We start from the raw sequence: 72,089 nt of genomic DNA on the forward strand, positions 1-72,089 counted from the left end.
TAAGGGATTACAGGCAGAGGTTGCTGACATTAAGAAAGACCTCAAGAAAGCAGATCTGAGAACAGCGGCTGTAGAGGAGAGAGTGGGGATAACAGAGGATCATATTACAAAACTACAAAAGTCTGAAAAAACATTTGCACAGCAGATAGCTGAAATCATGGCAAAAAATGATGATTTAGAGAACCGCTCTAGAAGAAATAACATCCGAATTGTCGGCATCCCTGAGAAAGCGGAAGGAAGAAACCCCACTGAATATGTAGAAGACTGGCTCAGGGGGAAAATGGGTGCTAATGTCTTATCCAAGCTCTATGCCGTGGAACGTGCACACAGAGTCCCGATGCAGCCACAACCAGCAGGCAGGGGCCCTCGCACTATGCTAGCCAAGCTCCTCAACTACAGAGACAGGGTCACTATACTGCGAAAGGCAAGAGACAGGGAGGATCTTATGATTGACGGCCAGAGAATTTCCATATACCCGGACTACTCCATTTCTGTTCAAAAGCTACGTATGACTTTTACAGGAGTAAAGAGGCGCCTGTGAGAGATGGGGGTGCAATACTCAATGATGTTCCCGGCAAAGCTAAGAGTGATGGCGTTGGAGCGGGTGCACTTTTTTACAACTCCGGAAGAAGCCATGCAGTGGTTGGATGCAAACGAAAAGCGGATCCGTTTGAAGGAATGAGCTGACTGTCTGAATCTGCAGTGTGTTGGAGAAGGCCGGCTGAGGCTCTACAACATCCTTAGGAGCTTACAGGGGACCCTTCTTGTTTTTTCTTTTTTTTCTCCCCCCCTTTTTTTTCTTTTTCCTCCTTCCCTTTTGGATTGAGGTAGTATGCAGGGGGAATGCGAAGGGTTTGATGTGAGCTTCACAGGACATGGGGACTGCCTAATTAGGCGCGGTGGTGGTATTTACAATTTGAGATTCCAGTTTAATTACTGTTCGCCATTTTACTGTTATATTGGTTGAGTGGAATATGATTATACATAGACAGGGTGGGAGTGGAGAATTGTTGGAAAAGGGACGAGTTTTAAAATGTGTCTAAGAGGGGAAGGCGAGGGAGGTAGGGGGGAATTTAGTAGGGATTATGGACCAGGTTTGGAAAACCCGATGCTTCACGGGAGTACTCAAAAACAGGAAGTGGTAGGGAGCAGGAGGGGAGGGGAGCAGGGGGGGAGGGGGGAAAGGGGTAGGGTGGAGGCAGCATGGGGCAATACTACAAGGTTTGATTGTTTTACTGGGTGGGATAATGGGGGATAGAATTAAGGTGTTGAGTTGGAATATTAGAGGGTTATCAGATAGGTCTAGGAGAGCGGCATTAATTAAATATGTTCAAGACCAGAACCCGTAAGTAATATGTCTACTAGAAACGCATCTCACAAAGGAGACAACACATGTTTTAAATAGGAGATGGGTGCAGAAGGCCTATCATTCCACCTTTTCCAACTATGCAAGGGGTGTATCACTGCTGATCCATAACTCTGTGCAATATGAAGAGATAGAAGTGTATGTGGATAAAGAGGGACAGTGTGTGGCCGTCAAGTGTAAAATATTTGGCAGACTCATGTGTATAGCTGCAATATATATACCACCTCCATATAAGTGCACCAAACTAAGGGAGATAAGGGAGTTCTCTGAGAAGGGGGGAGTAATCCCTTTTTTACTGGTGGGGGACTTTAATAATGTGATAGATCTGTACTGGGATAGGAGTAGTAGACCTCCAGGTATTCAGGATAGTTGTATGACTTCGTTTGGCACTCTTATTGGGGAACTTGGAATGGTAGATGCCTGGCGAGTGAGGAATGGGAGGGTATCCTGCTTCTCTTGTTATTCGGCTTCGCATAACACTCTGTCCCGCATTGACATGGCTCTAGCTAGTGATCTGATGGATGCAATGATAGGCGACGTGCAATATCTGACAAGAGTGATTTCAGATCATAGCCCAATTCTAGTGTCCATACGACGGGGGACCCTGACAGGGGGAAGGAGGGGAGAGTGGAAGCTTCATCCAGCATGGATCCGTCATATTAATATGGGGAATATAGAACGGGATCTTGGGGATTTCTTTATCCACAACGAGGGTAGCACTGGTCCGCTGGTGGTATGGGATGCAATGAAGGCATACCTCAGGGGGCTCCTGTTCAGGGATATCTGTAAACGTAAAACACAGACGAGGCAGGATGAGAAAGATAGGCTGGAGGCCTTAGATAAGGCAGAGCTGGAAGCAATCCGGAGTACTACTACGGACGCGAAGCAAAATCTTAGGCAGGCGCATGAACAGGTTAATAAGATGCTTTTGGAGAAGGCGGTAAGGAAGCAGGCATTCCAAAAATTGCATTTTTATGAGGAGGGGGAAAAAGTTGGTCATCTATTATCGGTCATAGCTGCAGCTCAAAGTAGTAGCTCATTTGTGCATGGTATGGACACGGTGGAGGGGACACAGGTCACTGAGGTTGAGGAGATCCTTGGGGTCTTTAAAGATTTCTATCGCACGTTATATTCTTCTATTGGAGAGATGAGGGGGGAAGAGGTGGACTCATTTCTTGAGCGAGGTGAGCTTCCGGTGTTGTCTGTGGTGGATAGAGATAAACTGGAGTCACCTATTACTATTGATGAACTGGAGGACGCTCTGCATGGCATGAGCAATGACAAGGCACCCGGAGCAGACGGGCTACCAGTTGAAATTTATAAACAGTTAGAAGAAATCCTATTACCCAAACTATTGAAAGTCTTTGAGGTGGCGGAGGGGGAAGGTGTATTGCCTGAATCTATGAGAGAAGCAATAATAGTATTAATTCCTAAGGAGGATAAAAATCCGAGGCTTCCAGACTCATATAGACCCATCTCGTTATTAACAGCGGACGTGAAGCTTCTGGCTAAGGTGTTGTCAAACCGGCTGACTGGAGTTATATCTAACCTAATACATATGGACCAATCAGGGTTCATGGCCAATAGGTCGACAGCTGCTAATATCAGGAAATTATATCTTAATCTACAGTTGCCGCCTGACAACCCTGGCCGGAGGGTGATCGCTTCGCTAGATGCCCAGAAAGCGTTCGATAGTGTTGAGTGGGGGTATCTGTGGAAAGTGTTGCAGCATATGGGTTTTGGCCCACGGTTTGTAAAGTGGGTGCAGCTGTTGTATAATAGGCCTACTGCTAAAGTTAGAGTTAACGGTATGACCTCCTCAGCGTTTGAGTTGCACCGGGGAACGAGACAGGGCTGCCCACTATCGCCGCTCCTATTTGCTATTGCAATAGAGCCTCTGGCGGCGGCCATTAGGAAATCAAAGAAGATCCATGGATTTAAGTATGGGCATTTAGAGGAGAAAATAGCTCTTTATGCTGACGATTTATTACTTTTCTTGGGGGATCCATCAGCCTCATTGGATCATGCCATGCAGATAATAGAGAAATTTGGAGAAGTTTCGGGACTGACCATTAATTGGTCTAAATCAAGCCTCTTTAAAGTGGATGGGGAAGTAGCCTGGACAAATGAGGATACTGGGGCTAACAAATTGAAGAATGTGGACGAATTTAAATATCTAGGTATCCAGATATCTCTGCCAGTAGAAAAATACATACAGGTGAACTTATGGCCTCTCCTTAAAAAATTGAGAGCCAAGGTGGATGCCTGGAACAAGCTACATTTGTCAGTTGTTGGAAGGGTTAATTTGCTAAAGATGGTAGTAATGCCTAAACTCCTATACATACTGCACAATGCCCCTGTTTGTATTTCAAGGAAAAGATTTAAAGGGATAAACTCGCTGTTTAGGGACCTGGTGTGGGGTAAAAAGCAGCCTAGGGTGCGATTAGAGACTTTACAAAGGCCGAAGGATGAGGGGGGTCTAGCAATCCCAAATCCGGAATTGTATTATATAGCGGCGCAATGTCAACACCTCAGGGGTTGGTCTGATCGAGAGAAAGATGGGGGCATTAAAGAAGTACTGGAATACATAGTGGGTAGAAGTCCATTGGTAATGGGACTAGAGGATGGTGCGGTGGGGCTCCTGGGTAGAACATCTCCTACAATGGCACTTATAAATAAGACCTGGGATAGGCTGAAAAGGGTGAGAGGGGTGACCCGATTAACTAAGTTTACACCTATCTGGGATAACAGTAATCTCCCGGAGATTCAGAAAATGGGGAATATTGAGGAGTGGAGACGCAAGGGTGTAATATACATGCATCAGATATTAATCTCAAAATGTCCATGTACATAAAGATACAGTGAGGTGGGTCATATATAAATCGCCACACCACTGTAGAGCTACTCCAATAGCATGATCAAAACAGAGAACAAAGAGTAGAAATGCTTCAAATTCATAATTTATTTGTACAAAAATTCATACATATAGAAAATGCAAGGTCAAAAGACCAGAATAAGTCAGGCACAGGGGGTGACAAAAGATAAAATAGGCAAAAGAACCCGGAAATCTGCACTTCCATGAAGCTCTGACACAATCAAATAACCAGTAGGTCCCATGGAAGTAAGACAATACAATAGCGTATCTGGAATCAGCACATAAAATTCATCAAGACCATGTGGATCATACTAGGAAGAGTAACAGAGCAAACAGGCAGTGATGTCAAGACACATGCATCATGCTCCTGTGTAATATAAGTAAACCCTGAACCAAATGTTCAATGGATTAAACATCTTAAAGGATGGGAAAACAATGCATGTGTACTTAACAAGACACTAACCTGCGGCTCTATGCAGATAAAATACTGCACATGGATATTGCAGATAAATCCGGAGGTGACGGAAGGGGTGAGCCCCCAAGATAAAACTCCAACGTACGTTTCACGTGGATGTTATGTTCGCTTCATCGGGGAGTGATTAGAAAGCGCAGCGGGGCTACTATAAATAGCCCAATGTCCAGCTGGTACGTCTCACTGATCAGTCTCGGCGCGTGCGCACATCACACTACACAGCCCAGCGCCTCCCACCGGCCGTCATGACCCAACGCATGCGCGGGAGCAGGGACGCGTCTCCATAGCTCCCGCGCATGCGCAGAGGTCAAACCAGAGACAGCCGGGGAGAGCGGAGGCGGCGGTGAGATGCAGGCACGCGCACATCAGTAAGCGCTCAGGACCCGGAAGTGCCAGGCACAACAGCCTCGTATACTGCGAAGTGATCATGAACAATGTATGTCAGTCATATAACACAGTAAGAACATATATGCGAAGTAATCATAAATAATGTATATCGGTCATGACGTATATATATATATATATATATATGGAGGACAGTCGTGGAGCATAACACCGGATCCCGAATTCTGCATGTGGCTTGAAGATAAAGATGTGTAGAAAACGATCAGATTTCTGGACCAAAGGATGAGGATAACAGCTGGAATCATAGCTGAGCCACATAAGATATAGGGGGAAGAAAGAATAATAGAAATGAGAATCAAAACAAAAGATAAAAAATTGTATATAAAATAGATACATCAAACCCCTAAAAACAAGAGGGGGGGATCCCCATTAAGCTGATGACATCAAAGAAAAGAGGCAAAACTCAAAGCCTCGTTGAGACCAGATGGGGCGACTGTGCCAAGAGTCACCATCCATCTGGTCTCACGTTGGGCTAATTTCTTCTTGATGTTGCCACCTCTAATGCCACTGTGGACGACTTCAATACCCCGAACCATTAAAGATTTAGGATCGCATCCATGATGTACTTTAAAATGGCGTGGCAATGTTTTTAAGGTGGCAACATCATCCACCGTCCGGGCCGCCGCAATGTCACGCACGTGCTCTCTCACGCGGATGCGTAGCTCACGAGATGTTAAACCAATATAAATAAGTGAGCATCCGCAAACCGCGTAATAAACAACGTTAGACGTACCACAAGAAATGTAGTCTCTAATTTGGAATTCACGTTTCCCATTTGCAGATGAGAACACGAAGCTACGTGACATATTGCGGCAGGCCAGGCAGTGGCCACATGGGAAAAAGCCAACACGAGGTAACGTAGAGCCCAGAAACCCAGACGTAGGAGGAACATAATGGCTCCGGACAAGTTTATCCCTCAAATTTGATGATCTTCTTGCAGTCATCAATGGATGATCAGAGAGTGACTCCCTAAGGGATGGGTCGGTCTTAAGAATGGGCCAGTGTTGATTAAGAATGGCTCTCATATTGTGCCATTCACTATTGTAGGTGGTAATAAATCTAACACTATGCTCATCAGAAGAATTTTTCTGTCTAGAAAGAAGGAGCTGGGATCGAGAAGTATGTTTTGCCCTCAGGTACCCACGCTTTATACTGCGGTTACTGTAACCTCTTTCCCGGAAACGCGACATGAGGTCGGCAGCTTGCTCCTCGAATTTGAAATCCGAGGAGCAGATCCTCCTCATCCTCAGGAACTGTCCGGTAGGGACAGCGCGAATGGTGGACATGTGATGGGCAGACGAGGCGTGAATAAGTGAATTCACGGATGTGGACTTACGAAACACATCCGTTTGAATAAAATTGTTCTCATCAACCTCAATGAGAACATCTAAGAAGTCGATGCATTTGGTGTTATACTTGTAAGTCAGCTTGATGTTGAAAGAATTCACGCCAAGTCTACCCATAAATAAGTCCAGCTGCTCCGCCGTACCCCTCCACAAAATCAAAAGATCGTCAATGTACCTGAGCCAGCACTGCACATGGGATACGGCCTGGTCGCCCTCGTCGCCAAAAATGAATCTCTCCCAAAAGCCTAGGAAGAGATTAGCGTACGAGGGCGCACAGGCCGCACCCATCGCAGTGCCACGCTGCTGCAGGTAAAATGAGTTTTTAAAAGTAAAAAAATTGTGGGTTAGAATAAAGCGGAGCAGCTGGAGTATTAAGTCACACATCTCACTGTCCCGGCCGGAGGTCCCAAGGAAGAATTGGACCGCTGCCAAACCATCCTCATGGCGGATACAAGTATATAGTGACTCAATATCCGCCGTGACGATTATCATGTCCGCTTCCATATAGATGCCATTGATCCTATTGAGCACGTCCGTGTGATGTGCGCACGCGCCGAGACTGATCAGTGAGACGTACCAGCTGGACATTGGGCTATTTATAGTAGCCCCGCTGCGCTTTCTAATCACTCCCTGATGAAGCGAACATAACATCCACGTGAAACGTACGTTGGAGTTTTATCTTGGGGGCTCACCCCTTCCGTCACCTCCGGATTTATCTGCAATATCCATGTGCAGTATTTTATCTGCATAGAGCCGCAGGTTAGTGTCTTGTTAAGTACACATGCATTGTTTTCCCATCCTTTAAGATGTTTAATCCATTGAACATTTGGTTCAGGGTTTACTTATATTACACAGGAGCATGATGCATGTGTCTTGACATCACTGCCTGTTTGCTCTGTTACTCTTCCTAGTATGATCCACATGGTCTTGATGAATTTTATGTGCTGATTCCAGATACGCTATTGTATTGTCTTACTTCCATGGGACCTACTGGTTATTTGATTGTGTCAGAGCTTCATGGAAGTGCAGATTTCCGGGTTCTTTTGCCTATTTTATCTTTTGTCACCCCCTGTGCCTGACTTATTCTGGTCTTTTGACCTTGCATTTTCTATATGTATGAATTTTTGTACAAATAAATTATGAATTTGAAGCATTTCTACTCTATGCATCAGATATTGGACAGAGGAATTCTGAAATCGTTCCCGCAGTTACAGAGTGAGTTTCAGTTGCCGGCGTCCGGCTGGCTCCACTACAGTCAATTAAAACATGCGATTGCAGCCCAAGCGGCTAAACGAAGTGTGGCCATACAGACTGACCTGGTACTGGAGTATGTGTGTAAGGGCGGAGGAAGCACTAAAGGGATCATTTCTGGCACCTATAAAGATATACTACATACCTTTCTGTTAGAATACCCAATTAAAACTAAATCTAAATGGGAGGAGGAAGTTGGGCCGATAACGGAGGAGGTGTGGGAGAGTATCCTGGAGTATGTCCCTAAACTTTCCATGAGCGAACCGGCCAGACTGTCTCACCTATACGTGATTCACCGGGTATATAGGTCTCCCTTACTGATGTTTAAAATGGGGTTGAAAAGGAATTCGGAGTGTCCAAGGTGTCAGGGATCTGACGCAGGTATTTTTCACATGATGTGGTCTTGTCCGAGACTGGTCTACTTTTGGACTAAGGTTATCCACAAGATAGGAAGAACATATGGGTGTGTCCTCCCCAGGGAACCAGTGATATGCCTATTGGGATATGTTGAGGAGCTTGGAGTGGAAAATACTATGAAAATTGTCATTGCTAGGCTGCTGTATGCGGCAAGAAAGCTAATCGCCAGGTCCTGGATTAAAAAAGACCTCCCGACCAGGGGAGAGTACATTAAAAGGGTGAAATGTATTCTTCAGCTGGAACAGGGAGTGTATGAAAGAAAGGGGAATGTTAAAATGTTTGAGAAGCTATGGTCTCCTTGGCTGCAATGCGGATGGGACGAGTGATGGACCAGTAAACTGATATGGGACGGGGATAGCTGTCCGAGACCTCTGATGTGTGTGTTTTGTTTTATTTGTGTTACTAGTTGTTCCTCCTGCACAACGGGATGGTTGCTATACTACAGTTGGAGGGTATTATAAGTGTGTACTATATGGGATGTAGTATCGGGGAGAAGTGTTGCTGCCGGGGTGAGGGAGGGGCGGGAGGGGGAGTTAAAGGGGTAATAGATGTGATAAATTTAATTTGGATGCCGATTTGTTATTCTGTTGTATGTATTCTGTTTTAATAAAAAAGTATCTGATTTAAAAAAAAAAAAAAGAACACCATACCTACTGTGAAGCATGGGGGTGGCAACATCCTGCTTTGGGGCTGTTTCTCTGCAAAGGGACCAGGACGACTGATCCATGTATATGAAAGAATGAATGGGGCCATGTATTGTGAGATTTTGAGTGCAAACCTCCTTCCATCAGTAAGGGCATTGAAGATGAAACATGGTTGGGTCTTTCAGCATGATAATGATCCCAAGCACACTGCCAGGGCAACGAAGGAGTGGCTTTCTAAGAAGCACATGAAGGTCCTGGAGTGGCCTAGCCAGTCTCCAGATCTCAACCCCATAAAAACCTTTGGAGGGAGCTGAAAGTCCTTGTTGCCCAACAACCGGCCCAAAACATCACTGCTCTAGAGGAGGAGATCTGCATGGAGGAATGGGCAAACATACCACCAACAGTGTGTGCCAACCTTGTGAAGACTTACAGAAAATGTTTCACCTCTGTTATTGCCAACAAAGGATATAAAGCAAAATATTGAGATGGACTTTTGTTATTGACCAAATATTTATTTTCCACCAGGGCTGTGGATTCGGTAAGCCAAACCTGCGACTCCGACTCCTCAATTTCCCTTCCACCGACTCCGACATATATTGCTTATATTTAAGTGAAAAAATGTATTGTACAATATGAACATCAGACATTTAATCATTTTATGATACAATAATCAAGATATTTGGATAGAACATAAAATATATTTATTGGATACAACTTTAGAACACAAAAAACTAATACATTGTAAATATGTAATACACTATGTAATATAGATATATACACACACACAACTATATAGTATATAGTATATATACTATACAGTATATATATATAGTATATATATAGTGTATATACATTATATACTATATATACTATATATATACACACACACACTATATATACACTATACATAGATACCTCTTATATATAATAGATACATAAATAATAGATTAAATGCACAAATGATAGATAGAGGGATAGATAGATTAGATACACCGATGATAGATTAAGTACACAGATAATATGATAGACAGAGGAATAAATAGATAGATTAGATAGATACACCGATAATAGATTAGATGCATATATAATAGAGGGATAAATAAATAGATTAGATACACAGATAATAGATAGGTTAGATACACAGATCATATATAGATAGAGGGATAGATACAGTTAGGTCCAGAAATCTTTGGCCAGTGACACAATTTTGGCGAGTTGGGCTCTGCATGCCACCACATTGGATTTGAAATGAAATCTCTACAACAGAATTCAAGTGCAGATTGTAACGTTTAATTTGAAAGTTTGAACAAAAATATCTGATAGAAATTGTAGGAATTGTCACATTTCTTTACAAACACTCCACATTTTAGGAGGTCAAAAGTAATTGGACAAATAAACCAAACCCAAACAAAATATTTTTATTTTCAATATTTTGTTGCGAATCCTTTGGAGGCAATCACTGCCTTAAGTCTGGAACCCATGGACATCACCAAACGCTGGGTTTCCTCCTTCTTAATGCTTTGCCAGGCCTTTACAGCCGCAGCCTTCAGGTTTTGCTTGTTTGTGGGTCTTTCCGTCTTAAGTCTGGATTTGAGCAAGTGAAATGCATGCTCAATTGGGTTAAGATCTGGTGATTGACTTGGCCATTGCAGAATGTTCCACTTTTTTGCACTCATGAACTCCTGGGTAGCTTTGGCTGTATGCTTGGGGTCATTGTCCATCTGTACTATGAAGCGCCGTCCGATCAACTTTGCGGCATTTGGCTGAATCTGGGCTGAAAGTATATCCCGGTACACTTCAGAATTCATCCGGCTACTCTTGTCTGCTGTTATGTCATCAATAAACACAAGTGACCCAGTGCCATTGAAAGTCATGCATGCCCATGCCATCACGTTGCCTCCACCATGTTTTACAGAGGATGTGGTGTGCCTTGGATCATGTGCCGTTCCCTTTCTTCTCCAAACTTTTTTCTTCCCATCATTCTTGTACAGGTTGATCTTGGTCTCATCTGTCCATAGAATACTTTTCCAGAACTGAGCTGGCTTCATGAGGTGTTTTTCAGCAAATTTAACTCTGGCCTGTCTATTTTTGGAATTGATGAATGGTTTGCATCTAGATGTGAACCCTTTGTATTTACTTTCATGGAGTCTTCTCTTTACTGTTGACTTAGAGACAGATACACCTACTTCACTGAGAGTGTTCTGGACTTCAGTTGATGTTGTGAACGGGTTCTTCTTCACCAAAGAAAGTATGCGGCGATCATCCACCACTGTTGTCATCCGTGGACGCCAAGGCCTTTTTGAGTTCCCAAGCTCACCAGTCAATTCCTTTTTTCTCAGAATGTACCCGACTGTTGATTTTGCTACTCCAAGCATGTCTTCTATCTCTCTGATGGATTATTTCTTTTTTTCAGCCTCAGGATGTTCTGCTTCACCTCAATTGAGAGTTCCTTAGACCGCATGTTGTCTGGTTACAGCAACAGCTTCCAAATGCAAAACCACACACCTGTAATCAACCCCAGACCTTTTAACTACTTCATTGATTACAGGTTAACGAGGGAGACGCCTTCAGAGTTAATTGCAGCCCTTAGAGTCCCTTGTCCAATTACTTTTGGTCCCTTGAAAAAGAGGAGGCTATGCATTACAGAGCTATGATTCCTAAACCCTTTCTCCGATTTGGATGTGAAAACTCTCATATTGCAGCTGGGAGTGTGCACTTTCAGCCCATATTATATATAGAATTGTATTTCTGAACATGTTTTTGTAAACAGCTAAAATAACAAAACTTGTGTCACTGTCCAAATATTTCTGGACCTAACTGTAGATAGATGATAGATTAGATACACAGATCACAGACAGATAGATTTGATACACAGATAATATATATAGATAGATTATATACATAGATAACATATAGATAGACAGAGTGATAGATTAGATACACAGACTATAGATGGATTAGATACAAAGATAATAAACAGATTAGATACATAGATTTTTATATATATATAAATATATCTATTGATTAGATACACCAATAATAGATTAGATACACAGATAATAGATAGAAAGATGGATAAATAAATAGATTAGATACACAGATAATAGATAGATTAGATACACAGATAATATGTAGATAGCCAGATAGAGGGATAGATAGATTAGATACACAGATAATAGATACATCAGATACATAGATAATATAGATAGACAAAGCGATAGATATATTAGATACACATATATTAGATATATAGATAGACAGAGGGATAGATAGATTAGATACACATATAATAGATAGATAGATAGATGTGCACACATTACACATGGACTCACCCTCTCTGCAGATCCCGGTACATGGAGCCCAGGAGAGCAGGTCCTTCCATCTTCTCTTGTGGTGCAGCCTCTCCTCCTCCTCCTCCTGGGGCCCGACTGCTGTATTTTCTAGAAATTATTCCAGTGCAGGAGGGGGAGAGCAGCTCAGGCATGAGGGAGGCAGGGAGCCATGTCTGTAGACAGAGGCCCCTGCTCTGCGAGTCTGGAGACGGAGCTGGTGGGCCGAGTCTCCTCTGTCTCTGAGAGATGACATCATCCTCTGCACCGGCAGGCAGCTTGTGTGGAGAATGAATCCTCCCTCCTGCAGGCCCTTAACAGGTGAGGAAGGGGCCCGTGTCAGCTCTGCATAATGATATGCATTCAGCTGATCGGGCCCCTGCTTCTCCTGTTAGGGTATGTCTGCACTTTGCTTTTTTACCTGCTTTTTCGCTGCTTTTTCAACTGCAGCGTTTTAATGCCAAAATTGATGTGTTCTGCTTTTCAAGCAAAGTCTATGGGAATTTGAGATTTCTTGTGCGCACTATGCTGTTCAAAACGCTGCGTTTTTGTGGCAGAAATTTGGGCAAAAACTCTGCTTTAGGCTATGTCCGCACTTTGCGTCACGGTACTTGCAATTCAATAGGCAAATGGCAAAAACAATTGACATGCTGCTTCTTTAAGAAGCAGAGTTTTTGCCCAAACTCTGCCACAAAAACGCAGCGTTTTGAACAGCATAGTACGCACAAGAAATCTCAAATTCCCATAGACTATGCTTGAAAAGCAGAACACATCCATTTTGGCATTAAAACGCTGCAGTTGAAAAAGCAGCGAAAAAGCAGGTAAAAAAGCAAAGTGTGGACATAGCCTAAAACGCTGCATTTGAAAAAGCAAGTAAAAAAGCAAAGTGCGGACAGACACAGCCTAAGTGTTCAAGCTGCCGCTGGCAAAGGAAATCCCTATCTGTTTTCAGGACCTAGGGGCCCCTTCACACTCGGGGCCCCTGGGCGCCTGCACATGCTGTATGTCCGCCACTGCGTATAGTGCTTTTGATTCTTGTGTATGACAGTAATACCCATTTCCTCTTCACTCATAAAGTGCTTGGATTACTGCCTCTAAGTAGAATATATCTTTGTACAGTGTTAGCCAGTAGAGATAAAAAATTGTTTAAAAGAACTGAAGTCCTCAGTGGTTAATACCTTTTAATGGCTACTGAAAAGATGGTAATAATAGCAGCTTTCCAGACTACTCCGGTCTCTTCATCAGGCTCAGTATAACACAAAATCTGAAGAGTCACATAGACTCTTATGTGACTCTTCATGTACTATACTGAGTTCTTTTAAACAATTTTTTGCCTCTAAGTATGAATTGTGGGGGATGCGTCACACCTGCTGCTACTTTACCCTCGCACTCTATAGAGTTTGTCTGTATATAAGGCTGATGGGCTCATGATATCCAGATTTTAAGGGTTAAAGGCCAGGAGTTGAATTTCATAAACAAGAGCACTTGACTCATATAGAAAGTGAAAATAAAACCTAAAACAGTTTTCTGGGAAATCATCTCCTTTGTCAGAGGCCCCCGCCCTCACACACTATATACTCCGGAATCACCAGATCTCCATAGATCCAGGACAGGGGCAGCCGGTGCAGGGGAAGCTTCTGCAGATCTGCGGGGTGCGAGCTCTGGTGTCGGGGTGAGTCTGGATTGTGCTGCAATTGTTTAAATATTTTGTAAATACAATTATCTCTCAGCCGGATTCAGGGGGAATATATACGGACAGAGTTTGGGGAGTGAGCAGGGTGAGGGGGGATTAAGTAAAAAACATCATACCGTGACTTGCAATGCAGCAAATCCAATTCTGCTCACCTTTGTCCAATGCCACACCTGTATGGCTCACAGGTGTATATGAAGACCCAAGGAAAGCAGAAGAAGGGGCCGATCCAGGACTAAAGTCCAAGCACTTATTTAATCCTATAGAAATTGATATGCTGTAGGCATTCAGAGATCTGTATTACACGCTCATAATCATAGATACAGACAATGTAACAAAGATCCATTATATACAAAGTTAAAACCAATTAACATTCTTGATTAACACATGAGTAGGAGAAATAACTCTTTACGTTCTCTCTCTACAGCCATATTAAATAGTACAGCAGAATAGCAGATAATGCACACACAAAAAAACAAGGGTTATTAATGTGTTCTGCAAGTGTTTTTTTTTATTTTTCTTTGTTATTTATATTTCTACTTGTGCAACTAATATATTTTAAATCACATATATTGCAAAGAACACAATAAACGACATGGGTAGTATCGCAATTCATCATACATCAGCTGTTATAATGATCATCCATCGTCGATGTCCTTTGGGCATAAACACAAACATTACATTTACCAGAACACTTAGGCTGGTTTCACACATCCCGGTTTTTGTCGTGCGGCACAATCCAATAAAAAACGGAAAGAATAGATCCAGCGTGTGTTGCTGCCGGATTTGCTCTTTCCCCCATAGACTTGTATTAGCTCCAGATTGTGCCGCATGGCCTTGCGTTGCATCCAGCTTTGGCCAGATCCGGCGTAAATAGCTGATCCGGCGACTGGATGGAATGCTGCTTGCAACGTTTTTTGTCTCCGGCGAAAAACTGTATCGCGCCGGATCCGGCGGCGTGAGTTACAATGAAAGCCTATGAACGCCTGATCCGTAGTCATCTGGCATATGATGGAATCCAACAATGGATTTGTTTTTTGTTTCTGGGCCTGCCCAGAGTGTCTCTTTCTCTCTCTTTCTCTCAGTCGGTCCTCCCTCCTTCATACTCACTGATCACCGGTGCGGCACTGCACGGCTGTCACACGGCTCTGGCGGCTTCAACAGCTTTTGAAAATGCCGGCCGCTCATTATTCCATCTCGTATTGCAATCGGGGTTATAAGGAGTTAATGGCAGCCCATAGCTGTCACTAAGTCCTAGGCTAATCATGGCAGGCATCTAAGAGACACCCCCAATGATTAATCTGTAGTGAAAGTAAATAAACACAAACACCGAAAAATCCTTTACATGAAATAAAAGACAAAAAATCCCCCTCTTTCACCACTTTATTAACCCCCAAATACCCCTCCAGGTCCGACGTAATCCACATGAGGTCCCACGACGCTTCCAGCTCAGCTACATGAAGCTGATAGGTGCGGCAGTAGAACACCGCTGCTCACTGTGAGCTCCACAGAGCAACTAAAGTGAGTCGTGCTGTCAGCGATGATGTCACTCAGGTAATGCTGGTGTGTGTGCGGTATGATGATGGGGGTGGTAGTGCCTGCGTGTGTGCGGTGATGATGGGGACAGTAGTGCCAGTGTGTGCGGTGATGATGGCGGCGGTAGTGCCAGTGTGTGTGCGGGATGATGGGAGCGGTAGTGCCGGTGTGTGTGCGGGGATGATGGGGGCGGTAGTGCTGGTGTGTGTGTGCGGGGATGATGGGAGCGGTAGTGCCTGCGTGTGTGCGGTGATGATGGGGACGGTAGTGCCAGTGTGTGCGGTGATGATGGGGGTGGTAGTGCCGGTGTGTGTGCGGGGATGATGGGAGCGGTAGTGCCGGCGTGTGTGCGGGGATGATGGGAGCGGTAGTGCCTGCGTGTGTGTGGTGATGATGGGGGTGGTAGTGCCGGTGTGTGTGCGGGGATGATGGGAGCGGTAGTGCCGGTGTGTGTGCGGGGATGATGGGAGTGGTAGTGTCAGTGTGTGCGCGGGATGATGGGAGCGGTAGTGCCGGTGTGTGTGCGGGGATGATGGGAGCGGTAGTGCCGGTGTGTGCGGGGATGATGGGAGCGGTAGTGCCAGTGTGTGTGCGGGGATGATGGGAGTGGTTGTGTTGGTGTGTGTGCGGGGATGATGGGAGCTCTCTCACTCTCTGGCATGAAAAAGGGGGGTTAAAAAAGATCCCTTTTTTTGTTGGATCCGTCACATCAATTTTTACACAATCTGCGACGGATCCATTGCATCAGGCACAAACCGGATTGTGCCTGATGGCAAAAACCGGATTGTGCCTGATGGCAAAAACCGGATGTGTGAAACCGGCCTTGCATGTCTCCTGCCCTGTATAACTGCCATGAATAACTTCTGTGCACTTATTAAAATCAGCACTTGTTTAAAATCTGCAAAAATGCTTCCCCTTGGCTGGGTTTACTTATATAGCAAGGTTTGTGCTTAGATCTGGGTGAATTTAGCTCGTTAATCAATCAATCAGCTAACTTTAGACAAAAAGAGGCAATAAGTTGCAATCACAACAAACATGCATGCTAGCAAGATCATAAACCTCATGAGCAAGTGACAAAAATGTCAACATCCAAGAACAAGCTCAGTTAGAACTAATGATGATCTATACCATTTCATTGCTATAAGCAGAAAGCGGAGTTAGAGACGTGACAATAGTATATGCTGTACAGGTAAGGCTGCTGTCACACTGTTTTTTTAACATGCGTCCTGAACGTTTTTTTTGCTGAAAAAAGCGGTTTAGTGCAAATACATTTTAATTTCAATGCATTTGCAATGGACACGCGTCTACATGCGCTCACATGCGTTTGCGTGCAGTTTAGTGAGGATCCGACGAGTTGCAGTACTTTAACATTTTTCAAAATCGTTACTTGTAGCGTTTTTGAGCTGCGTTCAAATACTGTTTATCACTGGATCCTGACTATACTGCACGCAAACGCATGTGAATGGTGGCATGCTGAAAGACAGGTTCCTGTCTGGCGTGATCAGAGTCTCGCTCGCTCTCTTGGTCTCTATTCTCTCTCTGTCGGTCTCTCCCTCGGTCGGTCAGTCTGTTGGTCAGTGTCTCTCGGTCTCTCCCTCTCCCCCTCTCTCATACTCACCGATAACCGGCGCGGCACTGCACGGCTGTCACGCTGCTCTGGCGGCTTCTCCTCTTTTCAAAATGCCAGCCGCTCATTATTCCATCTCGTATTCCCTGCTTCCCCCACCCACCAGCGCCTATGATTGGCTGCAGTCAGACACACCCCCACGCTGAGTGACAGCTGTCTCACTGCAACCAATAACAGCCGCCGGTGGGCGGGTCTATATTGTGCAGTACAATAAATAATTAAAAAAAAAACGGCCTGCGGTCCCCCCAATTTTGATACCAGCCAAGACAAAGCCACACAGCTGAAGGCTGGTATTCTCAGGATGGGCAGCCCCACGTTATGGGGAGCCCCCCCCAGCCTCAAAATGTCAGCCAGCAGCCACCAGGAATTGCCGCATCCATTAGATGTGACAGTCCCGTGACTCTACCCGGCTCATCCCGAATTGCCCTGGTGCGGTGGCAATCGGGGTAATAAGGAGTTAATGGCAGCCCATAGCTGTCACTAAGTCTTAGGTTAATCATGGCAGGCATCTATGAGACATCTTCCATGATCAACCTGTAAATGAAATAAGTGAAATAAACACATACACCCGAAAAAATCCTTTATTTGAAATAAAAGACCAAAAAACACCCTCTTTCACCACTTTATGAAAATCCCCAAATACCCCTCCAGGTCCGACGTAATCCACACGAGGTCCCACGACGCTTTCAGCTCTGCTACATCAGAAGCTGACAGGAGTGGCAGTGCCTGCGTTTGTACAGTGATGATGTGGGCGATAGTGTCTCTCTCTTTTTCTCTCTCTCTCTCTTTTTCTCTCAGAGATAAAGAAGCTATACTAAATGTCTGTAAATAAGTAGTCAGAAATATTCAGAATGTAAACATGTACCTATCTGATATAAACACAACATGCACATGCCAATGGCTATCATTTACACCATTAACTGCATAAGTAAAAGGAAAATATTCAAGGCACAAAAAGGGAGTAATATAAGATTATAAATAGAAGACACTATGGTCAAAATGAATTTTATATATATATATATATATATATATATATATATATACACACACACAAAATCAACCTATGTATGACATATCACAATGAGGAAGCTCTTACACTAGAGTTTGAGGCTACATGCTCACGCTGCATCTTTTTGTGTTCACAAACTGCAGCCAAAACTGCAGCTAAATTGCACCTTGTCAGAGAGAGCCTCGAAATGTCACAAAAAATGCATGTAATTTTTAGTGCGTTTTCCACAACATGCATTTTTGCAGCGTTTTTGTGACAAATGTTGACAAAAACGCAGGAAGAATGAACATGCTGCATTTTTTTGTCACAAACCTTTGACAAATAAAACGCTGACAAATAAACTGCAACGTGCGCAGCAAATCTGACTTCTCATAGACTTTGCTGGGAATCAAAATGAAGCAAAAACACATGTGAAAAATACACCAAAAACGCACCAAAAATGCAACTAAAATGACATGCATTTTTTTGTGACATTTTGAGGCTCTCTGATAAGGTGCAGTTTGGCTGCAGTTTTGGCTGCAGTTTGTGAACACAAAAAGATGCAGCGTGCGCATGTAGCCTAATACAGACCCTTAAATGTTCTGTTTAAATGATCATTATCTCCGAATAACAACTAGGATTCAGCCTATTGGCAAATGCGCATTGCGCTGAGCCGCACAGCTAGCAGCCATCAAGGTGAGCTGCACGTGACTGGAACCACAGATGCCCAGTTACCATGACACCCATGCATTGCGTGGACACCATAGAGATTCCGAGGACAGTGTGGGGACACGCAAGGGCACAGCAGGCATGTGCACGTCATATGCAACTGAGAGGAGGGATAATTATATGCAGCTGGGTAACAGGAAGAATACAGAATCATTCTTAAAGTGCAAGTGCAATAAAAAGAACAAGATTCCCAGTCTAATGTATGACAGTTGACTTATTCAGTGACCATTGAGGATCAGAAAAAGGACAAAAATGAGGAAGCCGAACAAATAACCAGAGTGGCTGGAACCTTAACAGACTGCAGACCTAATCCTGACACACAACTAGAAGTAGCTGTGGGACGAGCCTACGATGACCTAGTTATCTCGACACAGCCGGAGAACTAAATATTCTTACACAGAGAAAAATTAGAAAAGCTAATCTGTCTCGGAGCAATCCCTAAAAGATATAGATAGCCCCACACATGTAAATACTACGGTGATATAAGAAAACACAATACATAGCTAGAAAACAGATTCAGCAACTGAGGCCCAAACTATCTATATAGGAAAGGATAGGACAGAGCACTGTCTGCAGCCATAAAAACCCTAATAAATCTCAGCACGCCTGATATGGAAAAAGCCCTGAGCCAACACAGGCTCTCCCCCACTAAATCAGTACTCTGGTGTTACTGCGATCCAAAAAACACTAATATAGATGAGAGACTGAATTTAATACCAAGTATGACAAAACACAATACATAGCAGAACATGGAGCTAGGTATACGGACACTCCCAGCAGGGAATAATCCAACTCCACCAAGGACTCCACACAGGCAAAATCAGGAATCAAGCATTAGTATCAAAACAGAAAAAACTACAAGAAAGTGGAAACAATAAGCAGAGGTACAAAGACACCTTATCTGAGAGGAGCTCTGGTAGAGAGCAGGGCTGGTTTCAGAATGTCCTTAGCACACAGGAGATACATTGAGCACCGGCAAGGAATATGAGAAAACTACTCAGTTATACAGGCCCAATCTGAATGGCCTGATTGCCAGTCCCCTACAGGTGTCTGGCTCCCATTCAATAAGTCAACTGCACCGCCAGCACTGACCACAAAAGGGAGCCCCAAACTGGAAAATGTATTCACAACAGTTGACAGTGAAAGCTGATAATAATATAAAGTGACAATGCATGAGTGAAACAACACATACAATTAGAAAAAAAACATTGATGACAAAAATATATATAATTTCCATGTACCAAAATGTAATATTTTACATACAAGATACTGAAGTGATAATGAATTAAAATGACATTTCATGGTGCATTCAAAGGTTCAAAACCTAGTATCTCCAACTCCATATTATTTTCCAATAGGTGATTACATCTCCAAAAGGTTAAATAAAAATAATGAAGGGATATATTGTTAAAAATATACAGTCATGGCCAAAAGTTTTGAGAATGACACCAAAATTATATTTTCACATGATCTGTTCCCTCTGGTTTTTAATTGTGTTTGTCTGATGTTTACATCACATACAGAAATATAATTGCAATCATATTATGAGTCCCAAAAGGTTCTATTGACAGTTAGAATGAGTTAATGCAGCAAGTCAATATTTGCAGTGTTGCCCCTTCTTCTTCAGGACCTCTGCAATTCTCCCTGTCATGCTCTCAATCAACTTCTGGAGCAAATCCTGACTGATAGCTGTCCATTCTTGGATAAGCAATGCTTGCATTTTGCCAGAATTTGTTGGTTTTTGTTTGTCCACCCGTCTCTTGAGGATTGCCCACAAGTTCTCAATGGGATTAAGATCTGGGGAGTTTCCAGGCCATGGACCCAAAATCTCTATGTTTTGTTCCATGAGCCATTTAGTGATCACCTTTGCTTTATGGCAAGGTGCTCCATCATGCTGGAAAAGGCATTGTTGGGGCCAAACTTCTCTTGGACAGTTGGGAGAAGTTGCTCTTGGAGGACATTCTGGTACCATTCTTTATTCATGGCTGTGTTTTTAGGCAAGACAGTTGAATCGTTTCAGGATGCTTAACAGTTGGCATGAGACAAGACTGGTGCTAGCGCTCACCTCTTCTTCTCCTAATAAGCTGTTTTCCAGATGTCCCAAAGAATCGAAAAGGGGGTTCATCTGAGAAAATGACTTTACCCCAGTCCTCAGCAGTCCACTCCCTGTACCTTTTGCAGAATATCAGTCGGTCCCTGATGTTTTTTCTGGAGAGAAGTGGCTTCTTTGCTGCCCTCCTTTAAACCAGGCCTTGCTCAAAGAGTGTCCGCCTCACAGTGCGTGCAGAAGCACTCACACCAGCCTGCTGCCATTGCTGAGCTAGCTCGGCACTGCTGGTAGTCCGATCCCGCAGCTGAAACAGTTATAAGATACGGTCCTGGCGTTTGCTGGTCCTTCTTGGGCGCCCTGGAGCCTTTTTGGCAACAATGGAAGCTCTCTCCTTGAAGTTCTTGATGATGCGATAGATTGTTGACTGAGGTGCAATCTTTGTAGCTGCGATACTCTTCCCTGTTAGGCCATTTTTGTGGAGATCAATGATGGCTGCACGTGTTTCTTTAGAGATAACCATGGTTAACTGAAGAGAAACAATGATCCCAAGCACCAGCCTCCTTTTAAAGTGTCCATTGGTATCATTCTTACTTAATCATGACTGATTGTTCCATTAACACAGGTGTGGGTGTTGATGAGGACAGGGCTGGCGATCAATCACTAAAACAATGTTAGCTGCTCCTTTTAAGGCAGGAATGCAATGATGTTGAAATGTGTTTTGGGGGTTAAAGTTCATTTTCTTAGCTAATATTGACTTTGCACATAATTGCTGTTAAGCTGATCACTCTTTATGACATTCTGGAGTATATGCAAATTGCCATTAGAAAAACGTAAGCAGTAGACTTTGTAAAAATTAATATTTGTAGCATTCTCAAAACTTTTGGCCATGACTGTACTCTTAAATATATTTTTCTTCAAATACGTGATAAGACGCATGAAAGATGGACTTCAAGATATATAAAAAATAAATGTATTTTATATCTGATAAAAATGGTTGCCAAATTATAAAGTTGCAATTCAGTTACAGAAAAGAAAACTAATATTCTTGTTAGCTTACATAAGAGAGTTCAATTAGTCCATACTCATCAATAGAAATATTCATTCATCTTTCGTTAGTTCTGAATGGTAAGGCAAGAATGATATGCTATAGGCCTGACATCATGTGTTCATCTTGCAGGCTGGATGGATCCTGGGACAGTTGGCGACGTGCAGGAGTGAGAGAGACCCCCTCCCTCCGTGTCATGTTATATATATGGCAGCTGTCCAAACCATATAGGGTTATTTTGTTGAGCACAGTTACACATGATGTAATCACTAGAAGCTTCCAGATAGAATGATATATATATATATATCATACCATGTCAGCATTTTACCTAGATTCGATACATATATTCAATACAGATACCTTTATCTTAATTTAAGTACTGTTATCAATAAGCTATGCCCTCCAACATAAACAGAACTGTGGACATATATAATATGTCCTATTATAACGTATTTGATAACTAGATGTATTAATTTTAATGTTTTTACATATATTAACAGTGAAAGTAAGGGGACTATAGAAAAAAGTGTGGCACCGTTATGGGCGCAGTCTGTGTGCCTTTCTTTGGCAATTTTTTTGTGGATTACTGGGAGAGAGAATTCGTTGGCAATTGGCTCGTGCAGGCCATTGACCAAGTCCAACCATGGGTTAGATACATTCATGACCTTCTGATATTATGGCAGGGTACAAGCACAATGCACTGGCCTATGACTGGTGTGGCTCAACCTTAAGCCAGCCATAGATATTAGATGTCTATTGTTCGGCTGACAGCCATCTCAGCTGACTCTCTCATATGCAGGAGCATTGTTTTGGTCGTGGGCTCATGTATTCTCTATGAGAGAGAAGCCCATTGACAAGACCCACACATAAAGCTCCCGTCCAGTAGTATAATCAAACATAGAGCCCCTCCTGTAAAATATTATATGGCAGGTCTGTGCAAAAACTAGTTTATTCACCCAGATGTGTTTCTCCCTCCACCATTTACCTGCTGCCCCTTATTACACACAGTGACCTCTCTTTACATTGTATTCAGTGTAGTACTTTATTATATATAGTATTGCTCCTTGTGTATGTGGTACTCCTATTTTGGAGTGTAATGAATGGGGTCATATACAGTGTGAGTCAAAGTGTCACTTGGGCAATGCATAAATGGACAGTGAGCAAAGAAATATTTGTGTTGTGTGTCATGAATAATCAGTATCTTCTGTCACAGACACATAAAGCAGTGAATTATAATAAACTTCTGCACTACAAAAGGGCCCTGTTATGTTCTTACACAGGATTTCTCTTCAGTCTATGTCCACACCTAGTGCCTCCTTATGTGTCTTTCTCCTCTCCAGCATTTCCCTTGTTTGTCTCATCTCCTTGTCCTTCCCTGGGTGTCTTCCTCTGTAGCTCTTTACTTGTGTCTTCTGAATATCCTCCTCCTCTCCAGTATTTCCCTTATTTCTCCCATCTTCTTGTCCTTTCCTGGCTGTCTTCCTCTGTAACTCTTTACTTGTGTCTTCTGAATATCCTCCTCCTCTCCAGTATTTCCCTTATTTCTCCCATCTTCTTGTCCTTACATAGGTGTCTTCCCCTGCAGTCCTTGCTTTCCCTCTTCTCTCTACTGAATATCCTCCTCTTTCCAGCATATCCATTGTTTCTCCTATCTCCTCTCCTTCCCTGTGTCTTCCTCTGCAGCTTTTTTGACTCTTCGGATATCCTCCTCCTCTTTAGCATGTTCCTTGTTCCTCACATTTTCCTGTCCTTTCCTGCATCTCTTCCTCTGGACCTCTCCTCTAATCTCTTCTGAATATACTCTACTTTAGTCTTTTCCTTGCTCCTCAGATCTTCCTGTCCTTCCTTGCGTGTATTCGTTTGCAGCCCTCCCCTTCTCTCTTGTGAATATCCTCCTTATCTCCAGCATATCCCTTGTTCCACATCTCCTTGTTCTTTCCTGGGTATCTCAGCTTTCCCCTTGTTTCTTCTGAATATCCTCCACCTGTCCAATCTTTCCCTTGTTCCTTTCATCTTCTTCCCTGGATGTCTTTCTCTGCAGCTCCTCCTGTGTTTCTTCCAGATATCCTCCTCTTCTCCAACTTTTCCCTTGCTCCTCCCATTTCCCTACCTCTTCTGGTGGCTGTCTTCTTTTGCAAGCTTCCCCATGGTTTCCAGGATACCTCTTCTCTTCTTGTTGTTCTGTTCTTCCATAATTGTCTACTTGTCTCGCCCCGGAGGTCCTCATCTCTCTCGCTCCGTGGATGGAGTGCCTTGTTTTTTTTTAAATTGTATATTTATTTTTTCCAAAGCAACTTACATATCATAACAAAGGAACAAATCATAGATTTACCAGTTTGAAAAAAAAAAATTGTTTAACCTTCGAATTTTATTTCAAGTAGTACAGCAACTTAACCATGTTTACTCTATATCTCTTGAATCTTGCGGATATCCATAGGAACATCTTAGTATCTTGCGACATTCAACCGTTAATCTATTACGACCCACCCCTGACCAACCTTCGAATCAATCCAAATCCCAACACTTTTTCCTCAGCCTGGTATCCCCCCCACCTCCAACCCTCCCAGTGTACTGCATAGTTTCTCAGTGTGGTACCAAACCATATCTTTAAATGGTAACCTTAATCGTCCACTTTCCTCAGAGCTATGGTAGGCTAGGATAAACTCCCTCCACTTCTTAGAATGTTTACCAATTCGTTCTGACTTCCTTACCACATCTATTCCCCCTAGCTCCATCAGCCTCTTTATGTGGATTACCACTGCTTCGAACGAGGGGACTTTTGGATCTAACCAATACTTTAGAATCATCCTCTTAGCTGAGTGTAGAATTACATGTAGTAAAACAGGAGGGTGCTTTCTCCACTTCCCCTCGCCATTCCCCTCCTCCCAGGAATGAAATAGCACCAGACCAGGGGTAAGAATAATCTTTAAGTCCCAAAGCTTTGAAACGCAATCTGACAGTTGAGCCCACAGGGGTTTCAGGTAAGGGCAGGACCACAGTCTGTGGTAAAGGTCAGACGCTTCTATATTACATTTTGGGCAGCAGGTTATCCTCTCTGGTTTCTCTAACATTTTGGGGAGATTAAATGCGTATATCGCTCAGTGCATTATTTTGTATAGAGTTTCCCGCCATTGCTCGTTTAATATTGCTTTCCGTAAAGTCCTCCAACCCTCCCTAATTTTTACTCCCATGTAAAGGCGGCGTTACATGCCACGATATATCGTGCGATCGCACCCGGCCCCGTCATTTTTGCGTCACGAGCAATTCATTGCCCGTGGCGCATAATGTCATTAACCCCCGTCACACGTACTTACCTCTCTCACAACGTTGCTGTGGGCGGCGAACATCCTCTTCCTGAAGGGGGAGGGATGTTTGGCATCACAGCGACGTCACACAGAGGCCGCCCAATAGAAGCGGAGGGGCGGAGATGAGCAGGACGTAACTTCCCGCCCACCTCCTTCCTTCCTCATTGCCGGCGGGATACAGGTAAGCTGTGTTCGTCGTTCCCAAGGTGTCACACGTAGCGATGTATGCTGCCACGGGAACGATGAACAACCGGCACGCAGAAGGAGGAATGACATTATGAAAATGAACGACATGTCAACGATCAACGATAAGGTGAGTATTTTTGATCGTTAACAGTCATTCAGACATGTCACACACTACGACATCTCTAACAATGCCAGATGTGCGTCAAGAATTCTTTGACCCCGGCGATATATCGTTCCCCAACTGCTTCTCCCATGACTTAAAAAAACTCTCTGGCTCGCAACCTGACAGCTGATCTCTCATTGCCCCATAAAGAGATGAGATGGACGATGACGTCTGTGCATTTTTCACGAGGCAATAAAACGTGTTGAGCGCCACCTCTTGCGATACATCACGCAGTTAAGACATAACCTTATGTTTCATCTGATCAAATTGTATTATTTGGTTAGGATTAAACCCCGTATTTACCGACCAGTTCCTTTCTGCCCTTTCTGCTTATTGTGTTCGAAGAGTGGAAAAGATGGGGAACAATCCGTATACCCCTGCTCCTCCACTCCTCAAATAATTTATTGCTAGTTCCCTGGCAGAACTCCGGATTCTCCCACAGGGGTTAGTACTTGGATATCTTGTAGGATAGTCCATAGTTCTTCCTCACCGCTCTCCATGTTGCTATCGTATCCCTAAACAGGGAGGACTGCTTTGAGTGCCTTGTTCTAATTATTGCACAGTAGTCAGTAGTTTTTATACTTCCCGTAGGACCACATATATAGTTAATACATGGATCTGCAATGGCAAAAGTAACTGAGCTTGAATTTTTTGCAGGTTGATATTCAGTTATCATGGAGGCATCCAAGACAATCAATCGTCTGAAATGGAAATTCTCAGAGGTGTTTGAGAAGGACGTGGACGGTTTCTTGGATGAAGTGGACTCTCTGCAGCTTATAACATGGGAAGAATACAGAGATCTGTGTGGAGTTGACAGTCCGGTGGAGAAAACACTTAATCTGATTGAACTGATTCTTCACAAGGGAGAAGAGACCTGCCAGAAGTTCCTAAATCATCTAGAGAACATGGTTATCAGATTTCCAGGATTGTTACCATTGTCTGAACACTTCCATGACAGTGAGTATCGTACCTCCATTATATGACAGGTGGGGGGCACTCCCACAGTGCAGTACTAATAGAAATGTCTTATACACGTATTACTAATTCAAAATAATACGCAGAGGGCATATGGTCTTACTAAGGACCCAGGCTCCTCTGTAACAAATCCTAAAATAATGTCCTCAGGAGATTTCCAGAACTACAATGTTGATAATATGAACTTAAGTCATCAGGATAATATTAGTGGTAGTGATGAGCGAGTACTAAAATGCTCGGGAGCTCGAGGCTCGGGCCGAGCATCTCAAAATACTCGTGTACTCGGCCCGAGCACCGAGCCCAATGTTATCCTATGGGAGACCCGAGTATTATTCTGAAATGACCCCCGGCAGCATGTAGAAACCATAAAACTGTAAATTAAAAAAAAAAACGTGCGTGTGTGTGTAAGCGTGCATATATATATATACACGCGGAGTGGAGTGCGGGAGGGGCCGTAGCCGAGCGGGGAAGTGTCGGGCTAAAAGCATGGTCATGCTGTGAGGGCCGGCCAATCACTGCAATTCCACAAGTAACAGGGCTGTGGCATTGCAGTGGTCTGCCAGCCAATCCCTGCATAAGGGATGGCTCTAAAAAGAGTGCCAACATGAAGACCACGAGTACAGCACGAGTATCGCGAAATTGCTCGGTCCCCGCCGAGTAGCCAGAGTACAGTGATACTCATGCGAGTACCGAGTAGTGACAAGCATACTCGCTCAACACTAATTAGTGGGTGTCCAATATCCGGTACCGCAAATGATCAGCTGTTCGCATGTCCCATGCCCACTGAGAGTACACAGTGTATACAGCCTTAACTCAGCTCCGTAGTGGCTATTCTTGCTTAGGCCGGTTTCACACATCCGGCTTTTCGCCGGTTTGCCAGATACGGCGCACGCTAGTACAGTGTATACAGTACAATGGCAGCGCGACAAGCGCCGGACACATGCTGTCATGTGACCGGAGTATATGACTTGGACGTTGCTGCGCTGCCATTGTACTGTATATACTGTACTGACGTACGCCGAGTCCGACAAACCGGCGAAAAGCCGGATGTGTGAAACTTCAATATACAGTCATATGAAAAAGTTTGGGCACCCCTATTAATCTTAACCTTTTTTCTTTATAACAATTTGGGTTTTTGCAACAGCTATTTCCGTTTCATATATCTAATAACTGATGGACTCAGTAATATTTCTGAATTGAAATGAGGTTTATTGTACTAACAGAAAATGTGCAATCCGCATTTAAACAAAATTTGACCGGTGCAAAAGTATGGGCACCCTTATCAATTTCTTGATTTGAACACTCCTAACTACTTTTTACTGACTTATTAAACCACTAAAATGGTTTTGTAACCTCATTGAGCTTTGAACTTCATAGGCAGGTGTATCCAATCATGAGAAAAGGTATTTAAGGTGGCCACTTGCAAGTTGTTCTCCTATTTGAATCTCCTATGAAGAGTGGCATCATGGGCTCCTCAAAACAACTCTCAAATGATCTGAAAACAAAGATTATTCAGCATAGTTGTTCGGGGGAAGGTACAAAAAGTTGTCTCAGAGATTTAAACTGTAAGTTTCCACTGTGAGGAACATAGTAAGGAAATGGAAGAACACGGGTACAGTTCTTGTTAAGCCCAGAAGTGGCAGGCCAAGAAAAATATCAGAAAGGCAGAGAAGACGAATGGTGAGAACAGTCAAGGACAATCCACAGACCACCTCCAAAGACCTGCAGCATCATCTTGCTGCAGATAGTGTCAATGTGCATCGGTCAACAATACAGCGCACTTTACACAAGGAGAAGCTGTATGGGAGAGTGATGCGAAAGAAGCCGTTTCTACAAGCACGACACAAACAGAGTCGCCTGAGGTATGCAAAAGCACATTTGGACAAGCCAGTTACATTTTGGAAGAAGGTCCTATGGACTGATGAAACAAAGATTGCGTTGTTTGGTCATATAAAAAGGCGTTATGCATGGAGGCAAAAAAATACAGCATTCCAAGAAAAGCACTTGCTACTCACAGTAAAATTTGGTGGAGGTTCCATCATGCTTTGGGGCTGTGTGGCCAATGCCGGCACCGGGAATCTTGTTAAAGTTGAGGGTCGCATGGATTCAACTCAGTATCAGCAGATTCTTGACAATAATGTGCAAGAATCAGTGACGAAGTTGAAGTTACGCAGGGGATGGATATTTCAGCAAGACAATGATCCAAACACCGCTCCAAATCTACTCAGGCATTCATGCAGAGGAACAATTACAATGTTCTGGAATGGCCATCCCAGTCCCCAGACCTGAATATCATTGAACATCTGTGGGATGATGTGAAGCGTGCTGTGTCCATGCTCGGCCATCATCAAACTTAACTGAACTGGAATTGTTTTGTAAACAGGAATGGTCAAAAATACCGTCATCCAGGATCCAGAAACTCATTAAAAGCTACAGGAAGCGACTAGAGGCTGTGATTTCTGCAAAAGAAGGATCTACAAAATATCAATGTCACTTTTATGTTGAGGTGCCCATACTTATGCACCAGTCAAATTTTGTTTAAATGCGGATTGCGCATTTTCTGTTAGTACAATAAACCTCATTTCAATCCAGAAATATTCCTCAGTCCATCAGTTATTAGATATATGAAACTGAAATAGCAAAAACCCAAATTGTTATAAAGAAAAAAGGTTACATTAATAGGGGCGTCCAAACTTTTTAATATGACTGTATATCCGATATCTGTCTGTTACATCACAGATCTGAGCTAAGCAATCACTACTGATAACCCCTTAAATTCCGCAGGCGGTCATGGGGTACCATGTTGGTGCTCCAGTGAATATGGCCTATGGCTTGGGATCCCAGTAGATTAATAATTATATTACATATAGCATTACTGTAGTATCCAGTATGCAGAACAAGTGATCAATTGATCACAGGTTGAAGTCACCAAAGAGAACAAATTAAAAAAAAATAATGAATAAAACTGAATCCCATCATTTTCCTCCATTAATACAAATATAAACAAAACATATTCACTATCAGTGAAATACAAAAAATAACATTTATTAACCTGTACTAAAAAAATATGCCATAACTGTTTTTGTTTTGTTTGTTTTTTTGCAGCACATACACCCAAAATGTGATTAAAATCAAACAAAAGGATTATATTTACCCTAAAAATAGTATGAATAAATACAAAAGCTTGACATACAAAAATCAGGCATTTACCCATTGATGGGAAAAAAACCCAAAAAATATGGGTCTCAGAAATTGGTGAAACAAACCAATAATTTTTTTTTTCTTTATTTACTTATTTATTTTTACACATTTTGGAACTTTTTCTTCCTAGTAAAGTAAAAAACAAACAAATAAACGTCATAATAAGAAAACAAACAATGGCAATATTGCATTAAGCAATATTTCACTGTCCCATGTTGTGTGTGGAAGAATGTACTGTGAGGACATCATACTGTGTGTGGGGAATGTATTGTGAGGACATTATACTGTGTGTGTGTGGGGAATGTACTGTGAGGACATTATACTGTGTGTGGGGGGAATGTACTGTGAGGACATTATACTGTGTGTGGGGGGAATGTACTGTGAGGACATTATACTGTGTGTGGGGGGAATGTACTGTGAGGATATCATACTGTGTGCGGGGGGAATGTACTGTGAGGACATCATACTGTGTGTGGGGGGAATGTACTGTGAGGACATCATACTGTGTGTGGGGAGAATGTACTGTGGGGACATTATACTGTGTGTGAGGGTGAATATACTGTGAGGACATCATACTGTGTGTGGGGGGAATGTACTGTGAGGACATCATACTGTGTGTGGGGGGAATGTACTGTGAGGACATTATACTGTGTGTGGGGGGAATGTACTGTGGGGACATTATACTGTGTGTGGGGTGAATATACTGTGAGGACATCATACTGTGTGTGTCGGAATGTACTGTGGGGACATCATACTGTGTGGGGGAATGCACTGTGGGGACATTATACTGTGTCGAGGGAATGTACTGTGGGGACATCATACTGTGTGTGGGGGGAATGCACTGTGAGGACATCATACTGTGTGGAGGGAATGTACTGTGGGGACATCATACAGTGTGTGGGGGAATGTACTGTGGGGACATGATACTGTGTGGCGTGAATGTACTGTGAGGACATCATACTGTGTGTGGGGGGAATGTACTGTGAGGACATCATACTGTGTGTGGGTGGAATGTACTGTGAGGACATCATACTGTGTGTGGGGGGAATGTACTGTGAGGACATCATACTGTGTGTGGGGGGAATGTACTGTGAGGATATCATACTGTGTGCTGGGGGAATGTACTGTGAGGACATCATACTGTGTGTGGGGGGAATGTACTGTGAGGACATCATACTGTGTATGGGGGGAATGCACTGTGGGGACATCATACTGTGTGTGGGGAGAATGTACTGTGGGGGCATCATACTGTGTGTGTGGGAAATGTACTGGGGGGATATCATACTGTGTGTGGAAGAATGTACTGTGAGGACATCATACTGTGTGTGGGGAATGTATTGTGAGGACATTATACTGTGTGTGTGGGGAATGTACTGTGAGGACATTATACTGTGTGTGTGGGGAATGTACTGTGAGGACATTATACTGTGTGTGGGGGGAATGTACTGTGAGGACATTATACTGTGTGTGGGGGGAATGTACTGTGAGGATATCATACTGTGTGCGGGGGGAATGTACTGTGAGGACATCATACTGTGTGTGGGGGGAATGTACTGTGAGGACATCATACTGTGTGTGGGGAGAATGTACTGTGGGGGCATTATACTGTGTATGGGGGAATGTACTGTGAGGACATCATACTGTGTATGGGGGAATGTACTGTGAGGACATCATACTGTGTGTGGGGGGAATGTACTGTGAGGACATCATACTGTGTGTGGGGGGAATGTACTGTGGGGACATCATACTGTGTGTGGGGGGAATGTACTGTGAGGACATCATACTGTGTGTGGGGAGAATGTACTGTGGGGGCATTATACTGTGTATGGGGGAATGTACTGTGAGGACATCATACTGTGTATGGGGTAATGTACTGTGAGGACATCATACTGTGTGTGGGGGGAATGTACTGTGAGGACATCATACTGTGTGTGGGGGGAATGTACTGTGGGGACATCATACTGTGTGTGGGGGGAATGTACTGTGAGGACATCATACTGTCTGTGGGGGGAATGTACTGTGGGGACATCATACTGTGTGTGGGGGGAATGTACTGTGAGGACATCATACTGTGTGTGGGGGGAATTTACTGTGAGGACATCATACTATGTGTGGAGGGAATGTACTGTGAGGACATTATACTGTGTGTGGGGAAATGTACTGTGAGGACATCATACTGTGTGTGGGGGGAATGTACTGTGGGGACATTATACTGTGTGTGAGGGTGAATATACTGTGAGGACATCATACTGTGTGTGTCGGAATGTACTGTGGGGACATCATACTGTGTGGGGGGAATGCACTGTGGGGACATTATACTGTGTCGAGGGAATGTACTGTGGGGACATCATACTGTGTGTGGGGGGAATGCACTGTGAGGACATCATACTGTGTGGAGGGAATGTACTGTGGGGACATCATACAGTGTGTGGGGGAATGTACTGTGGGGACATGATACTGTGTGGCGTGAATGTACTGTGAGGACATCATACTGTGTGTGGGGGGAATGTACTGTGAGGGAATGTACTGTGAGGACATCATACTGTGTGTGGGTGGAATGTACTGTGAGGACATCATACTGTGTGTGGGGGGAATGTACTGTGAGGACATCATACTGTGTGTGGGGGGAATGTACTGTGAGGATATCATACTGTGTGCAGGGGGAATGTACTGTGAGGACATCATACTGTGTGTGGGGGGAATGTACTGTGAGGACATCATACTGTGTGTGGGGGGAATGCACTGTGGGGACATCATACTGTGTGTGGGGAGAATGTACTGTGGGGGCATCATACTGTGTGTGTGGGAAATGTACTGGGGGGATATCATACTGTGTGTGGGGGGAATGTAGTTGTGAGGGCATCATACTGTGTGTGGGGGGAATGTACTTGGGAGGACATCATGCTGTGTGGGGGGGGAATGTAGTGTGGGGGCATCATACTGTGTGTGTGGGGGATATACTGTGGGGGCATCATACTGTGTGTGGGGGGATATACTGTGGGGGCATCATACTGTGTGTGGAGCTAATATACTATGGGAACATCATACTGTTTGTGTGGGAATGTATTATGTGGACATTTGCTAAATAAAGAGTACAAGTGGTTTGGTAAATAGAGATGGTAACTGATGTCTTATGGTGCAGCATTGTGGAATTCTTTGTAGATTAGAAGGAACATTTTAATTAGTGCAATGAGAAATATAGAACAATATTAGTATAATATAGACAGAAAGCAGATGGGCAGAACGATCTATGAGCGATACCGGCAAATCGTAAATACGATCGCCCGATATATCGTCCCATGTAACGGGGCCTTTAGGCTATGTTCACAGAGGTCATTTTTGCGGCATTTTTTTTTCTGCAGCAAAACTTTATTTTGTGGCAGGAGTCTCCTGGTAGTTTTCTGCGTTTTTGGAATGTTTTTTTTTGGCCGGGTTTTGGTGCGGTTTTTATGGTGTATTTGCAGCGGGTTTGTGACGCCCTGGACTAGCCAGGTGGTCACAGACAGGCCCTTGCACAAACACCCGCCCCCCTAAAAAGGTAACAGCAGCCAACCTAAAAACCCAGTCACCCCTCTCAGGTCTTGACATTTACACCAGGGAGCGGAGCCCACCGAGGAGTTCAGATAGCCTGAGGCGGGAAAACACAGCCGATCTATTAGGAGGGAGAGGAGAGTGGAGTAGTTGGAGAGTAGAGGAGTCAAAAAGTAGTGTACGTCTGTCAGGAATCTGGGTCGTAGCCCGGATACCCTGTGGCCAGAAGGCATACGGTGTTTGCCGCCTGCAGGAGCCGGGAAGACGGCTGGTGGAACTGTAAGGGACCGGGACAGGGTAGTGGCCCGCCAGTACCGAACCGGGGAACTAACTGGAAACCGGAGCACCAGGAGGGGTACTCAGACCCAGAATGAGGTCCAGAAGCCACTGGACCACGTCAAATTTACTGATTGAGGTCTGGACCTTAGGTCCTTTCCCGTCCCAAGACCCGAAAGATGGCAACAGCCCACCGAGGGGGATAGAAAGCCACCGCACAGGCAGAGAGATCCCACGGGCCAGCGCCTGCGGGCAAACGGGTTCCCCGACACACACAAAGCCGGGGAGCGGACTACCGCCGTTGAAGCGTAGGCAGTCAACATCTACAACAAGAGGTGCAGGAGAAAGGCAGGAACCACCAACCGGGTGGGGGACTAGACTCAGCCGGCTGTGGGCATCGACCACCATCTTTTTGGTTTACCAGAGACTCCGGTGTATCTGTCATAGTGAGTACAACAGTGCCCTTGGGCCGCGCTGTGCACTAACACACCCGCACCTCGCAACCACCGGGCCCATCACCCCCTGCCCACAAAGGGGTCAACACCAGGATGCATACCATCGTCCCCGGGAGCCTAGTTAACGGCAGCGGTGGTGTCCACACTCACCACAACCCGTGGGTGGCGTCACGAACTTAAATCCCTAAAACACCACTGCCCCGGCCGTGAACCTCCCCATCGAAGACCACCCCCCTTCATGTAGCGCCAGCTTCCCTTCAGAGCGACGTGACCCCCGGGTCCGGAGGTGCTCGAGCGACCCACCGAAACGAGCCCGGATCCGAGCGGCTCGGCAGGCAGCCGAGTGCGGGGTGGTACACATTGACTCTTACTGCATTCTTTGAACTTACTCAGGTAATTGATGACCGGACCAAGTCCAGAACCGCACGGGTTTAAAAGTACTCGAGTGTCACGCCTGGGCCGGGATTTATCTGGATCCCGCACTCGGGTAATAATAAAAAAAGAAAAAAAAGCAAGCGCACTATACTTACCACTGTAAGACTGTAATCTGCTCCCACGGCTGCTCCTTCTACGTCCGCGCCACTCATCATGCATATTCACTGCTTTCCACGCCCACCGGCATCTGTGATTGGTTGCCCCCAGCCTGTGTGACGGTGTCTTACTGCTTCCAATCACCTACCCGATCTGCGGGTCTGACGTACACTAAAAATAAATAAACGAAAATTGGTGTAGGGTCCCCCATATTATGATATCCAGCACAGATAAAGCCTCCAGCTACAGGCTGAAGCCACTAGCTCTGCGTGTTATCTTGTCTGTGCATCAAAATAAAAGGCACCCGCATGTGGCGTTTAAAAAAAATAAACAGTGTGCGGTCCCCCAATTTTGGTACCCAGCCAAGATAAAGCCTGAAAGCTGGAGGCTGGTATTCTCAGGCTGGGGATACCCATGCTTATTCATTCCCCCCAGCCTAAAAATAGCAGCCTGCAGCCGCCCAGGATTGTTGCATCTATTAGATGTGACAATCCCAGAACTTTACCGCGCTCTTCCAGATTGCCCTGGTACAATGGCAAGCAATCGGGGTACAAAGGGGTTAATGGTAGCCCTCAGCTGCCCTTAAGCCTTAGATTAGTAATGGGAGGTGTCTTTACTAATACTAATACTATTTACTAATACTAATTACTAATCTGTAAGCAAAAGTAAATAAACACAAACACCGAAAAAAATCCTTTATTTGGAATACAAAACCCCCAACCCTCTTTCACCCCTTTATTAGCCTGTAGCCGTATGCTTTACCTTTGCTGGGTATCATAATATGGGGGGATCCTATACCAAGGACAAAAATGCCCCCACTTTTACTACTTTTATTAACCCAAAACACCCCTGCAGGTCCAATGAAATCCACACATCCCACGACGATCTCAGCTCTGCTACACCTGAATAATAATTCATTATTAATTTTATTCATTTATATAGCACTAGTAATTCCACAGGGCTTTACATACATTGGCAATGCTGTCCCCTTTGGGGATCACAATCTAGAGTCCCTATCTGTATGTCTTTCAAGTGTGGGAGGAAACCCACGCAGACATGGGGAGAACATACAAACTCCTTTCAGATGGTGTCCTTGGTGGGATTTGAACCCAGGACCCCAGCGCTGCAAGACTGCAGTGCAGTGCAGTGCACTGAGCCACCGTGCCGCCTGAACTCATAGTGTACGGCCATAGAAGAATGACTGGCCACTGTGAGGTTCAGGCAGAGACTGAGTGAGCCACACGATCAGCAGGGACATCACTTGATTTACAGTTACAGATAGAGGCTCCCACAGTCCTCCACCTGTGACCGCAAGTAGCCTGAGTGACGCAAGTAGCCTGAGTGACGTCACCACTGATGGCGCTGCACACTCAGTTTCTGCCTGAACCTCACATCGGGTATTCATTGTTCTATGTCTGCATGATATGAGTTCAGATGAAGCAGACCTGGAATCATCGTGGGACCTCGGGTGGATTATGTCAGATCTGCAGGAGTGTTTTGGGGTTAATAAAGTGGTGAAAGAGTTACTCAGACTGCCACTACACCAGGGCAATCGGGAAGAGTCAGGTAAAGTTCTGGGATTGTCGCATTTAATGGATGCAACAATCCTGGACAGTTGCAGGCTGCTATTTTTAGGCTGGGGGGGTCAAATAAGGATGGGTCTCCCCAGCCCGAGAATACCAGCCCCCAGATGCCGGACTTTATCTTGGCTGGGTATCAAAATTCGTGGGGACCACACACCATTTTTAAAAGTTTTTAAATAATCTAAAAAAAGCCGCATGAAATCCCTCTTGGTTTGATACACAGTCAAAATAACACGCACGGCTGGGCCTGCAGTCTGTAGCCATAGGCTTTCTGTGCTGGGAATTATAATAATGGGGGACCCTACGCCAATTTTTTTTAATTTATTTTTACTGTACGATAGACCTGCAGACCAGGTCTGTGATTGGTTGCAGTCAGACGCATCCCCCGCCTGTATGACAGCGTCTGACTGCAACCAATCACAGACACCGGTGGGCGGGGAAAGCAGTGAAGGTAATGAGCCTCGGAAGTGAACGAGTGGTCACGGGAGCGTACAGTTGCGCTGGTGACTCAGTAAGTATAGTGGGCTTGCTCCAATCCCCCTATCCTTTCCATGAGTATTTTTAAGTGCCGGATTCTGGTCCCCATAGACGTATATGTGACCGGCTTCACGCCAGATACCCTAAATCATTACCGGGCGGGAATCGGGTTTATTAACCCGGTTAGACACGCAGATCCAGAGTATCTGAGAGTCACCCATCACTAGGGTGAAAAACCAAGGCAAAACCGCTGAAAATAATTGACATTTTCATTCTTTTAATAACGCAACTAAAACTAAGCCAAACCGTTAAGAGAACACCGCAGGTGTTGTGTGTGTGCATGAGATTTGTGGAATCTCATAGGCTTTGCTGGGACTGTGAAGGCAGCGTTTTATAACCATGGATTTGCATAAAACCAAAGCAAAAATCATGTTAAAAAACGTACCAAAAACTTCATGTGTGAACATAGCCTAAGGCCTCATGCGCACACTGTATTTTTTGCCGCTTTTTTTTGTGGTACAAAACTGCATGCATTTTCTTCCCCAGCAAAGTCTATGAGATTTCAGTTTTGCTGTGCACACGTTGCTTTTTTATGCTTCAGTTTTATGATGACCACAAAACTGCAGCATGTCAATTCTATTTGCGTTTTGTCCCTGCGTTTTTCACTAGTGATGAGAGCACTTGCAGATACCAGGAGTTGGCGGGGGATTGATCCATGGTATCTGGCTGAATGCCGGTCACCATATAAGTGTATGGGGACCAGAATCTGGCGCAAAGGGGTAGGAGCAAGACCTTCATACTTACTGAGTCACCGGCGCAGCTGTACGCTTGCACTTCCGGGGCTGCTCATTACCTTCATTGTATATGCACGGCGTCTGTGATGGGTTGCAGTCAGAGCACCCCCATGCTGAGTGACTGTGTTTGACGCTTCCAATCAAAAACTCCGGTTGCAGGGTCTATATCGTACATTAAAATTAAAAAAATTGATGCAGGGTCCCCTCATATTATTATACGCAGCACAGAAAAAGCATTCTGCTACAAGCTGCAGCACCCAGCCGTGCACTTATCTTGGTTGTATATCAAAATAAGAAGAACTGCATGCGTTTTTTAATTAAATATTTTAAAAAACTGCATGCGGTCCCCCCATTTTGATAAACAACCAATATGAAAAAGACTGACACTGAAGTCATCTGTGGTCAAGTTACCTGCAGTCACAAGTGGAAGGCCGTGGGAACCTCCAGCTGTGGCCGTGACTAACCTGAGTGACGTCACCACTGATGGCTGCTCAGTCTCTACCTGAAGTCCACAGCGGTCAGTCATGTGCCATGACCGTGCGCTGGGAATTCACTTGTAGCAGAGTTGGAATAGTCATAGGACCTCATGCGGATTACGTCGGACCTGCAGGGATATTTTTGGGGTTTATAAGGTCGTAACACCAATGCCACAAAGCCGTCAAAAAGCTTGCTAATATGCAATGAAAATACAAAAAAGGGGGGAAAGCAAGCAAAATTGCAACAATTGTAATAAAATAATACTTTATTTATGACAATTGAAAATACATATTGATCAAATGGAACCGCCCAATGACGGATGGAATATTAAGATGGGGGACACAGCACCTATGGTGATAAACCATACCACCATTAATTGCAGGGATAATGTCGTGGACGAAGCACACGAGCTGCGAAACGCGCGTCAGTGTTGGTGGGGGCCGTTGCACCTATACCCGCTGTGGATACTTTACACTGTGGTAATATTATGTATGCTTTTCAATGATAATGTCACTGCCTCTTTCACTTTCTTTTTCAAATAGCTACTTTATGCCTTGATACACTAGTATTACATTTCATTTCTATGGCTGTGTTTTTTACCGAAAAGCATATATATATATATATATATATATGTATATATTAAGATTTTTTACATTATCCCTGCAATTAATGGTGGTATGGTTTATCACCATAGGTGCTGTGTCCCCCATCTTAATATTCCATCCGTCATTGGGCGGTTCCATTTGATCAATATGTATTTTTAATTGTCATAAATAAAGTATTATTTTATTACAATTGTTGCAATTTTGCTTGCTTTCCCCCCTTTTTGGTGTTTATAAGGTCGTGAAAGAGGGTGGTTTTTTTTGTCTTATTTCAAATAAATGATTTTTGCGGTGTTTGTGTTTTATTTCTTTTCACTTGCAGATTAGTAATAGGGGGGTTTCATAGATGCCTCCCATTATTAATCTAGGGCTTAGTTGGAGCTGTGAGCTGCGATTAACACCTTATTACCCAAAATGCCGCCGCATCAGAGCAATCGGGAAGAGCCGGGTAAAGTGCTGAGATTGTTGAATCTAATGGATGTGGCAATCCTGGGTGGCTGTAGGCTGCTATTCTTAGGTTGTGGGGCTCAATAAGCATGGGTCACCCCAGCCTGAGAATACTAGCCCCAAGCTGTTGGGCAACAAAATTGGGGAAACCGCATGCTTTTTTTTTTAAATTACAGTGCCTACAAGTAGTATTCAACCCCCTGCAGATTTAGCTGGTTTGATAAGATGCAATAAGTTAGAGCCTGCAAACTTCAAACAAGAGCAGGATTTATTAAAAGATGCATAAATCTTACAAACCAACAAGTTATGTTGCTCAGTTAAATTTTAATAAATTTTCAACATAAAAGTGTGGGTCAATTATTATTCAACCCCTAGGTTTAATATTTTGTGGAATAACCCTTGTTTGCAATTACAGCCAATAATCGTCTTTTATAAGACCTGATCAGGCCGGCACAGGTCTCTGGAGTTATCTTGGCCCACTCCTCCATGCAGATCTTCTCCAAGTTATCTAGGTTCTTTGGGTGTCTCATGTGGACTTTAACCTTGAGCTCCTTCCACAAGTTTTCAATTGGGTTAAGGTCAGGAGACTGACTAGGCCACTGCAACACCTTGATTTTTTCCCTCTTGAACCAGGCCTTGGTTTTCTTGGCTGTGTGCTTTGGGTCGTTGTCTTGTTGGAAGATGAAATGACGACCCATCTTAAGATCCTTGATGGAGGAGCGGAGGTTCTTGGCCAAAATCTCCAGGTAGGCCGTGCTATCCATCTTCCCATGGATGCGGACCAGATGGCTAGGCCCCTTGGCTGAGAAACAGCCCCTCAGCATGATGCTGCCACCACCATGCTTGACTGTAGGGATGGTATTCTTGGGGTCGTATGCAGTGCCATCCAGTCTCCAAACGTCACGTGTGTGGTTGGCACCAAAGATCTCGATCTTGGTCTCATCAGACCAGAGAATCTTGAACCAGTCTGTCTCAGAGTCCTCCAAGTGATCATGAGCAAACTGTAGACGAGCCTTGACATGACGCTTTGAAAGTAAAGGTACCTTACAGGCTCGTCTGGAACGGAGACCATTGCGGTGGAGTACGTTACTTATGGTATTGACTGAAACCAATTTCCCCACTGCCATGAGATCTTCCCGGAGCTCCTTCCTTGTTGTCCTTGGGTTAGCCTTGACTCTTCGGACAAGCCTGGCCTTGTCACGGGTGGAAACTTTCAAAGGCTGTCCAGGCCGTGGAAGGCTAACAATAGTTCCATAAGCCTTCCACTTCCGGATGATGCTCCCAACAGTGGAGACAGGTAGGCCCAACTCCTTGGAAATGGTTTTGTACCCCTTGCCAGCCTTGTGACCCTCCACGATCTTGTCTCTGATGGCCTTGGAATGCTCCTTTGTCTTTCCTATGTTGACCAAGTATGAGTGCTGTTCACAAGTTTGGGGAGGGTCTTACTTAGTCAGAAAAGGCTGGAAAAAGAGATAATTAATCCAAACATGTGAAGCTCATTGTTCTTTGTGCCTGAAATACTTCTTAATACTTTAGGGGGACCAAACAGAATTCTTGTGGTTTGAGGGGTTGAATAATAAATGACCCTCTGAATAAACTTTTCACAATTTAAAAAAAATAAAAAAAGATATAACATTCTTTTTTGCTGCATTTCACACTTCCAGGCTGATCTACAGTCCAAATGTCACAATGCCAAGTTAATTCCGAATGTGTAAACCTGCTAAATCTGCAAAGGGTTGAATACTACTTGTAGGCACTGTATGTGATTCCTCTTATTTTGATACACAGCCAAGACAAGTACACGGCTGGGGCCTGCAGCCTGTAGCCGTATGCTTTATCTATGCTGGGTAGCATAATATAGGAGGACCGTACAACAAGTTTTTTTTAATTTATTTTTACTGTACGATATAGACCTGCAGTCAAGGTTTGTGATTGGAAGCATAAGACACACTGTCACTCAGCATGGGGGAGCATATGACTGCAACCAGTCACAGACGCAGGTGGGCGGGGGAAGCAGTGGATATGCAATAAAGGTAATGAGCGGCCCCGGAAGGGAATGAGCAGCTGCGGGATCGTACAGTTGCATCGGTGACTCGGTAAGTATAGTGCGCCTGCTGCAATTCCCCCATCCTTTCCAGCACTAATTCTAAGTGCCTGATTCTGGTCTCCATAGACTTATAGGGGGACTGGTGCCCGGCCAGCTATCCTGAATCAATTTACAGTCTGGGTCTGGCCATCACTATTTTTCACCCATTGAATTAAATAAAAAACGCATTTTCAAAAACGCATGGTAAACACGTGTTTTTGGAAGTGTTTTTATGACCACGCTGAGGCTGCACTCTCTGAATGTATTGGGGGACACTAGCTTGGCTGCTAGATTGAGGCACACAGGAATGGTTTCTATTTAAATAGTCCAGGCACTTTATTTAAGGCACACACTTTAAGAGCTTTCAAGCAAAGCCTTCCTTTGGCTATATAGAAACAAATGTTATACAGTCTGTTTAATTCACGAGTGCACCTGCACGGCATTGGATCCACTAGCAGTGGTATCCAAGTGGAAGTGTGGCACTCTCCACTCACTGACTTTGACCAGTACACAACCCCTTGTGTGAGGCTACCTTCCTGGAGCTTGAGCCGGGCTCCCACGGACACCTAGGAAGACTGCTTTACTGGGATCACCAATAAGGAACTGTGACTTGCTCTCAGACACAAACACCTGCCAGTCCAGATCCTCAGACGGACTCCAGCTTCCTAAGCACAGAGCGACCACAGGCTGCGTACACTTGACCTCCTAGCCAGTGTCAACAGGGAAAACTGCAGCCGGGTCTAACCCACATGCTCTGCCCTCAGGGTGCCTCCAGGAAGTAAAAACTGCTTCCAAGCACAGAGACCAAAACAAACAGTCTCTTATATAAGACCAGACACACCCATAGGTGGACGAATGTGAATAGCCAGAGCCATCCAGCACTCTGGCTATTCTTAAAGAGAACCTAACCCTTAATAGATTAGCAAGACTTGTTGAACTACAGGTCCCATAGTAAAGATTTCAGGTTTTATATTGCAGAGGACCTACTCCATGGCAATACATAGCAACCATTTACAATATAGGTGGTCGCTACCTCACACCACAGGCTGCGTTTTTTCTGACCAGAGGGTACAGTTTTGTGATGAACACAAAACTGTAGTGTGCGGACATAGCCTAATGGAACTGACAAATGATTAGGGTCTGGATAACTGTATGTGTTATATAATTTACACAGTTAGTATGTTTAAATGTATCAAAGCTATATTGATAATTTGTAAATATATTTTTTCTTTTTAGGCAAAGTAAAAACTTTTAAGGCACTCTTGGTTGAATTGGGACTGGAGAAGTCAAGCAACTTGAAGCTGACTCTGAGGAATGTTTTAAGCATCGGTCTAGAGAATCTGAATCATGACAAGCCAAAAACCACAGCAGATCTTCCTGGACATTTCCTAATGAATCTTATAGCCTTGCACAGAAATGCAAGAAAAACAGAAGTTGATGATGATCTGTCAAACCTGGGCTCAGGTGCAGATGATGATCCATTTGACTTCTTCAAAAGTAAAACAATGCAAAAACAGATATCAAATTTTACTCACCCGTTGGATGTTCTTTGTGCAGTCCTGAATTGTTCAGATAAATGTCTGCAGCAAGAACTGATAACAAAAATGTCCATATGCCAGTTTCCCGTTCCTCTCTTGCTTCCTGCAGATGATGGTGCAGGCTTCACTTTCTTGCTTTGGGTGATGAGAGATATTGTGAAGAAATGGAGACCTCAGTCTTTAGCAGATAGTAAAGGGTTTAGAGAAGACAATGTGGTGAATATTGAGATGCCGATCTTCTCTTTTGTCAGGCTGGGGCCAAATAAGTTATCAAAATCTAAGATACTAAATCAAGTTCTAAACCCAACTCAACAACATCATGAGTTCTTCATACATGACAACATGGAAGGAGGGAACATCGAGAGGAAGATATCCGATGGGCTGGTGGAAATGTCCTGGTATTTTCCTAGTGGTAAATCTGATGTTTTCCCAGAGCCGATTTCTGTGGCCAATCTACGTGGAGATGTGGAGTCCAACTGGGAGCAGTTCACCTTTCTCACTCGAATCTCATCAACTACCTTTATATTTATTGACAGTATGTGTGAGAGACATGTCCGATTATTATCATCCTTCAGTCGCTCTGACACAGAGTTTTATTTCATTGTCACTCCAAGTAAAGACAAAGGTGTTGATCCAGAGACAAAGAAACACGTGCAAAATCTAATTTCTGTCCTGAAGATTGAGACAACAAATGTTGTTCTAAAATCAGGCACCATGAATGATGCAGAATTCATTAAAAAGGTTCAAAAAATAATAAATAGCAAATTGAAAAAAAATCCTAAATTGATAATATTAAAAGACATTAATGAAGTCTCTGGCCTTAACATCCATATAGATGAAGCCTCTCTGGAATTTCAGAGAACGAGAGAATACGCCCTTAACATCACCTCAATGATAGAAAACGTAGATAAGTTTAAGAATGAAAGCTTAACCCTGCAAGGAGATCTGTGGAAAAAGTTGTCTAAATTGGAAAAGGAATTCTGCAGAATGACAAAACAAGGTGGAGAAAATCAAGAAATGTATCGGTCAAGCCTAAAAGCAAAAAGGAATTTTCTTCATGGTGAACAAAATAAGCACGCTCTTCCAGAAGCCATGGCACTATTTATTAATGCACTTACTCATATATCTAGAGATGAGAAACAATATTTTCTTAAGTGGATGAAGTTTGAGCTCGATTTCATTGCAAGAACCAATGTATGCAAACTACAGGCTGAATATAAAGAGAAGTGCAGCCAATCTGAAGGAGCAGACAACGCCCAAGAACTCAAACAGCTTGACAAGAGAATTTCAGAGTGTTCATTAGGTATTGAGCATTTTCTTCGCGAGTTGGGACAGTTTTATGAAGCTGAATATTCTACAGTGAAAAACGAATCTGCCAAACAGTTCAGTCACCTCCCAGGCACTGCTGCCGATCTCATGCTGGATGGGTTCCCATTGGAGCTGATTGATGGAGATGCCTCCAACATTCCCTTACAGTGGATAACTGATGTCCTGACTGAGCTGGATAAGAAGACCGGGGGACAATGCAGGATGAGAGTGATAACTGTGCTGGGAGTGCAGAGTACGGGGAAGTCCACCCTCCTGAACACCATGTTTGGTCTACAGTTCCCCGTGGCCAGTGGTCGATGTACACGAGGAGCCTTCATGACTCTGATTAAAGTGAAGGAGAACTTCCAGAAGATTATGGGTTGTGAATTTATCCTAGTGATCGACACTGAAGGGTTGAAAGCTCCTGAATTGGCTTCTCTTGCAGACAGTTATGAACACGACAATGAGTTGGCCACACTTGTGGTTGGGCTGAGTGATGTCACTATAGTCAATATGGCCATGGAGAATACTACAGAGATGAAAGATATTTTACAGATAGTTGTCCATGCATTTCTAAGGATGAAAGAAGTTGGCAAGAAGCCAAACTGCCAGTTTATCCATCAGAACGTGAGTGATGTGTCTGCACATGACAAGAATATGAGGGATCGAAAGAAGCTTCTAGAACAATTAGATGAAATGACAAAAACAGCTGCAAAAATGGAAAAGAAAAGTGGCTTTGACAAATTCAGTGATGTCATGGACTATGACTTGGACAAACACAACTGGTACATTCCGGGACTGTGGCAGGGGGTCCCACCGATGGCTCCTGTAAACTCCGGATACAGTGAACACGTCTCCGATCTTAAAAAATATCTGTTACAATTCCTACAAACAAAGAAATTAGGCAGGGCTTTAACAATACCGGATTTTTGTGAGTGGGTGAAAAATTTGTGGAATGCTGTCAAACATGAGAAATTCATCTTCAGCTTCAGGAACAGTCTGGTGGCTGATGCCTATAATAAATTGGCGATGCAGTTTTCTCAGTGGGAGTGGAATTTTACCAAAGAGGTCCATAATTGGGTAATAAGGAAAGAAACTTACATTAAGAATCAACAAACTCAAAGTTTTGAAAACAACTCACAAGAGACGATCAAAGATCTGGATCAGCTGCTGCATGATGAAGAGAAGAGAATGATAGAACTGATAGAGAAATACTTTGAAAGTGATTTAGAAAACATTAATTTGATAGAAAGATATCGGGAGGATTTTAAAAGGAGCGTTGAAGGTCTAAGAAACGAGCTCAAGAGAAATGCAATGGACAAGTATAATAAAATAGTTTCTATACAGAAAGGGAACCTAAAGATTCGGGACGTCAAGAGGAAGTACCAGGCGTTGATCGAAGAGAAAATCGATGGCCTCTTGAAAACCTGCAGAGAGAAGGACCATGAGCTGAGTGATGAAGAAGTTAAAGGTGAATTTCATGCCATGTGGGAGAAGACCCTGACAGATTTACAAATTGAGAAACTGAAGAGATGTAAGGTGAGTGATGCAGTTCTCCGGCAACTTAGAAATGATATGAGCAGCAAAGGACCGGAAATAAACGAGGCATTATTGGCTGAGACGACATTGACAGAACAACAATCCACCTTTATTATTGAAGAAAGCCATATAGATATGCATTGGTTTGTAAAAATATGGAAACAAGTGAGTGGGAAGAAAAAAGAATCATATGAAAAGCTTCATCACTTTGCCACCTCAATAATAGAAATGTGCGACAGGAATGTTAGTGAGATGGAAAACACCAACGAGGACTATGACGACACTTATTGCCAGGAAGTTCTTCAGAAGATTAATTCCCAACTTGAAGATGAACAGAACAAATCTCTCCACTTCACGTTGCAGTTTGAGTTGGACATCAAGCTCTTTATTTTTAGAAAAGCATCGACCAGGTTTCAGCAGATGCACAATCGCTTCATAGAAAGGAATGACCCAAGAACCTGCATGGACAACCTGAAGATGGACTACCTGACTGTATTTCTTAATGTCTTTAAAGCAAAAGATGAATCCCAAACCCGAGGCAAACAGTTCTGCGAGAAGTGTCTGAGCCCCGCAATAACCGATTACGTTTACAATCATCTGGGGAAGCAGATGGTCGATGACATTTTACAGGATTCAAACAACCAAATATTCAAAAGTCGAATGGGTTTCCAGTACAATCTGTTGAAGGACTTACTGGATGAAATGTGTTTCAAGAAATATGTTCAATATATAACATTTTATGAAACATTTTGTAAAGAATGGATTCAAAATAAAATTAAAGAGAAATATCAGAAGCAAACGACTCTTCAACCACTACAGGTAGATCTCGTCAGCTCGATCATCAAAGACGTGAGAAACGTCCTTAGAGATGAGACCATTCTGGAGAGTGAAGACATTCCTCAGTTCTTAGAAAATGTCCAGAAGGAGTTAAAAGAACAACTTGTCATTTCACAGGAAACCATGGCCATCATAGCTTTCAATAACCAAGTTAATGTTCGGCACTTCTCGGCTAGTATTCAGGACTTTCTAGCGTCTTCAGAAAAACAGATTCTAAAAGAGCTGGAATCCTTGAGTTTAAGATCTTTACTCTCAAAAATCAAGCTGAAGCCGGAGGATGAGCTGTTCAGGAAGGTGATCGGATGTGGCCGTCAGTGTCCGTTCTGTAAAGTCCCCTGTGAGGCTGGAGGAGCCGACCATACGCATCACTTAGCATCTGTTCATAGACCGCAAGGTTTGGGAAAATACAGAGATTATTATAGCAGCATTTTAGTCAACAGCATTTGTTCTACTGACATTGTGTCTAACACTAGTTTTAGTAACTCTGACACAGGTGGGACATGGCACCCATACAAAGACTATCGGAAGTACTATCCAGACTGGAACATCGACCCCGACCCCAGCATCAAGTCCTCAGATTACTGGAAATTCATTTTTGGCAAATTTAATAGAAACTTTGCTGAAGAATATGACGCCAAACCAGCAGACCTGCCTGATGACTGGAAGGCAATGACAAAAGAAGACGCCCTCAACAGCTTAAAGAAAACATTTAATATTTCATAGTGTCATCAGCAGTGACAAAAGAGCTGTAAGTAATTTCCACAGCTACAAAACTCTACCTGATAAAAGCTGTTAAATTGCTGTCAGGACTCCTAGAGAAGTTTAACAAATCCCAAGCACACAATCAATTACAACAGGGTAATGCAAAAAGTGTTTTTTTATTGTGCAAGCAAAAAGAAAATGCCACTACCGATAAAGCAAAGCCAACGTTTCGGCCTTCACAAGGCCTTTGTCAAGGACTTGCCTATGAGAAAATGATAGAGATTATTTACACACCAATAAGTGAACCAGAATATACATATTTACAAAGAGTATATATACACATACGTTAATCAGAGAATGACGGGTATAGACGGATTAAACGTCCGATAAACGAGCCAATGGTAGGGCGTTTTGCTTTTCAAGAATAACTTGCTAGATGGGGAGAGAGATACATAAGTAAACACCATAGGAAAAATAAGAGGCAAAAAGTACAGTGACTACAAGTACGCGCCGGTGTATTAATCATTCAAAAGAGTATGCCGGCGGGCAATACATAGATAAATAATACCTATACGCTCAGATCCATCAGGGGTGGGTAGCATGGCGAAAAATACAGGACATAATGCATTGGTGATACAGATATATAGAGAGGTTTTTTCTAGGAGGGCAAAACCAGGAGGAGGCAACAGAGTAGACAGTGTAACTGCTGTCCTATCGGTCTAACACCTGAGGTTTAAACTGGATGCTGTATGTTAAAATTGCTAGCAATGGCACACAGGTAAACAGTAAAAAATGCATAAGCGCAGTAGACAGTATAAAGCTTATAACATACCCAGAGTCAAGGAGGCATAGGAGGTGAGTGGGTAGATGGAGGAAGTGCCTATGGAGAAACAGGATACAATGATATAAAATGCTATATACACGGAGACCAGGCTGAGTAGAGGCCAAGAGTATAGACCAAGGTATTACCTTACAGAGCACAGGGGCAGGGGGACAGGGTCCCAGAGGTGCAGGCAGGAGGCATGTGGCAGTGGGGTCTATAGAGGAGCGTCTATTTGTATCCTGGGCGATACTTCCTGGTGTGACTCATAGAGGCCAGTGCGCAGGCGCCCAAGACGTCAGTGATGACGTGGGCGTGTTACCGCGCATGCGTGTGACGTCAGTGGGGAGGCGGGAGAGGTGCTGTGGAATGGTGACATGCAGTACTGAGCGCGCGTGCGCGCATGACGTCACAGAGGGGGCGGACTAAGGAAAAAGATCCATGTCTGTATGGGTGACTGGACTGAGCGCACGTGCGCGCGTAGCGTCACAGAGGGGGCGTGGTAAGGGAGGAGGGTCTCTGTCTGTGACTGAGGGTATAGGTGCTCATAAGTGCGTGATGTCACAGAAGGGGCGGAGTAAACGTAGGGGATCCCAGTCTATGTGTGTAATTGTGCACGCCAGTGTGCGCCTGCGCATTGCATCTGTGGAATAAAACGGGGATATATGAATAGGGGATGTATGTTATAAGTGACTGTGTGTGTAACATGCATGTGTGGTATGTAAATAAGGGGTAAGCATCAAGGATGTATAGGGGGGAGCTGTGTGTGACAGTAGAGAGGGGATAAGGATGCAGAAGGGGAAAAAAGACGCTCCTCTATAGACCCCACTGCCACATGCCTCCTGCCTGCACCTCTGGGACCCTGCCCCCTGCCCCTGTGCTCTGTAAGGTAATACCTTGGTATATACTGCTGGCCTCTACTCAGCCTGGTCTCCGTGTATATAGCATTTTATATCATTGTATCCTGTTTCTCCATAGGCACTTCCTCCATCTACCCACTCACCTCTCATGCCTCCTTGACTCTGGGTATGTTATAAGCTTTATACTGTCTACTGCGCTTATGCATTTTTTACTGTTTACCTGTGTGCCATTGCTAGCAATTTTAACATACAGCATGCAGTTTAAACCTCATGTGTAATACCTATAGGATAGCAGTTACACTGTCTACTCTGTTGCCTCCTCCTGGTTTTGCCCTCCTAGAAAAAACCTCTCTATATATCTGTATCACCAATGCATTATGTCCTGTATTTTTCGCCATGCTACCCACCCCTGATGGATCTGAGCGTATAGGTATTATTTATCTATGTATTGCCCGCCGGCATACTCTTTTGAATGATTAATACACCGGCGCGTACTTGTAGTCACTGTACTTTTTGCCTCTTATTTTTCCTATGGTGTTTACTTATGTATCTCTCTCCCCATCTAGCAAGTTATTCTTGAAAAGCAAAACGCCCTACCATTGGCTCGTTTATCGGACGTTTAATCCGTCTATACCCGTCATTCTCTGATTAACGTATGTGTATATATACTCCTTGTAAATATGTATATTCTGGTTCACTTATTGGTGTGTAAATAATCTCTATCATTTTCTCATAGGCAAGTCCTTGACAAAGGCCTTGTGAAGGCCGAAACGTTGGCTTTGCTTTGGCTTTGCTTTATCGGTAGTGGCATTTTCTTTCTGCTTGCACAATAAAAAAAACACTTTTTGCATTACCCTGTTGTAATTGATTGTGTGCTTGGGATTTGTTAAACTACTGTAACGTTTTTTCCCTTAAGCACCTCCCCCATACCTGCAGTTGAGCCCAGCTCTACCCTGAACTTAGGACTCCTAGAGAAAGCCTGAGAGTCCTGCTGACCCCACTCACAGAGATGTATACTCATCTGAGGAGCAGCCAATCAGCAGGGAGTGGGTGGGGTCAGCAGGACTGCTAGAGAAAGCCTGAGAGTCCTGCTCAACCCTCTCACACACATACAGTATATATACTCATCTGAGGAGAGCAACCAATCAGTAGGGAGTGGGTGGGGTCAGCAGGACTCACAGGCTCATGGATCCTCTCAGTAATTGAACTTAAAAATATTACATTTAATAAGATTCTATATTTGCATAAAGAGGACCTGTCAGAGTATTTGCTCATATTTTATGCTGGCTGCGCCTGAGTATTCCTTTTTTTTTTTTCCTATCTACTATTTGGATACAGACATTTGGGGGTTTTTTTCTACTAATTTTAATGGTCTTTACCTTTTGACACATCTCACAGAGTAATTGTGCAGAGCAGCCAAAAGACATGTCACGAGAGGATTCTAACCCCCTTAGTAAATACAATAAAATGTTAAAACGTAGCACCAAAAGTAAAGGCTCATATCTCTGGAACCGTATGGTAGATGTAAAAAGAAAAAGAAAGAAAAAGTGTAATACTCTGGAGCAGTGGGAATAAAACAAGACCGAAACCTGCCACATTTAACCTCAGGTTCTCTCTATAGGGGTTGTCCATTTTGTATGCATATATTTATGGCTAAAAGTAATTCTTAAAATTACAACTCATTATAAATGCTGCACTGTTCGGCTTTTGCAGGCTCCATCTTTCCCCGAACAATCAACTTTGATGTGATCTGTAGTCATAAATCAGCTCAGAAAAAGGCATAAAAGTGTTGGAAGCTCAATGACCGTATCTCAGACGCCTCATTCTGCAGTCACCAATAAAAAGTGCAACAATGGGGCCATAGAAATCAAACAATGCAAATTTTGACGAATGAAACCCAACTGAAAAACTGATGTTTAGCCGTACAAACATGCATATATGGTAGCGAAAATAGAAAATTGTCTCCAAAGGTGGCTCAATGTGAAACTCATCAGAAAATTACCTATTGTGTAAATCAGGAGGTTTTTTTTTACTAATTTTGACTTTTTTTAAAAATTTTTCCACACATCACAATTTCTATATTTATATTACAAATAAAAATTCTAGATGTTTGCAATTTTCACTCCGGTCACTGAGTGTTTTTCAAACTATTTTTCAGTTTCCAAAAAAAACAATACAAGTATTATTATTATTATTATTTATTATTATAGCGCCATTTATTCCATGGCGCTTTACAAGTGAAAGAGGGTATACGTACAACAATCATTTACAGTACAAAAAAGTAGCTCAACTGCGATGACCAGATTCCAACCATATGTTTTGTATTGAAATATCCAATGAGATTGTGCAAAGCAAATTGTACTAGAGGAGGAGGTGAGCTGTGACATTACCTATTGTGAATGGTGGATCCTTTCTTATCAACTGTATATAGAGGTGTTATCAGTCATTGTACAGGAGGAGGTTAGCTGTGATATCACCTAATGTGAATAGTGGATCCTGTGTTATGTACTGTATATAACTGTTATCTGTCAATACAGGAGGTGGAGGTGAGCTGTGACATCTATTGTGAATGGTGAATCCTTTGTTATAGAGATGTTATCAATTATTATAATCCTGCCTCTGATTATAATGAGACTTGCTAAACCTTTTTGCTGAGGACATGAAGTTAGAGTCCAGTTGGCCAGTGGAAGTAGCAGTGCCATTCCTCCAGTCGCCACTAGGTAATTTTCTGCTGAGTTTCCCTTTGCACCCCACTTAGAGCGGCTGACTGGGCAGTAAATGATTGTTTATATGGTCTGTTCTGTGTGCATCTCCTCATTATTGCCAATAAGTCAACTGCGAATATCGGATGCATTGCCGGCATGGACAATCCTATCACCATAAAGGAGTGTTTCCCCGGGTGATTTCCGGCAGGTTTATGGAAGCTTTTTTTAGTTGAGCTTTCTAAACTGATTCAGCTCATCTAAATAGGCTTTTATTAATCTGTACTAATAGTCATCTCTTCTTTCCTATTTACAGCTATCTGATCAAACTGCTAAAAATAAGAGCTCTTATGTAGTAATCCAGAACCTCATTGACTAAAGAAGCTCCATCCGTCAGGCTCCATAGGTCTCTCTGAAAGCATGTCGTGATGAGGACACAGTCCATCCAGGACCATCCTACAGACCTGCCATTATTACTGATCTTCAGTCCTGGATGAGGCCGCCCTCCAAGCTCTGGACTCAGAATTCATCAATTTTAGTCCACCAAAGGAACTGGGATGATTGTTTGGTGATGATGTGTGACCACTAGTGATAAGCGGGCACTACCATGCTCGGGTTCTCAGTACTCGTAATAAGCAGTAAACACTCGTACGGGCTTGATTTGGGCTCATGTACCGAGTATAATGGAAGTCAACAGGCTACTCAAGAATTTTTTTTTTTTCCTGCAAAATCTTCAGGAAAAATGCTTGAGTTCCCTATTTACTTCCATTATACTTGGTGTGAGGAGATAGCTGTGGACTAAAGACTATTGGACCAATGGACGTAGAGTGCAGTCCACGGCTCTAAGGGATGCAGACTATTTCCATCACGGAGCACTTGTTGCGTCAATCTCATTGTTGCGTTTTATTAGATATTTTCTTGCTTGTCAGTTTAAGGTACACAGAAGGCCAGGTACAAGATTGGTAATTAGAGTAAAGCAATCATTCCATTATTCTTTAGTATCTCAGTGGCCTCAAATAAGCCATTGTCCTTTCAGCATTACATTCAGTTTGAGAGAGAAGCAGGAAACAAACAGGACGACTGCCGTTTCGCTATGCGCTTCAACAGGTTCTACATTAATCTACGATGTAGGACCCATTGAAGCGCATAACGATACGGCAGTCGTCCTATTGGTTTCCGGCTTCTCTCCCACACTGAATGTAATGCAGCAATAAAATTTCCTACGGGATGGCGAGTGCCGCCCTAATATAATATATATATATATATATATATATATATATATGTGTATATATATATATATATAAAATATATATATATATATATATGTGTATATATATATGTGTATATATATATATAATATAATTTTTTTTGTACATGCATGTTGGACTGAGAAGAGGGTGGGTTTTTGTGGCTGACTGGAGCAGAATACACATGCTACGGTTGTGGTATCCATTGTCTGGAAGAGTATAAGCTGTGACTACAGACCATACTGGCGGGAAATACAAAAGCTGTAGGCCAACCAAAATTTGGGAGACAGTGGATATCGCCTGGTATGTGAGCAGCGGAACTACTGATCTTGGATCTCATTGACTGGGGCATCATGTTTTGGCCATCTAGTTGGAGTTCCTGTACGACAGTAGACAAAAGACTAAAAATATTTGCATTGTTAACATGCCTAGGTTATTAATACAACCCACAATCTCATATATTCACACTCGGGTACTCAAGTTGCGCCCATCCGAGCATTAACTGTACGGAGCACCTGAGCATGGTAGTGCTCGCTCATCACTAGTGACCACCACTCGGAGGTTCTGAGGAGCTTTATTACTTCTGTTTCTTTTGTCTGATTGGCAGAATAGCTGATATTTTATTGCTGGCAAATTCTTCTCCTCAGGGTGCTTGATCTATGGCAGGATACAGGATCTGTGCTGCCATCAAACACTTGCTACCCTTCCACTGATCACATCTTCTCTTGCGTGCGGCCGCCGCTCGTCTTCCATAGTTTGATTTATTGAAGTAAATGTGCTTCTATGCTTTATGTCGATCCTCGCTAAGGTCTTTGATGACATCTTGTAATCTGTCCATATTATACAAGATTTTCCAACAATGTATTAAACACAATTTAATCACTCGCAGTTTGTGTCCTGCCTCCTCCTTTTTTCTCTTTAGATGGTGGTGGTTGTTGAGCACACTGTATTTTTCAGTCTTGATGTTTTTGTTTTTTCTTATTTGAAGTTTTCTTTCACCCTTTACCCCCCAAATATTAGAGGATATTTCATATCAATCCTACATAGCCTTCTTTACCATAGCTTGGTGTAGGGGAGCGTTATGGCAAATTGGTGGTGTGGAAAATGTTTAGCATGGGCGCTGTTCACACAGAGATCCTGGTCTCCAGCCTGAAGCATTCATGATCTACTAAAGTTAAAAACACTAGATCCTTAGCTGACTAATCAACCAGATTAGTAGACCCTTTCTGTGACACCCAGGGTTATGGGGTACTCTGTCCCGGCCAGTGAATATCTGGGGAATGTCACTTTGGTGGCTATTGCCCGGTTCCCTGCTCTGGGCCCTTTTTGTAAAGTGGGTTATTTACAGGGGATTAGATTAGTGTTCACATGTGATGCCATTTGTGGTGTACGGCTATGTAGATGGAGCCGCCGCTGCACAATGTACACTACTGGGGCTGGTGTTAGTGGCAACCTGGATGCTAGGCCTCTGCAAGCAGAGCCAGGACCCAGAGGGTAAGTAAAGCGACAGGTGTCGGAAGAAGGTAGTCCACACAAGGGGTTCAGTTCAACTGCTTCTTTACTCACTTTCTGGTGGTAACAGGTTACCCGAGGCTGGCTGGTTTCACCTTCAGGTCCCCTTTGTCCCAGTGCCGGTGTAATAATCTGGTACCTTCTTTCCCTGCACCTGTCTCTGGTTGGTGGGTCCCCGTGGCGTAGAGCAACTGGGGGGGGGGGGTCCCTGTCTGGTGGTTTTTCCACTGCTGTCTGTATGACGGCAGCGTGAACCCTGTGGGGTTGGAGGCTCTGGTCCTGTCCTCGGTTCTCCCTTTGCTACTGAGTCTTGGATTTTTAGGGTCAGTGAGGTCCTTGATGGTCCCTTTGCTGTGCAGGTGTTATCAAGCTTGCCTGGAGCTTCTGCCTGACCTAGGCTCCTGTACCCCGTTGGTGCGTAGTTCTGGGAGTACTCCACCGGCAACTACTCTCCTGGGCACCAGGGTACTGTTCACTCCAAGTCAGTGCATCTCCTCACGTTCACCTTCACTGCTCGACTCCTCTGACTGACTGTTCACGGTCTACCCCTCCCACCTGGTCAACTAGTGGACTGGACTGGACTGGCTCTGCCACTAGGCGGCCATCCATTGGTCAGACCCTAGTCTTTTACCATTGTTGGGGAAAAACTGGGATTTTGTGAAGTGTTTGTGTGTGACCGGCGTTGGTCTTCCGGGGGCCCTAGAGGGTAGGCCCTGCATCCTGGTGGGGATGCAGAACCTTGCAGCTCCCTGATGGCTCCAGGGGTGCTACATTTCCACTAGAGCTCCCAATTATCCTGGATTCAGAGGGACTGTCCCAATTTAAGGGCTCAGTCCCACTGTCCCAGCACATCAGGGTTTTTGCAAGTCTTCATCATGTAATGACTGCAAGGCCAGCAGCTCTACATTAACTAAACACTTTTTTTTTCTGGTCTTCCCAGGAATCTAACCCATGACCTCTATCATTGCAGGCAGCAGATAAAGCTATGAGGCACAGACTGCACTAACAGGCATGGGAGGATTTTCTATACTTGAAGCTGCATTGGAGCCTGTGAACCCACAGGCAGATTGTACTGGTACATAGGGCTGCATTGTATATATGTGTACCTGTATTCTAGAGGGAAAATAAGTCAGACTTCTTTTCCTATAACATTACTGAAATTTTATAAACAACAATTACAAAATTGCTATTTTCTCTTCTTGCGATTTAGTTTCCCCAGGATTTCAACTCACAACAACCTCGATCAGTCCAGGCAGTATAGATAAAGAGGTGAGCCACAGCCTACACTGATCAGCAATTATACAGGCACATAGAAATGCTCTGCTATGTAGAGATGTATCTCTATGTCCCTGTATTCTAGAGGTAAAGAAAAAGTCAATTTTTTTTTCTGCCTATAAAATAACTAAAAATAATGAAAAAAATTATATATAAATGTAAGTTTTTATACACATCACAAATTAGCAAATAACAGAAATATTTGTCTACATATAATTGTAAAAACCAGAACACCACAGCGATCAGGCTTTTTATGGTGATTGGTAAATGGCGTAACAAAATTGTGATTGATATTTTTTTTTCTCTCTATTAGGTCTGTTTCACACGTCAGTGATTCTGGTACGTCTGTTACTGGTTTTTCATGTACCAGAATCACGGAGATACGCAGACTCATTAAAATCAATGGGTCTGAGCACATATCAGTGATTTCTCACTGACGTGTCTCCATGCGGCGTACACACGTGTCTGTGACTTCCCCAGGGAGACAAGTCAGTTTTTTCCTGGCATCACTGATGTCCCACGGACCACACTATGGTGTGATCTATGAAACACGTACCACAAAAACAGGGACATTTAAAATAAAAAAAGCTCTTTATATTCACCTTCTCCAGCGCTGCTGTCTCTGCTTCCTAGCCGGCAAATTATACTCATGAATATGCAGTTATGCACTGCACAGCTGACCCAGAAGTAGCTGCAGCGGGGAGACAGTGGCGGCCGGACACAGGAGAGCCGGAGATTCAGCACCACAGGCAGCCGGAGCGTGGACAGGTGAGTATGATATCCGTGTATTATTACGGATAGCACACGGAGATCACATGTGTGCCAAAATTATGGCACATGGAGGGACATACACACCTTTAACACATCAGTGAATAACGTCTGTGTTTTCGCTGAAGTATGAAAGAGGCCGTAAACCCATAAAATATAATGCTGATGCAAGGTTCACATGTAGCATACAGGTGCAGGTATCCGCACAACACTGTAATTATTGTGAGTTTGCTGCGGTTTTTATGCCATTTCCCCTTTATTTCATGCTTATTTGGTGCAAATGTGAAGCTGCATTTTTAATATCATTTTTATACTAGCACAAGAGCTTCCAATCTATGAGGAGAGGAGGACACTGAGCACAAGAGCTTCCAATCTATGAGGAGAGAGGAGGACACTGAGCACAAGAGCTTCCAATCTATGAGGAGAGAGGAGGACACTGAGCACAAGAGCTTCCAATCTATGAGGAGAGGAGGACACTGAGCACAAGAGCTTCCAATCTATGAGGAGAGGACACTGAGCAGAAGAGCTTACAATCTATGAGTGTCAAGGGAGGAATTTTGGGTCAAGACTGCTAATGGAGTCTTCGTTTAGGATCCAGAGACGGTGCCCCATTAATGCTGTATACCAGTGCCGATATATATCAATGTATATAAGACAAAGAACACAGACATGCTCTCTTTTCAGCCAGCATCACCAACTGACTTGGTTTTAATGAGATAGATCCAATTATACAGTAAGTAAGCCTAAATAACCTTGAAACTAACGAAGGAGTGCATTCACTCCCCAATTTCTCACATCACTCCTGCCCTCCTGTACATTCCTTTTGTGTGAACATTACTGATAAGAGTTTATAGCTTCACATCTGGCTTCATCATCTTTAGTTAACTCCTTCATGATTATACAACTTTGAATTATACTATAGGTCTGTGCAATTGCTACACAGACAGACAGATAATTTTGCATCTACATCTACATTTTGATTTAGTTATATACACAGATATTCTTATTACGTTTAAATAAACATACTACAGCTCAGGTGACCTCCACAGTCCCCCCTTTAATAAAATATCTGTGAATATTATTAACCTTAAATTTAAAAATTTTCCCCATTTAGATATATTTTATTATTTGGGACTTATTTGTGACCTATTGCCCTTGGGACTTTAATTATATCTATATCTATATATGCGGGCTTTTCATGAAATCGGTTGTTTAATTTAACACTATAGGCTTTTTTTTGCTCCCCCCCTTAAGTACTTATTTTTATTTATTAAATATAACTCTATGATTTATAGGGGCTATTAGAATTGGCGTTATTACTCTTATTAGGGCACATTATCCTGATTAGGAAAAATTGAATCTAAACCTTATTTAAAAATTAGCACATAATTAAAAAAACAAAAAACAAAAGGACATTTGGAAATTGTCCATGGTTCTTCTTTCTGGATATTAAACAAAAAGGAGGATGCTTAGTCAGTGCTAATCCACTTAGGGCCACTTTGTGAACCTGGATAATCTGCTCTTGAAAAAAAAAACAACAAAACATGATGAGGCTTCATGTGAACAGTTTGTGGCCCAGACTTGGAAAAACCTTCTGGAATAATGGGTTGAATAGCAGCCGCTTTCTGCTTCGGTTGTGTTGGGTCCATTGGTTTTTGAGATGTGACGTCAAGTCGCGTGTCACTGCCAGTGCTCCGCAGACTAGGCCGGAGAGACATCAGCCTGATGGGATAGGCTCTTCCAAAACTTTTCCTGAAATGAGATTTTCCATATCTAGCATTTTGTATTAAGGAAAATTACTGAAATTAGTAGGAAACAAAAACATTTGTAATGGTTAGATTACATTAACCAAACCACATTTTTGGGTCTATGAAATGGCTGAATTAAGTATTTTCGACTACTCAATTCGTACCTTCAACAGTCCTCCCCTTGACTTATTTCTGCCATTTCCAAATACTAAGGGTACCGTGTTCCCTTAGGAAAAGAGGAAGAAAGATCTGTTGGGAAATCCTGCCTGACTGAACGTTGAGCCATGGGTGGAGAGGGGAATGGGATTTCTTCACCGGTTTGAGACCAAGGACCCCTAGGCGAGTCCTCACCCTTTGTAGTTGGACTTTCCCATGTCTCAAGGTTCTCTAAGTCCTCTCTTCTGTTTCGGCAATGATGGTTTGGGACTGTACAGGTTTTTTGTAAAGGATAAATATAAGCAGGACGGTCAGTGCAGCTTCTGTGGATCGACCCTTCTGCAATGCGGGGCGTGAATCTATGTTGTCCTGCCGTTGAGCTTTATCGAAATTTCTGTGTCCTTTTAGGATTAATCAGTCTCCGGACCGAAAACCATATACTACTAACTCTGATTTAGGATCTGGAATTAGAAAATACACTTGTTTATTTCACTAATTAGTCAATCATATGAAAATTATACATGGTTTGCGCTAGACCAAAGAAAAACATTTTACATTGGAACCTGTTTATTACTAAAGAGAAACACAACACACACTAAAGAGAAATACAACACGCATTGATTTACAACTTATCAGTTTGTTTGTTTGTTTACATACCACTTGCATTATGTGGATTTTCAGCAATGACGTCGTTTTCTGCACTGGAAAGCCTCTGACCAGACCTGGAAAGAAATCTACACAACACGCACAGACTTGCATACAACGTGCTCATGATAAACATCTATAATCAGTTTGCAGTCTCTAAGAATGGGTAGAGCAGGTGCAGGGTGTTTCTACGGACTCTTTACAGTTTTTCCTCATTGTTTTAAAAACGTGCTTCACAAGACTGGGTGAGTTTATCTACCTGGGTACTGAACCCTGGCGTCACCAAAGCGCACACTGATATCTAACTTTCACAGATGTTAGTCCATGTTACTTGGGCCATCATTAAGAAGAGATCTCATGGCAGAGAAAGCTTACCACCCTTCATCCACAGACCTTCCTCAGTCAGCCGGCTCCCTGCGTCTCGCACTCCACTCCTTATTGGTTCACTTGATCCTGTAGGGATTTAAGAACACAAGGAGTGACAGAAGTCACTGACGTGACCGGTGTCACCGAGGCATGGTCTTTATGCATGGTAAAGGACTCCTCAACTCTAGGCCCGTTCACTGCTTCTTGGTCAGCTGCACCTATACGGGGATCTCCATCCGATTCCATCAGCTCAGATCTAGACTTTCTTTTCGGCGTACCTAGCTTATTTGACAACAGGAAAGATCTACATCCTACATACATTTTGACTATCTTACCTACCTCTGCTCCACCCATCTAGAGAGGTACTTACGTCACTTCCTGCTGTACCGATAGGAGGGGAGGGAGTGGCCTAAATTTAGACTACCTCATGTTGTGTAAACTGTAGCATATCCAGTGCAAAATCGACCACCATCTGGTTTCATCTATAAAAACAAAGACTAAAAGAAATATAGATTAGATCATTCCTATAACAGACATATATTCCTACATTCATAATAATCCAATAAACATGACATAACTGTTGCAAAAAAAAGGCCAGCTTTAAAGCCTATCCAATATGTCTGCTGCTGGAAAAATGCAATAGATATCTACTTCCTCCCTTTTTATATACTACTTTGGCAAAATATATAGATCTATAACAGTAAACAATAAGATTAACCAACAAATAAATATAACTTATACTCTACTGGGAAATTTTGAAACCTTACAACAGGGTTCATAGATATTCTATATCTACAAAAAAAAAGGAAAACAATCAATATTGGCAGTTTGTATGCAAAAATAATAAAAAACAAAAACGTAACCATAAAAACGAAAACCTAATTTGTATATTTTAAAAATATACTTTTCCCTGCAAAATTAATTTAATTATTTAAATAGCAGCAGAATACTATTGATAATCTCCTATGAAATTTTGAACTCTAAAGATTAAACAAAATCCACTCCACCAGCCGGAAAAAGCACTGGTTAGTACATAAGACAGAAACCGCTTTGTAAATCTGTTGAAGCTACCTTTTTCCTTTTTTTTTTTTTTTTTTTTTTTTTTTTTTTTACTTTTCTCTACTTCCTTATTTTTTTATTTTTTCTCTGCTCTCTACAACTTGTGACTAGCAGCAGCTTACTGATAATACTCCCACACATCCCTGCACTGACTTATGCCCCCCCTGACTCCTTCAGGATGCGCGATGTTAGAACAGCTGGTGGGAAAAACAGATACAAGAAAAAAAACCATGGGCAGAACTTTCACTATAGAAATATATAAAATATATTTCTGTACCGTGTCAGCCAGCAGAAACAAAGGTACTACAGAAACATATATTATAGAAACCTTAAGATCTTAAGATTGATGGAGTGGAATGGAGAGCATCATTAAAGCGGGTAGCTTGGGATTGGAAATCACTGCAACAAAAACAAGCAGTCCAGGGCTCCCCCCTGTGTCATTAGGGAAGGTTGGGGCAGACTCCTGGGTGCAGCCGGACTGTGGGCAGTATCTTGGAAAATCTCCTAAAACTGATTTAAAGGGATACTGTGATACTCTGGGAAAAGGCACACCTGGCTTCAGGTAGATCATTACTGAATCTACAGGGAACACCTTTATTGTAAATTTATGTGTTGCAGGTTTTGGTTACGGTTTTGAGGGTACCTGGCCAAACACTGAGATTTGGAGGTGTGACACTTTCTTTGATAGTGACTAAACTGACCACAACGCCAACAATTCTGTTGCTGGCTCTGCTGGTTTTGTTGATTGGGAGCTACGTATACGGGGTTTGGACTTTGTTGGGGCATGGGCTGTGGCGGGGGCTGCACCGGCACATTTGTATACACAAATTGATCTTGAGCCCATCTTTTTAAAGCGGCACAATACTGTTGTCCACTTTAAAAAAATAGTGTCATCAGTGCCTGGGTGCATTGGGAGATGGGGCTCCATTAAGAGCCAAAAACTGTCTCCTGCTTTTACTTTGGTGAGATTAACAAGGTCCTTCCGGGCAGCTGAGTATAACTGATGGACCTGTAGCATCTTCCTATAAAATCGCATAGGGTTAATGCTGGGATCTGGCAGGCAGGGGATTAATGCCGCTGACTGGGTGGGGTTGAAAGGGACATATTTAAATGAGGGCTGTTCCTCGTCAGGTTCGGGGTAAGGCTCACTATGTGTCCTAAGGAAAAAAGGGGGATCCAAGGGGAGGGAATTGATAATTGGGGAGTGTGACGGCAGACTGGCCGGTATGGGGAGAGACGGCATTGCAGGTATGGGAGGGAAAAGGGGTATGGGTGTGGAAAGAGTTAAGGGATGCTGTCTAGTGACTGCAGCATCTGTGAATATCTCCGGGACGGGGAATAGAATGGGGATCAGGTTGTGGGGCAGCAACAAAACAACCTATCGGAGGACCCTCAGATCTGTCCTCAGACTCGGGTAACATATAGTAAAACACAACATCCCCTTGCTCATCTTCATCTTCAATCTCAATATATCTTTCTGATAGCAATGCCTGCGATACTCTGCCAAACAATTCTGCTTCATTCAACAATCTCCTGTCTTTTAACTTGCCCTTTTTTGCTTTCAATGCTGTTGCCCATAGTGACGGTTGTAACCGACCTCCTTTTGGTAATTCTAACATTTTAAAAATCTCCAAGGCACGACATACAGCTTTCTTCCCTTCTCTCTGCAACTAGCGCTAACACAGTCTGTGAACCTTCAGGCCTCTCAACTTTCTGTCTCCTCTGTCTGAACATTTTTGCTATCTTGGTGGTGTCTGGATTACACTAATATAACTATGCGGTGAACGTTAGAGTCCGGCCGGCACCTAAGGCTACACCTCTATACTAGCTGGCAACTCCTCAGCTATATAGTAATAAGGGTATCCCGTGATATGGAGGAGGGGTACAAAATGTATTCCCTCCGGACTTGATCAGCTGCACCAAAATTAATGTCCTAATCCCTATCTTCAGCCACGGGAACCCCCTAATAAGGGTATCTCGTGATATGGAGGAGGGGTACAAAAGGTATTCCCTCCGGACTTGGTCAACTGTATCAAAATTAATATCCTAATCCCTATCTTCAGCCACGGGAACCCCCCCGCGTCTTTAATTACAGACCGGGTCAGTCTAACTAGCTATATCCAGCCACCACCGTCTTTCCTGCCCTAACAACCGTCCTCTGGATCCCATGTGACACTCGATCCACACCTCAGGGCTGGGATCGTGCTCTGAGCTCCAGCGGGCACTACCCCTGAGTCACAATCAGGTACCTTTTAACACCGATATGGACACACAGCCCGTCACTCCCTCCTCTCCAAAACCAACCACAACGGTAGTGAATACACAGTATGTAACACTTACCCGTGGGGTCGGAGGTGATCAGCCTGGTTGGAGCGGAGGGAGGTCTCAGTCCGTGACATCCAAACGATCGGTATTTGCAGGTCGGTATTGCATCCTTGAAGGAGCGCCACGTTGAGTGCGCCAAACTGTCAAGGGAGGAATTTTGGGTCAAGACTGCTAATGGAGTCTTCGTTTAGGATCCAGAGACGGTGCCCCATTAATGCTGTATACCAGTGCCGATATATATCAATGTATATAAGACAAAGAACACAGACATGCTCTCTTTTCAGCCAGCATCACCAACTGACTTGGTTTTAATGAGATAGATCCAATTATACAGTAAGTAAGCCTAAATAACCTTGAAACTAACGAAGGAGTGCATTCACTCCCCAATTTCTCACATCACTCCTGCCCTCCTGTACATTCCTTTTGTGTGAACATTACTGATAAGAGTTTATAGCTTCACATCTGGCTTCATCATCTTTAGTTAACTCCTTCATGATTATACAACTTTGAATTATACTATAGGTCTGTGCAATTGCTACACAGACAGACAGATAATTTTGCATCTACATCTACATTTTGATTTAGTTATATACACAGATATTCTTATTACGTTTAAATAAACATACTACAGCTCAGGTGACCTCCACATGAGTAGAGGACACTGAGCATAAGAGCTTACACTCTATGAGGAGAGAGGACACTGAGCACAAGAGCTTATGACTCTCCCACCCCAGGGCTACGCGACACCCGGTGCCGGGCCGGACTAGTCCGGGGGTATCAGTGGTGGAGGGGCCCGGCTCCGTTACCCTGGCGGGGTCAACTAATATGGCAGTGATGGTGGTGGTGATATTAATTTAAGTTTGTGGAGATATTTGTGACGCCACCTGTGGATTGCGGCTATGGGGCCGCTGCTGCTGGATGGGACCATCGGGGCTGATGGATTAGCGGCTGGGATGGATCTGCTCCCCACAGGTGGAGCGGTGCCCCGGGGCAACCGTTGGTGCTTGTAAGAGTCTATGATGGTTTTGGAAATGGTGCAGTGCAGGGCAAAATAAATGAGGCAACACCAGGGGGTGCAGTTTCAAGGTTTTTACTCAATGTTCCAGTGCTGCAGCAAACTGGTTGCCTTTGGCTTGCTGAAATTCGCTGTCAGGGACCTCCGCCGATCCCGGGTAATTCTTAAGGTAAATGCCGGTGCACCCTTGTTTGGGTCTCCTTCCCAGACTGACTTCAAAGCCTTGACCTTTATAGATAAACTTGTTTCGGCCTCCATCATAGGGTCTGGTCAAGAAGGCTTGCCTGGATGGAATCCTGCCCTCTTCCCAGGGGGATCTACAGTGGGTTGTGGCCCAGAGCGCTTGCAACCACCCTGGGCCTCGGTGTTTACTTTTGGAAATGTCTTTCTTCCCTTAGTTTCTAGGGACCGTCCCTGGATGAAGCCTGATCTCTCCACCCGATGTTCTAGTGGAACAGGCCACGAGCTTGAAAGCCTTCCGTGGCCCTGGAATCCTTTTTTCTTGGTCTGTGGTGTCACCTGGGCCTAGCTTGGCCCCAGGATCTCCACCAGGAAACTTCTTTCTCTCTGTCACTTTTCTGAGGTATCTACCTCCCTCTCTCTCTCTCTCTCTCTAACAACTACTTCTCCACTTCTCTAACTACTTCTCCACTGAACTTGAACTTCCTGTTACTACTCTGCTTTCTGTTGGCTCCTCCCACTTTCCCAGTTGCTAGGCCCCACCCTATGGGAAAAGAGATGGGTCTTACGGCCCCCCAGCATGCAGCATGGGGGTAGCTGCCACTATCTATGGTCGAGAAACGTATACAGTATATCCGAATAGAGTATAGAAAGGCAAAAACAAAAAACCTAAAATTCGCTTAAAAATTCTTTACTGATATATATTAAAATTTTTTCCAAACACCCAATGTAATAAACACACGAGGACCAATAAAGGGGTGGGGGGGAGGAGCTTTGATATATGGGATCTCTATAGAGCCCTATGGGATCTAGCTCCTACCTGCCAACGGAGTGTTTTACGCCGTAACTGTTTTGGGTGCCCCCGCTCCACGTCGGCTTTCCCTCAAAATGGCCCTAACAGCTAGTGAATTAAAATAATTACACTCTAAATGGCCAAGTAGTGATATTAAATTATGCTGGATATAATACAAAAGTTAATATCCTCCAAAATGGGAGGTTTAACAAAAAAGACAAAAAAAACCTCATGTGCCAAGCCTCAAAAAAAGTAATAGACAAATTTTGGGCAACCAGTATTGCACAAAAAGGTCCTTCAAACAAATATGTAGTGAAGGATATGAATGAAAATACCATTTTTTTTTTATATATATATATATATATATATATATATATATATATATATATATATATATATATATATATATATATACACATATATATATATACACATATACACATATACATATATACACTCCATCACTCAATATCCTTCCCCCTCACATAACCTGGCCATTGTTCATGGACAAACTTCATACATAAACTTGCCAACAGGACAGTGCACACTTTAGATATATAATGCAGTGCCCTCAAGCAGTCACAGAAATAGTTTATGAGCAGAGTTAAACATAGTATTAATCACAGTCAGGGAAAGCGATATAAATTAATTACTTCCCTGAAAGAAGTTGCTCTGCAGTGCCTCAGTGCCTCGACGCGTTTCCCCTTCTAAAGATATAAGGATCATCAGGAGGCTATAATGTCACGGGTAACCGATGTATATGGAGGAATAATCCATGGCTGTATGCCAAATATCTATGGTCCCAAAATATGCCTAACAATAGGTGTAGTGTGAATTTGCCTGTGAACCGGCGTTTACCTTTGCCCTTACCCAGGATGAGGCATCACACCTCTGGCTGAGGTGCAATGTCTTTGTGGCAACGGAAGCCTCAGGGGCACCACACTCCCCCACAGCAAATCCCAGCACGTCTGCGGGCTGAAACAAGAAAACAGTGGAAGAAACTGCAAAATTTTTATATGCTTAAAACAGTAAAACATTTCATCCCTTTATGGGAGGCGCATTCCTTAAACGTTACAAACAAGAAAAATAAAATATTCAAGTCTTTGGTGCACTTTTCAGTCTAGTGCATAAGTGCTGAGGTACATTCCCACCAGAATTATGTGTGCACAACTAGTGCAACGTATTTACATGGGGATGGATGGCCACACATAGTCCAGTGGCCCAACCGTCTTTTCAACTGTAAACTTAGGGAAAAGAAGAGAACCAGCCACTAAGTCCAGTGGCCTGGTTAAACATAACAAATTTAAATACACATAAATATACTTTCAACTGTGGACCATTTTCGAGTCTAGTGGCCCGGTAACACATAAACAAGTGGGGGTGACATCTTCAAAAAGAACAATGGGGCAGGGCAATGCAGAGGGAAAAATCTTCAGGATAACGAGGGACAAACAGGGGCTATATACAGTTCTGTTGCTTCTTCTTTAATCTCTTGGATATATGCGTGGGTCCCATTCTGGCATGGCTCCAGGCAACAGATAGGCCAAGGAGATCATGGTTTGGGTCCCCTGCGTGCTGGTTACTGGCCTGCGGCGAGGTGCTGCGGCCTGGGATGGAGTGGGAATGCTTGCTGACGTATAACTGCTTGCTGGAGTGGGGCTGCCAGCTGGGTTGGGACGGCGCCACTTTGGCTCCTCCGGGGCAGTTTCCTCCCGCAGCATATGAACATTCAGGGAGTACCAGCCACGGTTTCCCATCAGCTGCGTGTATTCCACCAGGTCGCCGGGCTGGACATCGCGCCCTGGGTGGCCTCTGGTCAGATGCTCTTCAATGTCCCGGCGGGAGACAAATACATCCTTTCCCAGACCGGGCTCCCGGATGAAGCCCCAGCCCTCCTCCAGTCTGAAGTCGATTACTTGGCCCCTCTTAACTGGGCCCTGGGACCCTTTGCGGGTTTTTCTAATGCGGGCCTTGAAGGCCAGGTTAGACGCCTCTATGGCCCTCCGCTTTTCCTCCCGGCGCTCTCTTTCACGCTGGAGCTGCTCCAGCTGCTGCGTGCAGGCCATGTGGGCGGCTAGCGGGGGTCGAGGCGGGGAGTATCAGCAGAGGCAGCCCCCTATCTTGGACTGGTGCGGCGTCCCAGTTCACCCCCGGCGAGGACGTACCCCGTAAGCCGGTGGGAGGGCTCGGCAAGGGGCCCACTAGTTGTTCGGGGTCCGCACCGTCTGGGGAGTCCTCCTCGCTGCTGGGGCCTGCGGTGTTCTCCGTTGCCTCGGCGTGGTCAGCGGGGACCCCCTGCAGGCCTGCAGGGGGGCTGGGCGATGGCGCTTCATAGTTCCCTGGGCTTGGATGGGTAGGGGCGGCGTACGGCTTACCCGGGTATAGCACGACGGCCTGCTCTCTGCGGCCCACGACCTCGGGTGCCGCCCGGTCCTTCTTGGCACTTGCCCCTCCATCTCCGTCCTCCACTCGCCGTTCCACCTCCGCTTGCAAGGAGCTCAACCTTCGGGTGAGGAGCTCCACTTCTTCCTGGAGGAAGTCAAGCTCGGGGTCCAATTTCTTGGTCCCTGGGGTGCCTGGCTGCAGTTTTTCCGCCATGCTTCTGGCCTGGTTCCTGCTCGCTTCTGCACTGCTCGACCACGCCACTCGGCTGCACTCTTTCCCCATCCGGAGGCGGAGCCGGGGGCTGCACCAGCGCCGGGCGCCAGACTGGCACCCAGCCCACGGCCGGCATCATTCCGCCTACGATCCAGTGCATTCTTGCTGTTTTCTGGTCTGGCATTTGGAATCACTCTGCCAGCCGTTAGCTCCTCGTTACGCCATTTTTCTTCCTCCGCTCTGCATAGCGGGCTTAGCTTCGCGCTGTTTTGCAAGAAAAGGGGGCAGGGCTTATTTTCACGCTCTATCTTCAGGCACGCCCCGCTTCTTCCCGCGCTCAGCAGTCTCAATGGCGGCAGTTTTTACACAGTATACAGTATATCAAACACCGTTCTTTCAGGCACACAGTACCCGGTGGGACCGGGCACGAAATCCTGTTCGTGACGCCAAAATTGACTCGCCCACCCCAGGGCTATGGGACACCCGGTGCCGAGCTGGACTATTCTGGGGGTAGTCAGTGGTGGCGGGGCCCGGCTCTGTGACCCTGGCGGGGTCAACTAATATGGCAGTGATGGTAGTGGGGATATTAATTTAAGTTTGTGGAGATATTGGTGACGCCACCTGTGGATTGCGGCTATGGAGCCGCCGCTGCTGGATGAGATCTCCGGGGCTGATGGATTAGCAGCTGGGATGGTTCTGCTCCCCACAGGTGGAGTGGTGCCCCGGGGCAACCGTCGGTGCTTGTAAGAGTCTATGATGGTTATGGAAATGGTGCCGTGCAGGGCGAAATAAAGGAGGCAACACCAGGGGGGTGCAGTTTCAAGGTTTTTACTCACTGTTCCAGTGCTGCAGCAAACTGGTTGCCTTTGGCTTGCTGAAATTCGCTGTCAGGGACCTCCGCCGATCCCGGGTAATTCTTAAGTAAATGCCAGTGCACCCTTGATTGGGTCTCCTTCCCAGACTGACTTCAAAGTCTTGACCTTTATAGATAAACTTGTCTCGGCCTCCACCATAGGGTCTGGTCAAGAAGGCTTGCCTGGATGGAATCTTGCCCTCTTCCCAGGGGATCTACAGTGGGTTGTGGCCCAGAGCGCTTGCAACCACCCTGGGCCTCGGTGTTTACTTTTGGAAATGTCTTTCTTCCCTTAGTTTCTAGGGACCGTCCCTGGATGAAGCCTGATCCCTCCACCCGATGTTCTAGTGGAACAGGCCACGAGCTTGAAAGCCTTCCGTGGCCCTGGAATCCTTTTTTTCTTGGTCTGTGGTGTCAACTGGGCCTAGCTTGGCCCCAGGATCTCCACCAGGAAACTTCTTTCTCTCTGTCACTTTTCTGAGGTATCTACCTCCCTCTCTTTCTCTCTAACAACTACTTCTCCACTTCTCTAACTACTTCTCCACTGAACTTGAACTTCCTGTTACTACTCTGCTTTCTGTTGGCTCCTCCCACTTTCCCAGTTGCTAGGCCCCACCCTATGGGAAAAGAGATGGGTCTTACGGCCCCCCAGCATGCAGCATAGGGGTAGCTGCCACTATCTCCAGTCCCAAAATATGCCTAACAATAGGTATAGTATGAATTTGCCTGTGAACTAGCGTTTACCTTTGTCCTTACCCAGGATGGGGCATCACACCTCTAGCTGAGGTGCAATGTCTCTGTGGCGACGGAAGCCTCAGGGGCGCCACACTTACACTATGAGGAGAGAGGAGGACACTGAGCACAAGAGCTTCCAATCTATGAGGAGAGAGGACACTGATCACAAGAGCTTCCAATCTATGAGGAGAGAGGACACTGAGCACAAGAGCTTCCAATCTATGAGGAGAGAGGAGGACACTGAGCACAAGAGCTTCCAATCTATGAGGAGAGGAGGACACTGAGCACAAGAGCTTCCAATCTATGAGGAGAGGAGGACACTGAGCACAAGAGCTTCCAATCTATGAGGAGAGGAGGACACTGAGCACAAGAGCTTCCAATCTATGAGGAGAGGAGGACACTGATCACAAGAGCTTCCAATCTATGAGGAGAGAGGACACTGAGCACAAGAGCTTCCAATCTATGAGGAGAGAGAGGACACTGCGCACAAGAGCTTCCAATCTATGAGGAGAGGAGGACACTGAGCACAAGAGCTTCCAATCTATGAGGAGAGGCGGACACTGAGCACAAGAGCTTCCAATCTATGAGGAGAGGAGGACACTGTGCACAAGAGCTTACACTCTATGAGGAGAGAGGACACTGAGCACAAGAGCTTACACTCTATGAGAAGAGAGGAGGACACTGAGCACAAGAGCTTCCAATCTATGAGGAGAGGAGGACACTGAGCACAAGAGCTTACACTCTATGAGGAGAGGAGGACACTGAGCACAAGAGCTTACAATCTATGAGGAGAGAGGACACTGAGCACAAGAGCTTACACTCTATGAGAAGAGAGGAGGACACTGAGCACAAGAGCTTCCAATCTATGAGGAGAGGAGGACACTGAGCACAAGAGCTTACACTCTATGAGGAGAGGAGGACACTGAGCACAAGAGCTTACAATCTATGAGGAGAGAGGACACTGAGCACAAGAGCTTACAATCTATGAGGAGAGAGGACACTGAGCACAAGAGCTTACAATCTATGAGGAGAGCGGAGGACACTGAGCACAAGAGCTTACAATCTATGAGGAGAGAGGACACTGAGCACAAGAGCTTACAATCTATGAGGAGAGAGGACACTGAGCACAAGAGCTTACAATCTATGAGAGAGGACACTGAGCACAAGAGCTTACAATCTATGAGGAGAGGAGGACACTGAGCACAAGAGCTTACAATCTATGAGGAGAGGAGGACACTGAGCACAAGAGCTTACACTCTATGAGGAGAGAGGAGGACACTGAGCACAAGAGCTTCCAATCTATGAGGAGAGGAGGACACTGAGCACAAGAGCTTACAATCTATGAGGAGAGAGGACACTGAGCACAAGAGCTTACAATCTATGAGGAGAGAGGACACTGAGCACAAGAGCTTCCAATCTATGAGGAGAGGAGGACACTGAGCACAAGAGCTTACAATCTATGAGGAGAGAGGACACTGAGCACAAGAGCTTACAATCTATGAGAGAGGACACTGAGCACAAGAGCTTACAATCTGAGGAGAGAGGACACTGAGCACAAGAGCTTACACTCTATGAGGAGAGAGGAGGACACTGAGCACAAGAGCTTCCAATCTATGAGGAGAGAGGACACTGAGCACAAGAGCTTCCAATCTATGAGGAGAGAGGACACTGAGCACAAGAGCTTCCAATCTATGAGGAGAGGAGGACACTGAGCACAAGAGCTTCCAATCTATGAGGAGAGGAGGACACTGAGCACAAGAGCTTCCAATCTATGAGGAGAGAGGACACTGAGCACAAGAGCTTCCAATCTATGAGGAGAGAGGACACTGAGCACAAGAGCTTACAATCTATGAGGAGAGAGGACACTGAGCACAAGAGCTTCCAATCTATGAGGAGAGAGGACACTGATCACAAGAGCTTACAATCTATGAGGAGAGGAGGACACTGAGCACAAGAGCTTACAATCTATGAGGAGAGGAGGACACTGAGCACAAGAGCTTACAATCTACGAGGAGAGGAGGACACTGAGCACAAGAGCTTACAATCTACGAGGAGAGGAGGACACTGAGCACAAGAGCTTACAATCTACGAGGAGAGGAGGACACTGAGCACAAGAGCTTACAATCTACGAGGAGAGGAGGACACTGAGCACAAGAGCTTACAATCTACGAGGAGAGGAGGACACTGAGCACAAGAGCTTCCAATCTATGAGGAGAGGAGGACACTGAGCACAAGAGCTTCCAATCTATGAGGAGAGGAGGACACTGAGCACAAGAGCTTCCAATCTATGAGGAGAGGAGGACACTGAGCACAAGAGCTTCCAATCTATGAGGAGAGGAGGACACTGAGCACAAGAGCTTACACTCTATGAGGAGAGAGGACACTGAGCACAAGAGCTTCCAATCTATGAGGAGAGGAGGACACTGAGCACAAGAGCTTCCAATCTATGAGGAGAGGAGGACACTGAGCACAAGAGCTTCCAATCTATGAGGAGAGGAGGACACTGAGCACAAGAGCTTCCAATCTATGAGGAGAGGAGGACACTGAGCACAAGAGCTTCCAATCTATGAGGAGAGGAGGACACTGAGCACAAGAGCTTACACTCTATGAGGAGAGAGGACACTGAGCACAAGAGCTTACAATCTATGAGGAGAGAGGACACTGAGCACAAGAGCTTACAATCTATGAGGAGAGAGGAGGACACTGAGCACAAGAGCTTACACTCTATGAGGAGAGAGGACACTGAGCACAAGAGCTTACAATCTATGAGGAGAGAGGAGGACACTGAGCACAAGAGCTTACAATCTATGAGGAGAGGAGGACACTGAGCACAAGAGCTTACACTCTATGAGGAGAGGAGGACACTGAGCACAAGAGCTTACACTCTATGAGGAGAGAGGACACTGAGCACAAGAGCTTACAATCTATGAGGAGAGAGGAGGACACTGAGCACAAGAGCTTACACTCTATGAGGAGAGCGGAGGACACTGAGCACAAGAGCTTCCAATCTATGAGGAGAGGAGGACACTGAGCACAAGAGCTTACAATCTATGAGGAGAGGACACTGAGCACAAGAGCTTACACTCTATGAGGAGAGGAGGACACTGAGCACAAGAGCTTACACTCTATGAGGAGAGGAGGACACTGATCACAAGAGCTTACACTCTATGAGGAGAGGAGGACACTGAGCACAAGAGCTTACACTCTATGAGGAGAGAGGCGGCTACTGAGCACAAGAGCTGGCAGTGACCATGGTTACCTCTGGCTCCTGTCACATCAGCTGCTATATATACCAGTTTCACTCCTTATGGCTCTACCTAACATGATTATTACCTGTTAATAGAAACAAACACTGATTGGTTAAAAGCTTTGTCAGTCACGCCTGTTGCACCAATCAATGTTTCTATCTTGACTACAAGGAAGTCAGAACAGTGATTGGTGAATGTGTCTGTTAGTTTCTAGAGTTGTCCCAATCAGTGCTTAGGAAGTTTCAGGGTGCTGATTGGTTAGAAGATCTGTCACTCTCATAAGATACACCTATTAAAGTCTGTCTCTATCATAGTTACAAGTGCTGATTGGTCAATCATGCTCCGACTCTGCACCAATCAATCCTTTTTTCTTTAGAATATAGAGAAATACAAGAGCTGAT

General features: G+C 44.2%; 1 protein-coding gene and 1 long non-coding RNA gene across 4 annotated transcripts; one reads left to right on the forward strand and one right to left on the reverse strand.

Annotated features, from left to right (window-relative positions):
* Nucleotides 1-13,690: 13,690 nt before the first annotated feature.
* On the forward strand, nucleotides 13,691-52,252 carry LOC142245684 (interferon-induced very large GTPase 1-like). Of its 3 annotated transcripts, none has more exons than XM_075318613.1 (4): nucleotides 13,691-13,777; nucleotides 26,082-26,381; nucleotides 42,096-46,829; nucleotides 51,482-52,252. In XM_075318613.1, the coding sequence occupies exons 2-3, from the start codon at nucleotides 26,099-26,101 to the stop codon at nucleotides 46,802-46,804; spliced, it is 4,992 nt and encodes a 1,663-aa protein (XP_075174728.1). In that variant the 5' UTR covers nucleotides 13,691-13,777; nucleotides 26,082-26,098; the 3' UTR covers nucleotides 46,805-46,829; nucleotides 51,482-52,252. The 3 variants fall into 3 exon arrangements, with proteins under 3 accessions (XP_075174728.1, XP_075174730.1, XP_075174729.1); XM_075318615.1 differs by lacking the exon at nucleotides 13,691-13,777 and adding an exon at nucleotides 15,295-15,349 and having other exon boundaries at nucleotides 26,094-26,381; XM_075318614.1 differs by lacking the exon at nucleotides 13,691-13,777 and adding an exon at nucleotides 15,303-15,349.
* Nucleotides 52,253-56,640: 4,388 nt separating this feature from the next.
* LOC142245702 (uncharacterized) lies at nucleotides 56,641-59,921 on the reverse strand. The gene is made up of 2 exons (XR_012724790.1): nucleotides 57,880-59,921; nucleotides 56,641-57,719 (listed from the first exon to the last, which is right to left on the reverse strand). It is a non-coding gene; the product is annotated as an uncharacterized LOC142245702 (long non-coding RNA).
* Between the last annotated feature and the right edge of the window lie 12,168 nt (nucleotides 59,922-72,089).

The sequence above is a fragment of the Anomaloglossus baeobatrachus genome, chromosome 7 (assembly GCF_048569485.1).
Source record: "Anomaloglossus baeobatrachus isolate aAnoBae1 chromosome 7, aAnoBae1.hap1, whole genome shotgun sequence".
NCBI classification, from domain to species: Eukaryota; Metazoa; Chordata; class Amphibia; order Anura; family Aromobatidae; genus Anomaloglossus; species Anomaloglossus baeobatrachus.

What these genes read in the sequence shown, in the direction of transcription:
- LOC142245684 (XM_075318613.1), top strand. Translation starts at nt 26,099, where the DNA reads ATGGAGGCATCCAAGACAATCAATCGTCTGAAATGGAAATTCTCAGAG. An exon ending in GTCTGAACACTTCCATGACA is followed by an intron (nt 26,382 to 42,095) that starts GTGAGTATCGTA and finishes TTTTCTTTTTAG; the next exon opens with GCAAAGTAAAAACTTTTAAG.